General features: G+C 36.3%; 2 protein-coding genes across 3 annotated transcripts; both read right to left on the reverse strand.

Moving 5' to 3' along the window:
* Nucleotides 1-2473: 2473 nt before the first annotated feature.
* Nucleotides 2474-3331, reverse strand: LOC145999988 (neo-calmodulin-like). The gene has a single exon (XM_083137288.1). It carries the CDS (start codon nt 3183-3185, stop codon nt 2598-2600), a length of 588 nt encoding a protein of 195 aa, XP_082993414.1. The 5' UTR covers nt 3186-3331; the 3' UTR covers nt 2474-2597.
* Nucleotides 3332-15372: 12041 nt separating this feature from the next.
* LOC145999989 (uncharacterized) lies at nt 15373-45695 on the reverse strand. 2 transcript variants are annotated; one of them, XM_083137289.1, is made up of 2 exons: nt 45580-45695; nt 15373-16062 (listed from the first exon to the last, which is right to left on the reverse strand). In XM_083137289.1, the coding sequence occupies exon 2, from the start codon at nt 15989-15991 to the stop codon at nt 15437-15439; it is 555 nt and encodes a 184-aa protein (XP_082993415.1). In that variant the 5' UTR covers nt 15992-16062; nt 45580-45695; the 3' UTR covers nt 15373-15436. The 2 variants fall into 2 exon arrangements, with proteins under 2 accessions (XP_082993415.1, XP_082993416.1); XM_083137290.1 differs by lacking the exon at nt 45580-45695 and adding an exon at nt 24726-24857.
* Nucleotides 45696-72089: the final 26394 nt, after the last annotated feature.

Raw genomic sequence — 72089 nt, forward strand, 5'->3', positions numbered from 1 at the left:
CACACTAAAGCTACAACTGTTATATACTATTTATCGCGCTTGCTTCCCGAGACAGTTGACAACAAAAACGTAACGCAGAGATGAAGAAAAAGCAGGAATAGTTTTAACAATCACTTACAGAGCTCTCCAGGGCTTGTCGACTGACCGGTCTTCCCAGATCCGCTTGGCGCGAGGGCCGGTGTTCAACTCCAGGCTGTCTTTACTTACAAGCGTCTATCGGCGACCGGCTTCGAACTCTTGCCCCTGCGGGAAATTTGTTCAGCCTGATGGGCAGCATAACCGCTCCTCTCCTATACAATGGGAGCCGTTTGAATTCGAACTGCGTTTGAAATCTGCTTTCCCCCTCGCTCCCCCAGTTTGCAAGATGCTCATATTAAAATGCACTCTTCATTAACATATTATAATTTGGCCGTGTGTTCCTTAGGGAACCAGCTCGGTAGTAAAAAATGAAATTGAAAATGCCCACGTGAAAAGTTTTCGTTCGTAATGAGCCATTCTCAGTTATTGCAGTTTGGGGAATGGACTGGTGGCTTCCAACCCGATAAACATTGCTTACCTTTAAAGTTTCAATATATAAAGAGTATTAAAATAGAATGTAGTAAGTGTACGAATCTCATTTCCTCTTTCTATTTTGAAATAAAAAGTTGAAAAAAATGATTAAAACAGGAATGTAAGTTCTGAAGTACTGTAGTTTATTTTTGCGTTTGTATTTATTGAAAACAGAAATAAAAGTTGAAGAGTTATTAAAATAGATGTAACTTTTTGTGATTTACGGTATCAAGTTTGTTTCTTTTTTATTTAAAAATATTCTCAGATATAGAATGACAGGAGTCTTTCTCTATCGTGTTTCATTTCAGAGATATGCTTAGTTAAGCTACACAATAGACAGATAAATTGATATAATATGCTTTAATGAAATGCAAAAAAAAGCTTACTCTCATCTGTAACGTTCGTAATTTTTTACCTTTTTAATTTGGTCCACACTTCCTAAAATATATTGGTATACATTTAAGAATAACTGTCAGGAATGAAGGCACAGCCTTTCCCAAATTTTTAATTCCCTCTCTTATAAGATTAACTAGCACATCATTCATCGTGTTTACACATTCTCAATATCAACAGCCGGCCTCCGTGGCGGAGTGGTTAGCACATCGGGTTCGAATCCCGACCTGGGCATGATCCATTCATCAATTTCATCATGTCATCACTCATCCCCATCTTCTCAATTTAGCCAAAAGTGGCACAAAAAGCGAAGTAAAATAAAGCAAATCAGTCAATAAATCTCAATATCGACCATAGTGGAAGTGACGTGACCAGAACTAAATATACGTACGTTTCAACAATGTAGTTCACCCTGAATAAATTACGGATGAAAATAATTCTAAAAATTGATATGAAAATTGTAATTATTGATAAAATTTGTTCTTTTAAATACCTAACATATATGTTAAGGTAAATTTGTAATGCAACTAATACACAGCTAAAATAGTTTAATTTTAAAGAACGTTGATGTGAATACACATGTCTGTTAATGTAGGAATTCATGAACACTTCTTAATAGGTCAAGAATGATTTTTTGAAAATTCCTCATAAACCACTTGTTTCTCTTGTCAGAAAATGATAACTTTACAGAAATCTAAGCAAAAATAAAGAATTTTCACTCAAGACTGGCGCCCAACTGTGAGAATCATCTATGTATATTAGGAATGGCGTATTCTCCCATGTTCCCTGGCTTACCGGTAAACCAACTTTTCTCGTGTATATAAAAATTGCCTGAAAATTTGAAGTTTTCAGCCTTCTGTTTTTGTTTTACTTCCCTTCATGTATTAGTGTTTTATTTCCATTGTATATAATTAAAATATAATAAATATGCACAATAAATAGGGATGGTTGCTGTGAAATAGTCGCAAGATGGCAGCGCCTTCTGTGAACTCGGTAATAAATTAGATGTGAAAACCTCTAATACGTTTAGTCATGTTTCTCCTATGTGAACAAATAATTGTAACTAGCCGTATTTTGAACTTAGGGTGTAATGAAAATACGGAAGGACGCTTCAGGGATGAATTCCTCACATGCACCAAAAGAAAAATATCAACACGGGACCGAAAATGCTTAATTTCTGACTGGCAATGCTGAGAATTCCAACTAATGTGCATATTGGTGTACGTTATCATCGTACCAGCTAGTCTTATTATTCAGAAAGTACGCATTTCCTGCCCAAGGTTATATCTTCTCACCCACCCATACTTGAAGGCCTGTAGACCTCTGTGGCGAAGAGGTTGAAACGGCGCGCTACGACTACAAAGGTCCCGAGTTCGAATCATCGATGTTCTTAGCGAGTGTCCCTTCATAAGTATCATGATATCATAACTCACTCTTTCTTCTAGCTGTACAGATTCAACTATCCAAAGAGTTAGTAAGACTGCATCGGAAAGGGAAATTTGAGCCACCGTCGCGCAGTGTACCAGTGTTTATATTTATTTGCCCCTATTGTCAATGTTCAGTAACATGGCAAGAAACATAATGGTGCAACAAAACAAGGAATTTGACATAGAATCATCACAAACGGAAAAGACAGAACAACGTTCCTAATTCGATCAGCGAATAAGAATTGGAAAAGATAAAACTGAGTCCTTCACTGCATTGGACGACACGAAGTTCATCTCAATTTCCGCTACAACAGCAGAACCTCGATATTTTTTTTTATTCCGTCGAGCATTGAACTTATCCTTCATGTTCCACATACGGACGAACTCCGCGTACTCGATTTTGCCATCCTTGTTGGTGTCCGCGGCGAAGAACATGTGCTTCACGTCCTCCTCCGACAGATTGTTCCCGCAGGTCTCCATCGCTTCTCGGATGTCATCCTCGGTGAAGTATCCATCCTTGTCCCTGTCGAACGTGAGGAACACCTGCTGGAAGACGCACTGATTCCAAAGTCTGTCGTTGTTCAGCACCATGGTGGTGAACTCCTCCATGTTGATCCTGCGGTCGTGGTTGGTGTCCACCCGTTTGATCATCTTCTTCAGCTCGGAGTCGGTGAAGTCCGTCTTCAGGTTCGTCGAGAGCAGCTTCAGGTCCTCCAGGGTGATCTGTCCATCTTCGTCCGTGTCCAGGTGCCTGAAGCACTCTCTCAGGCGCTTCATTTCGTCGTCTTCCTTATCCTGGAATACCGAGCAAGACATCTTCTCGGCCCAAGATTTCCATTCACATTACCGGATTAGAGTTATCACCTCAATCTTTATTCAAGGAGATAGCATCGTTCATTGGCTCAACTTAGCTGATAGAAATGATGAGCGGAACGTACAAAAATTTGAGCTACTAGCGTGGATTTACGTTCCCATAGCAACAACAATAATGTTGCAGTACATGTATTCATTATTGCTTACTTTATTGACAATTAGCGAAATGTCTTCTAAAGCGTCATCTCTTATTAGAAGTTAAAACGAAGATTTTTTTAAGACTGCCACGTTTGGTGTGACAGTTTCTTAGAGAAGAGGGGAGAAAACCTACGATGCACAGAGGGACATCGTAGCAAACCCCCCAAAATTAATCGATCGTAAATTAACATGCCTCTTATTACAATTATGTAGAAGAGAGAGAAGAGAGGATGGTCAAGACAAATACACTACTCTATCCCAGAACTTTTGACTTCAAATGCAAATTTTTTGCTAAAGGTCTAGTGAATATCAGTGGTGGTTTTTGCGGATTGTCCCGGATACATGTGGAGAGATCCACAATTTCACAATTGTTCTCTTGGGAGTTTAAAAATTGTCACCCACAGTACACTTCAGATTATATTTCTTTTCATAGGACAACTATCAAAGTTTTCTCATAACTTCACAGGTGCTCTGTATGTGCACTGTTCATCACACTGCTGACATCTACCAAACAGTCCATTTCGTCCCAAACTCGTTGCATCATGTCAGTAATGATGGTTTCATCGTCTGTTCTCATTTGCACTTTCAATTCAGATATACTTGCAAAAAGAGGAGGGACAAGAACTTGTTCCTTGACATAGCCCAATAGAAAAAATCGTAAGGAATTAGGTCTGGAGAAAGAGGAAGCCAGGAGAATATCTTCTGATTGACATTATATCCATGGACACAGCTTTTTCCTTTACACACCAAACTATGCATACCACCTACTAATGGCATCGTCGGATGGTGAATCCTTTTCTAATTTTATGCAGAAGTGGACAATGGTAAGCGGCAGACGTTCATGAAACTGGAGGACACAAAAGATTTCTCTGTGCTATTTGCAGCCATCTTGCAAAACGTGGCTCCTAGCGGCCTCATTTGTGACTACTGGATGTAGCGGTCGAAACGTAGAGAATTTCCCCATTAACTGGTGTCTAAATATTGTGTTTCATGACCTACCCACAAAAAATATTGAAACCCCGACAGTCATTTTGAATAATCCTGCATATTTGTTCATATTACTCGTAGTCCTTGACCATATATTACATATAATATATATCGTATATTCATACAGGCATTTTAAACAATAATAATAAAATAGTGTAGTGTACAAATAGACGAGCGCTCTAGCGGTGGTATTTGAAACTTTAGTTCCTCCTCTTTAAGATGTTTTGTGGATTATTCATGCACGATGTATAGTTCTGGAAATATACCATACGAAATTGAGTCAATCTTTTTGAATCACACTGTATTAGAAACACCATTGCATAGACAAAACACCAAGTGGTAAGAAATAACGTGGAAACACAAGGCCACCAAATGTAAGGTTAGGAATTTATATTAACATTATTTTGTGGAATATATTCTAGATTCCATATTGTAGAAATCATATTTTAAAATAAAAAAATCTACATTAAATAAAATATACATTAAAGTACTTACACATGGTACCATTAAATAATTATTTTCTACGATAGATGTTGCTGGAGTTCCGCTTCTATCTATAAAGGAATTCTTGGTTGTCGAAGGTCAAGAAATGCAATGAGCCCTTCAATAAAGTAGCATTTAATAACTTTTGTATTGAGGATATATATTTCCTAATCCTAAATTTAAATGTGGTAATCCCAGGGAAGACGTTGGATGTATTATTCTGGAATATCTTGTGAATATAAGTTAATATTATGTAGAGATAATATTATTTGTTACCATTAAATTATATAATGTCGTTTGTCACCATTTTCATTTCTCACACTCATTAAAATTAATTTTTTAAATATGTTATGAAATTAGGATTAAGTAAAGATATAGAATATAAAATAGCATGAATGATGCAAACACATATTAGCAGATAACAGATAATTAGATATAATTTCAAAATAGGCGGAATACTTCGAGTTGTTAACCTGTAGAGGAGTGGTTTGTGCAACGCAGAACAAAGCAAATGGTCCACACGTTCAAAACCTGGGTAAGGCATGCGCATGTGTGGGTCACTGCAGTTGTCTCACAATATATTTAATTGTTTCATCATTAATTATTGTCAATGATTAACCCGAGAGATAGAATCGTAGTTATTTAGTAACGCAATAGAATCACTTCTCTAAGCTATGAAAACTCTTGGATTAATTTTAAAAAATACATATCTCACCCTCAAAATCTACTTCACTTGCGTTTTATCTATTCTCGAATATGGTTCTTGTTTTTAGTTCATAACTTGTACCAACTTTTTGGTACATAATTACAATGTATTGAGAACAGAGAAAGCAAACTTTTCCAAACAGGAATTCTATCAAATTTTTTGTCATCAAGTTTCAGAATTGAGATTTCTTTTCAGAATCAATAATGAACATCTCTTAGCGTAACTAAGACGCTCTGCCCCCCCCCCCCGTAACTTTCAGTTGTGCGCTCCCTACTCGTTAAAAAAAGCTTTTTTTCTACAGCCAACATTTATATTAGGTACATACAAATATGAAAATACATACATGTAATTTGAATCATTGTAAAAACTGGTACAAAAGGTTAATACAACAGACAACCTGTATAAAATTATACAGGGTGTCATTTTAATGGTGCTCACGGACCACAGAAACGTATAGAGAACATCAAAACAGACAACTTCTCTCAGAAACATTTTTATCGTTGGTGCTTCATTTCGGCGCTACAGTCGTTCAAAAAAAGTCAGGTTTGCCGCCTTCATGCTGGCAACTCAACATCGCATCGGTGACGTCATTTTTGGGGGGTGAAATGATGCACGGCAACGTTGCAAGGAACACTATTTTTTTGAAAAATGACAAAACTACCAACCACATTATAGCAAGGAACGCGTCAAGTAGACCATCGGGAAGTGAACCAACGATACGAAAAATTGTAGTAAATCAAGGCATTGAAAAATAAGTGGTAATATCGGATTTTGTCTTTTTATTTGCAAATATCGTTGCAAGGTTAAAAGTCAGCGTTGCCAGATCGTTTTCTTGCCTATCGTCTACTCTTCGATGACTTGAACTATTCAGCTAATGAAGGTTTTCTTCTAATCTGGTAATTTACTTTCTACTTTGCTAATGATTAACATTTTCTGTTTGCAGTTACAGGGGGCGTAAACGTATAATATATTTAGTTGAATATGTATTTTATTCTTTCATGGACGGACGAGTGCATGATAAAGGGGGGTCTCTTTGTTACTAGAGGTTGAAAAACCTTTTAAGGATAGATTTCTTTAATGTATCTCTCCAACCTTTCCTGTTATCAATACAAAAATGTATATTTAAACGCATATGTGATTTATACCATACATGTTCCTGAACTGTATTTGCTCTCTTATTTATTTATTAAGAGCGAATAGAGTTCAGGAACATGTATGTTTCAAGTCACATGACAGGTACCTCTCTACGAGCATCACTTTCCTGTCATCGGCAAGCGAGGACTCACCTATAGGAACTCCACTTTATAGTTTTCAAGTATTCAGGATGCTCCTATGCAACGGCCTCCTTCCCATCTGGACAATTTTATGGACTTCATTAGAAACGCATACAAATTATATTCTGCTAAATAATTAACGCTGCTAATATTAAAGGAAATTATGATTTCAGAAGATTGCTAAAAATTAAAGAATAATAGTGATGTATTACTTACAAATTATGAAAAGCCAGAAAGGCAGAAATTTAAATTATCGCCTTAGCAACCTCAGACAGTTGAAGCCTACTTAGTAACCAAATCAACAAGCTTCTGCTATAAAAGCGAGAAATTTCGAAAGCTACACTGGAACCAAGGTAACTTAATATATAAGGTAGCGCCATCCGAAAATTGCCGATCATGCACGAGCGCGTGACGTCTTATGGGAGGATCGGTTATGCTCGGTGCCCCTTCGGTTATGTTCGTTCGGGGCTTGGGTGAAGCAAACGGCCGCTATAATTTCTATGCGAGGTTCAGAGAGGGAAAGTGTTTTATTAATTTGAGGAGGGGGAATTATTAATTATCGCAACTTCGGGATGGTATTGAGGCATTCCTTTAATGATTAGTAACATGACTTATTGATTGAGTTGGTGTTTCAACAAGTCCACTTTATGCACAGAAAAGCTAATCGGGACTGGATCTACAGTTTAAAGTGGGATCCGAACTACTATGTCCCTCCACCGGGTATGGAACCCGGGATTCCTTAATTACAATGCAACGACTTTACGATTGCGCCATCGGGGAGGCACTAGTAGTAACATAATTGAAAACTCGCAAACGTATTGTGAAAATCCATACTTTTCAAACTTTCTGATCGATGTGTTACAAAGATAGTTGGGCATGTTCTCATTTACCATGTCTTCATTCTATAATCATAGTATACTATAATTTTAACATGCTAAAGAAGAATTGCATGAATGAAAGAGTTAAAAAGGAAATGATCGTTTCATAGATTTATTTTGTTTATTTGTTTCACTCCGCTTTTCTGCCACTTTGGGCTAATCGCGAAGACAAAATAGTAAAATGTCACGTAATTGCCTTCTAACGACAGTAAAGGAAATTACACTTCTTGAATAAAATGTATATTCCGGTTTTATAACATTATGTACACGATATTGAGCATTACATGAAATAAATATAATGCCCATTAATGAAGTTTTACTACTTCGTTCAATTTAATATTTCACAAATATAATGTGGATGATTTTGTACCTTTCTACTCAGTGTAAACAATGGATGTCATACTCTCCTTTCGTGGAAAATTTTCTTTAAAAGAGTAAGCTCTTTGTGGTGTAGTTGACGAACTATATACTTGTGCCACAAGCTCGGCATATAGAATAGTTTTTCCTGGTTATAGACGACTAAAATGTATTTGGAAATGTAATAGGAAAATCCAAAACAAAATCCAAAAATGAAATTTTACTATTTAACGATTCATACCCTTGTACAGTCCTTCATTGTGATTTCTTGTAACTTATTTGCTATATTTTCATTTATGCTTCAGATATATTATCTTAACCTGTTTGTTCTAAATGTCACATGTACAAGGGAGAAATATAATTATCAACATTATTAACCTAATGTCAGTGAACATCAAGTTAAATCTAATTAATGATTATCAATTAAATGTACAGAGTTAAAAGAAAAACTATTCTCTGAAGAATTATTTATGTCCTTTGAATTCGTAATTTGGCCCAAGTTTATATTGCAGGGTGATAATCTCTTCATTACACACAAAATCGCATGACAAGATTTCGGTACATGTGTACTATATGACTGAATGTATGTATGCCAAAAGTAGATTGCCGTTGTCATGTTAGGGACATCATGAAATTTCTACATCTCACGCTCTATCCTCAAAGGCATTATTACTGTTTGATTTTTACCATTACCTGGCTTGTCCACCGCAAAGGAATATAAATTATATGGAATTGAAAACAAAAAATACAGTAATAGTGGCAACATTCTGCTGACTATACGTGAGCTTACCGTGTTGTCCTTTGCATCTCGGTTTGGCTTTGCTTAATATTATCAATGAGCTAAATTTTCTGTTTGTCCGTAAATCCCTTCCTGTACGCTTGAATTAGTAGGTTAGGTGAATTAGGTTTGGTGTTCTTAGCATCTAGTTCGAGTAGGTTCGGCTAGTTAAGGGTGTTGCATTCGTATTTGTACATTTTCGCTCTTCGCTTGCACGTACATGTATTATAGCTTTTAATACGCAAAACGATTTCACACAACTGCAACTTATCAGCACGGTAATTTGTACAACCTCACTTTGATATCGAAAATAACAAACTGGACTTGCGTTTTCAAGGTTTGGGGTTTTATTTACAACACAAATTTTGTAGCACGAAATGCCAATCTTACACTCTACTTCCTCATCCTCCTGTACGTAAAATTTCCGAAAATATGGAACTCAGAGACCCGAACATAATTAATACGCAATTAAATAAAACAAACTTTTAAACAAATTATTAGTGTAATGTGATTTACAATTAGAGAGAGTTCACACATATTTATTTTAAATCGGTTGCCATAACGTGTGAAGCCTGCCATTTCCGAGCCTAAGTATTATATTTGAGTGTCACTGAACACTTTCCCCAAGATATTCGTGAGTTTTCTTGTTACATTGTCGGTTAGGTTATGTTGAAGATTTTGAACTTGTTTAGTTTTTTTTGGTTAAAGCAAGTTGCAAGAGCTTGTTCTTAATCTTTAACTTATTAATTTATTTATGTAAACGTGTGTTGTTCTTCTGTAAGCGATGAATAGTGTTTTCCAACAACGAAACATTGCTTGCAGTTTCTGTACCTATGTCTATTTTTCTTTTTTCGGCGACATAGTATTTAGCTTATTTAAGGAACGTTTCCTTATTTCACACCTTTCGTAGCGTACATCTCCACAGTCTTTATCAGCACATCCTAAAAATGATTCATGTTTTGAAGAGGAAGGTTCAGGAGAATTTGCTACACCACATTCTCTATTATTTTGCACTGAAGTAATACTATGGTGTAATTTTAGTGATGGCACTGCAGTTGGCTTCAGTACTTTCTTTGTTGGCAAACACAGAAGTTCTGCTCTTAGATCTCGCACATAGTCTTCTTTACAAAAATGGGTGGGCACTGCACACTCTAGCATTTTTAATATTAATATTGTGTTCTCGATCACAAGCACGAATCCACTGTTTACTTACACGATTATCAGCTGAAAATCTATGATATTTTATACCACTTCCTTTACTTTTTTTGGTTATACGTGATTCTCGTAATTCTCACAGCTTGTTACTGCACAATTAGGCGTGATTATAGGTGGAATGAACAAAACAATCTCATTTCAAGAGAAATAATACAATAAAAATATATCGAATGCGACAAAATCAATAACCTGCTTGTTCCGATTTTTGCGACGTGTTAGTAGCTAAATATACCCCGCACCAAACTTACTGCACATAGCAACGAGCACCGTCAAACCCGATCCTCCCAGATGACGTAATGCATACGTACTTCACATAGCAACGAGCACCCCCTGAGTGGAACCACAAGCAAAAAAAAACCCTGCGCAGACCCGCGACTCCTGTGCACCGTACTACCGCGTGGAGGGGAGAGGCAGAGTGGAGCATGCTTCCTTATGGCCCGAGCTGAACGGAGGAAGGGAAAGGTGCGCGGAGACTTTTCGTCGAAGGTTCTTTTACTTGTGGTCGCTCTATAGTTGAAGACACATAGGGTCTTTACGCGGTGTGCACTCCGCCGAACAGTCCCGCCAACTGGGTCTTTACCCATTGAACGAAGGCTTAGCTGTCTGAGGATCACTTCGGAAATCTGGAAGGGGGAGAGGTCTTCACCTAAACCCGACGAGGACCTTTTGATAATCATCAGCAGAGTCAGCAATGAAGCGACCCAGGATCTTTACCCAGGGGGTACCTAATTCTCACAGCTAACAAGATTTTTAGTCTTTCCAGGGTAATAAGCAGCACCAAGGAGATTTACATAAGCCACGTTCTTGGAATAGCGGTATTACATAAGCTGGTGGTATCTAGAATTGATTAGAAAAGACAGCAAAATACACAATTATTGTAATAAATAATCCGATAATAAAAAACAATTTGTTCGAGGATAGAACGGATAAATTCCAACCTGTATCTCTGGCAACGGACTAGGTATTACCTCAGCCTTAAGAAAGAGTCCGATATAGAAGGTAGCGATACCAGTGGTGTCCAAGGAGCCGGACGCGGGTACGTGACACACATATGCGGTTAAATATACTTTTTCTGTATTGACAACAGTATTCGATCAAATGCTGCAGGAGTGGACAACATTACGTGCAAAATGCTTAAACTGGCCCTTCCCTTCATACTTACGGCACTCACGCATAGCATAAATTTTTCTCTGAAAACCAGCCAATTTCCAAATGCATGGAAAGAAGCTCGAGTTATTCCGCTCCCCAAAAAGCAGACGTTAACCTCTCTAAGCGATTTAAGACCAGTCAGCATTCTATCAATATTTTCAAAAGTCACAGAAAAGATAGTATCTATACAATTAAAAGAGTACATTGCAAAATATAAAATCTTACCTGATTCTCAATCAGGTTTCCGTACTTCTCATAGTACAACCACGGCATTATTATCTGTCACGGACAATATTTTACGTTCGATTAACGATAAAAAACTAACTATACTAGTATTATTAGACCTTTTTAAAGCTTTCGATCTTGTCAATCATAACCTTCTCCTAGCAAAAATGAAATACTACAGTTTTTCGAAGCCTGTAATAAACTGGTTCCAATCATATCTACACGAAAGAAGACAAATGGTTTTTTACCCTGCCGACACCGGATCAACACCGATAACATTAAATGGAGGAGTCCCGCAAGGTTCCATTCTGGCCCCCCTTTTATACACCTTATACGTCGCTGATATATCAAAGACCATCAGCCATTGTAATATACATTGTTACGCGGATGATACGCAGTTGATGATATCGTCATCACCATCGGATTTGTTAAACAAGATAGATAATCTAAACAATGATTTACATACCCTTAACAAGTGTCTCACTGCAAATGGGCTCGCAATTAACCAGAATAAATGCGTATACACAATTTTAGGCTCTAAGTATTATCTTGAAAAAGTAAATAATGATACAATTAACATCAAAATTAAAAACCAAAACATAATTTATGCACCAACCGTTAAAAATCTAGGCCTTACTTTCGATCCCAAACTTTCCTGGGCAGGGCATATTTCAGCGCAATGCACAAAAGCGCTAACAATAATGAGATCACTCTACAGGAGGAGAGACTTTTTCACTAGAGAAACGAAATTATATCTCATCGAAACCCTAATATATCCTATTTTCGATTACTGTGATGTGGTGTACGGCACGAATTTACAACGTAAAATATCGAACAGAATACAAAAAATACAGAATTCTTGCATTCGTTACGTTCTCTCGATCAGGAGAAATCAGCACATCCTACCCTTGCTCAATACATACAAAATCCTTAACATGTCTAGGCGACGCCTTCTGCATCAGTGTTCTACAATATATAAAGTATTAAAATTGCAAACACCTAGCTATCTCCACGAGAAACTGGCATTTAGAAATTCCATACATCCATACAATACTAGCGGTCGGCGAAAAATCGACATTCCCCGCCACTCTGCTGTCAGTTTCGAAGGCTCCTTCTCCCTCTGGTCTGCAAAGGTTTGGAATGCTCTTCCCTATTATGTTTCTTTTGCAACAACACCCAATAACTTCAAAGAACAAGTCGTATTATTTTTATTGCAAAGAAAACAATTGAGCATTAGCTCGTACGGCTAAGCAACAGGAATCAAGTAAAGTAAAACCATGTATTTTGCAAACACTTATCTGACACAACAAATATTTATTTCATCCTGTGTGCATGCTATTTTAGTATCGATTTGGAAATTGCGTATGTACACGTGTGTATGTGTGTGTGTGTGTGTGTGTGTGTTAATGTATCTGTCATTGTATTCTCTTATAATTTTATTATTTTTCATTTATGTCAAATTCATTCATGTTATGTTATCTGATTTCAGTATTATTCAGTATTATAAATGTATGTTTTGTAACTTTTATTCACCAGAGTTAGGTGGTAGAGCAGCTCAGGGCTGAATCTCGCTCTGTAGTAAATAAAAAGACTTTTCAATTCAATTCAATTCAATTTACGGCGGGCGACCTATATGCCGGCAAGGGAAGTGGGAGCGGAGAAGCGACCAATCCAGCGCGATAAGAACCGCAGCAGCCTGTAGAACGAGGTGCACGTAGTATCTCTCGGCGCCACCGCTGTTCTCTGGTTGGTCTGAGGCTTGTAGAGCGCCCGCCGTAACAACATCAAAAGACCTATAGTGGAGTCTGACCATAGCCAAACCGTAAGGGATATGGCAGTGACATTGAGTGTACATTATTCCAGTTTCCCAGCACTTGCAAGAACTTGGAAAAGTCAAAAAGCTGAACAAGTGGCTTCACTGAAGAACACATGTGCCTACCTCTGCTCTTCCGGAACAGAAACGTTCCGTTTTTGAACAGAGTAGTGGCATATGACGAAAATTAAATATTATACGATCGTCGCCGCACTGCACAATGGGGCACCAAAACACATAGCTATAGAGACCGACCCTTCATCCGAGGAAGATACTGTTCTTGCTGCTGGTATTCGTTCTTGAAAACTGCTGAAATAATGGATGCTGAGAAGTAGGGTAACTTAGTGTGAATCGGGTCAAAAAATCAAACAATGTAAATATTTCCTATAGTATCATTCAAATGTAAAATTATAGGAAATATAGTAATAAAGCAATCCTTTAACTATAATTTCCAGTAATTAATAATTTGTTAACTTCTCTCTTTTTTTTTCCCCGTAGCATTTAAACTTCAACTCTGCATGACCCTATTCACCCTTAAGAGTTCTGGTGAATCGGGTCAGTTACCTAACGTTGCAATATGTAGACCTATTATTAGTCTTTAATTTCCATTACAAACCGCCGGCCACCGTGGCGAAGCGAAGTGGGTAGCACATCGCGCTACGACGTCAGGGGTCCCGGGTTCGAATCCTGGCCTGGGCATGGATGTTTGTAAGTGTCCATTCATCAATTTCATCATGTCATCACTCACCCCCATCTTCGCAAATTAGCCAAAAGTGGCACAAGAAGCGAAGTAAAATAAAGCAAATCAATCAACCATTACAATCCTTATGTTCAGAGTGTAGGACCTTATCTTTTGCTGGCATATTTTCCACAAATAAACTTTATTCTCCCTTGTGCAGTCACACATTTCCTCTGATATCCACTTTTAGATTTTCATGCGACCGTGCCGAATCAAACAGTTCCACAGAAATAGGGTTGTTGTATTAGTACTTCACATAACAGGACCCACAAACAGTATTGTTTCCTTCATCACTGACGTTTTCCAACTCTGAGCATGATGATGATGAGAGCATGCGAGCCACTTGACAAATTCGAACGCAACATTTCTCACACCACTGGAGTCGAGGCAAAAACCACACGAACATAATTTGAGTAACTGCGATACTAGTCCATCCTTCTGCTCTACTTTCAAAGTAGATTTCCCCCTTTTTTCTCAGGAATTTTTCCTGTCAACTGTGCATTCTTCTTTGAAGACATAAATAAAGAACACCAAAGAATTCTGCGGCATGTCGTTGGTTTCAAACTTCCCTAAATGCGTTAATCGGTTTCTGCATGTCCTCCTCATTCCACGTGGTTGACTTTTTCCTTGTATATTTGCCCATCGGTATGAGACATATTAATTTAGAAGCCTCTTTCAGGGAAAACGGGCATATCATGTGTTGACCCTATTCGCCCACAAGTGCAACATTTTTCTGTTCATTAGCTGGATACACTGTATCAACGACAAAGATGCCGGTAAATTTTATAATATCTTTTACGACAACTAAATACCATATTCTGCACAAATGGTCTTGAAAATATTGCATGTAGTACAACAACGCCAATAAATACAAAGAGCCATTATTTAAAACACGCTTTTCCTCGTCTACTTACATGTAACACGAGTATTATTTGTAGTTTTTGGCAGCTCCAAATACACTTCTTCTTGGTAACTTCTACGTTCAACAGCCACTACAAGTTCGAAATTTCACTGCCAGATCGCAACATTTCCTTCAGTTCGTTTGGTTTTGAGTTGGGGGAGAGAATTTAAAAAGTGACCCGAATTCACCCTAAGTTATCCTACTGCACCCGCTGGATGAAATGCAGCAACAATTACTAGCTAAGCAGCCTAGATTAGTCAACAAGTACTTCACGACAACGCGAGGTTATGGATATAATGATGTCTTGGGTTTTCTTCTGTCAGATTGTTGAACTGTGCAGCCCCATTTGATTGACTTGCTCAGAGAAGAATCTTCACGTTTGATTGATTGCTTGGCTTGGTTAATTTGAACCCCATGAATACTACTGAAAGAGAAGCTCTTGACTAAGTAATTACTTTATTGTCAATGAGATTAACAAAACGTGCTACTCTAGAACAACTGCAGCCAAAACTTATGGGAACCCAATCAACAAAGGCACTCATCATGGCCAATCACTTCGTCGATTCACCCAGCTGAACCACGCCTTGAAAGTAACGGACCTTCCTTCGCATCAGCTTTTGGAAGTCCTTGAAGTTGATGCCTACATCTTCTTCATCTTCATTAGCCGCGGACACCATGGCTTCGGCTTCTTCATCATCGATAGGCTCCCCGTAGTAGAGCATCGCGCCGGACAGGTCTTGGGCGGAGATGAATCCGTCGTTGTCGGCGTCGTACATCCTGAAGATCTGAGCTACCTCCAGCTCAGGGTCGGTCTTCCTGGAGTACATCATGATCTCGAGGAACCTGTTGAAGTCTATCACCTCCGCCGAGTGCTTCGTCACCTCGTCGAGGATCCTCTCGGTGGTCTCGCGAGACTGCTTCCTCACGGACGTCTGCAGCCCTGCGACCAGCTGCTCCTCGGTGATGACGGCAGTCCCGTCGACGTCCATGCGTTTGAATTCGTCCCTCAGGATCCGGATCTGCTCCCATGTGAAGTTGCTGTCGATCATCAGGTTCTTCTTCTCGAATGAGGCTCGCTTCAATTCTAACTTCTTCAGCATTTCCATACTGGCAGTTATTCGGTGGATAACAAACAGGATTACAAACTTCCAACAAAGCTTCCTTACTCAAGGATTACCTAAAACACGAACAAAAAACTTCACATCAGTGACGTGTCTTGGGATCAAAACCTGGGCTATACTAGGGCTGAGCCGAATCGGTATCGGAAAATATCGGTTGGATTACAGACACCGGCCGATACTTCTCCTGCGTTTTTGTCTTTCACGGGGTCCGCAAGAATGCAGCACGACACCTTCGCGAGTGCAATTGTCCTCATGGGCAGTTCAGAGACAGGGTGATAAAAAAATAATTTGCATCAAATGACAATAAAGTTAATCTTATTAAAAATGCTTATGTATTTAGCACTAAGCCTGAAGTGCAATATCTTTTAAGGTATAATATTCAAAATTTCTGTTTACTATTTGTGAAGGTAAGTATAGGCGTAACCTGGCGGGGCAAAGGGAAGCGCTTGCTGAAGCGCTTAAAATTTACTAGTTAAATATATTTTGTGAACCTCCTGGCACTTGAGGAGCAAAGAAATAAAGAGTAATAATTGTGATTTTTCAAATGTATTTAGCAAATAATCTTGGAAACTATTTTTATCCACCTTAAGATAGTTCCCAAGTTACGCCCATGAAGATAGTACCTACTAATACTTACTCTATTGTACTCTATGCATTGCCAAAATTTCATGTACTATAAATTGTGCTGTTCACATTTTAGAAGAATATTTTGGACATTTCGAACACACTAAAGTATTTGACTTATCACTAAGTACATATGCCCTTCCATTTGTGTTGTAAATGTCCATTAGACACAGAATACTTTGTGACCAGTAGTAGGATGTTGATGGACCAAGTGAATGGAAGAATTTAATTGCTGCATTTCCTTTTTTCACGTGGACTATTGAAGCAATCCTACAAACAAGTTTGAGTCGCACACACAAGTTACTACACAACCGTTTAGAGCTGAAATTCAGAAAGCCACTTCTTCACAACAGACAAACCATACAGTTATATATAACACATTTCATCAGCAATTATCATATTTGCATTGACTGTTAAACAACCAGTGTTTCGAAGTAACTGATTACAAGTAACAGTTACTTCTTATTTAGGAATTCTAACTGTAACTAGCGACTTTTAGAAATAAATAACTGTATCGTTAACAACGGTATCAGAGTTACGTTTTGTAGTAGGGGAAGAGCTAAATTTGACAATTCTGTTCCCATAAAACAAATATATGTTCCTTGTCTGGATGCTACGCAAAAGGATTTTCTTGGAATTGCTGACCTGGCAAGGAAGCTATGCTTTGTTGCATGCTAACTTTTGAACATCCACACGTTACTTCAATTCATTTCTAATTATGTAAAACTTCAGTGCTTTTGGTGGACTGCTGCATTCGTTTGGAATGTGGTTGTCGAATTAGGAAAAAGTCATTGTCGAAGGAATAGATCTTTTGATCTTGTTGATCTTGGAATGGAGGTGAATGATATAGGTGCAAGTGGAATCAATGACATCATATTCAAAATGCTGTGGTCAGCATACAAATGATTTGTTAATTAAAATTGTTCAAGCAAAGCTGACTCTGTGTTCCATAATTTATTTGCAGTAATAATGTTAATTTATGAAGACATATTACTTACTAGAAACATAAGTAAACGCAACTCTTCATGATCATTGATTGTGTGTAATTGTTACACAAATCAATGATCATTAACTGTAAGTTACTTCCACAGTAACTGTAAAGTAACTCACGGTTACTTTCAAAGTACCAGTAACTGTAACTGAGTTATTTTTTAAATGAGTAACTGTAACTCGGTGACTTGTAAAAAGTAACTTTCTGGACACTGTAAATAGCCTGCAGCCTAAGTTCAAAATAGTACATACTTAATCTTCCTGGTGCTGTTGTATAGTACTTTGCAATCGCTGACACATTGTAATGTGGGTTGATGCATTTTATCTCAATATGGAAGTTCTTTTTTGGCTATTCTTCACGGGGATACGTCCTGCTAAGTACCTTCATGGCACGGGTAGCTTCATGCTTATCAGTATTTTACTTGTTATAGATACAATATCTCAAACCATGGGCGTAACTTGGGACTTAATTTTCAGGGTGCAGATTCAAACTGGGCCTAATTTTGAGAGGTAAGGGAAGGGTCAAAGGGAAGTTGACTTACAGTACTTCGCAACTTCTTAATAACGTTCGAACAACTTTTCAAACATTTCGGTACACGTAATTCTGTTTTATACAAGGTGGCACACCAGAAGAACTCGAGAGGAATCAGGTCTGATGATATTGGCAGCAACAAGACTTCTACAGTATCAAGTAACAAGTGCGGCAATGATGTACCAAGTCCGTAGAAACACGTAGTATTCAAGGCATAAATTTCTTATTAATCCTAATTTGGTATGGCTTGAAAAGGTTTGAGAAATGAGATAGTAGGAAACGATAATTTGAACTGTTATTGTTATTGATTTGGTCTTTTATGTCCACTTTATGCACAGTAAGGCTAATCGGGACTATACCTACAGTTTAAAGTGGGATCCGAATCAATGTGCCAAGTGCCTCCGATAATTTGAACTGAGAACATGTTGAGTGATAGTTTTGAGTCTGTTGATTATAAATTGTGCCTCGTGATGAAGACACTGTATTAAGCTATATTTGACAGGCTGTATATATGTTTTTATATCCCTAGAATGTCACTAGATGTCTTGATATTTTTGATACTTTATTACAAGCGCTCACTGAGTGAACTTTTAAAAATCAATCTATCATACACGTGCAATCCAACGATAATGATTAAGAATATACCACAGGAAGATGATGAAACCTTAACATAAGATCAGTGAATATACTTGTCCGTCAACGTTCTCTCTTATCTTATAAGACTGTTTCTAATGTTGACAATATTTTAATGTGCAAAATGCAAAAATGACACTCAAGATGTTAGATCACACAACGAATTTTCATAGTTTTCATATATACTATCTGAAGAATTCTGAAATTTTCTTCAACTGACGTATACATCAGGAAGGAAAATTTCTTGGTCGAAACAGGAAAAATATAAACAGTGGATGGTAAAGGATCGGATTTTTCTGTTAACGCTTTCCTCGGCTCTTATTTTCCTCCTATTCGGAATTTCATGGTCGCTGGGAAACATCGACAATCTGGAAATTATTTCGTGATGTCATAGTCGGGATGTGGAATGTTTTCCAAATCGAGGTACTAGCATTGAGTTATTTGGAATCAAGTCTCATAGCTAAAGGTGCGAAAATTACAAATTACTGAAGCCGTCATTAACAGTGCTCTAAGTACTTCACGTGCTTTGGTTTAGGTATTTGCTGTTCAACGAATGAGTTCCATGTTCAACATGGATGTGTATTAAATATGTAAATGTCATAAAATATGTGAATTAAATGTGTTAAATATATGTATTAAGTAAGTTAGGAAACATATAAATATATTTACTTTAAAATACAAGTTTTTAGGCCCAATTCAGCACGGAACACGAACAATTCACTGATCTGATCTGAAAAATGTTCTTAGAAAGAAGCATGTACGCGTATTTACATAATTATCCGGGCCTCGGTTATCACATTCAGTGGCGGTGCTTAGGGGAGCGCCCCCTTCTGTTTGCCTCTACACTTAGGCCTCTTACCATAAGAGGCCTTACCCTTCACGTTTTGGCACCCAATCGCCGCCACTGATCACATTTATCACAGGATTAGGACGGTTTACGAAATATAGCTGCTAATTGTGTTCTTGGAACAATAGAAAAACAAAAGTTGTTGAAGATCGGGGAAAGATTCTTCCTCCTGTATACGGTCACCGGCAAGAAAACACGTAGATCCTGAAATACTCGCTTCGCTGCAAGGCGTTATGCGTGTTGCCTAACTCCACGGCGATAAGTGGACTTCAATAGCAAATTTTCAATGGCAACTTGTTGAAATAAGGAAACTGCTCAAGTATCTAACAGTTTGTCTCCAAAACTCAAGACTGTGGAATTTGCCGCCCGAAGTTCTTTAGTACCAGAGGGTAGTTGATTTCCGGGCAATATATAGAGGAGAACTTTAAAATTGAAGTCAGTGAGATGTAACAACGAAATGGGTTATCACGTGGCTTTCAAATGTCATCTCCATCCACAACTCGACATATTCCCACAGAACTTAGGCGATATGAGTGATGAAGAGGATAGAATTTTTTATGTAAATACATACAGTATCTTCATATAATACTAAAATCAATGTTATAGGGTATTGTCTTTGCGAATAGTGGTATTTAAGATCTAAAAGTGTTATTGTTACATATATTAGCTTTTAGCACATATTTTAGTTATTTTTTACATATAATGTCCATATTTTCAAACATTTTCCTGCATATATTCCATTTTCATGCTAATACTACATTTTCCTTTCTTGTCTTAAACAGTTTACAGTTCATCTGCATTTTGTTCGTTTTGTACTCTGTTTATTTTAAATCTTGACAATAAACATTGGATCTGTCTGTCGTTGTAACATTGTCAAAAACAGAGAATGCAATCTCAAGCTCTCACTTTAACAACCCATTGCATACACTTTCAATGCTTCATGTCATTGTAAATATGTCTTTAGGGACAATAGGAGATTCACGATTCAGCACTCAAAATAAATTTTGATAATCCATTTTTTTTTGTGTTTGGATTTTCAATTACAGTTAATGTCATGTAAGCCTAATATATTTTATTCAGCTAGGTGAGCAGATTGTTTAACGAAAATTGCCATTTGTAACAATTGTGGGTCCATATTTCATTCCATGTTTTGATTAACATAACTAAATATATATTTTACATATCTTACAGTTTTTTAGTACACATAAATCCGTTCCTTGGTGATGAGCAGAGTGAACAGTTCCATCAGAGCATTCCTGAAATGTAGCAATGTTGCCACAGACTATTGGAACTAGCTCCTCAAACAAGGAAGCAAATGTGAATATAACAAAGAATCGGTCAATGTAACGAAAGCATTTTTAGTATCATATCTAGAATGTGCATGTATATGTACGTATTTACTTTTTACACTTAGATTATGAGTATTGTTGGCAGTCCACCAGGGAGGTGAATAGCTACTTCGAAGCACGTTTAACGAGGTATATCCTTAATATCATTGGGTTTAAGGTTCGGAAAGTTTTTGTTGCCAAAACTAGGGAACAAGGACAGTTTACTTTCTCTTGGTAGACAATGTTGAATATTGAGGTGCTATAATACAGGGGCAAAGACTGAAAAAGGGCGGGAACAACTGCGCCCCTTTCCCCTAATCGCCGCCACTGCAAAGCATTGCAGTCAAGATTTCTCATAAACATCTCCGGCCGACCTGCGTGGCGATGTAGTTAGCACAACGCGCTACGAAGCCAGAATACCCGGATTCGAATCAAGACCTAGGCATGGGTGTTGTTTATAAGTGTCTATTTCATCAAATTATCACTTATCCTGGTCTTAGGAATTAGCCAAGAGAGGCAGAAAAGCGAAGTATTTTTTAAAAAAAATCCTCAATCTATAGGTGATATTGAGAGCTTTGCTCAGAAAATAAGAGAACATCGAGACAATAAAAGAAGTGGCAAAAATGTAATGTTGATCCTATATATTTTAGAACAACCATTAAGAATATATTTGGTTTGGTTAAAAGGCCAAAGCCCCTCTTGGCATGACTTCGGTTCGATCGCTTTGGAGTGGGCACAAAGAATAGTGTGTCGCTTAAATTGATGACTTTTGGTTTATGGTTGTGGGCGTACCTGCCTGTTTTCAACCAGTGGTTAAGTCTTTCAGCATACTCAGTGTTTCCATTTGTTTGTATTTTGAAGTTTATCATGGAGAGAATAATAGCTACAATATTTTTTTAATAATATGCTAAAAATAAATATTATGTACAAAGATATTTACTGGGTATATCAGTTCGATTTCTCAGAAGCTACTAAAGACAGAAACATAAAATTAGGTGGACAGAAACATTTACCTAATCGTAAGCTAATGTGATACAAAGCATATTGATCTGATAGTCTGCCTGTCTATAGCAGTCAATGTTTAACTTTCGATATATGTAAAGATGAAGCTACAAAGGTGTAAGTTGTACTGAAAGATACATAAAGTACGTATAAACATAGTCCCATAGGGTTTTTCCCGATTGGTCCGTCCTTAGTCCGTTCATGTCAAAAATCCAACCATTCACTATCTGTTCGTTGCTCGGAGACGAATGCAGATTCAGAGATACAATTTTCTGAACGCCAGGTTATGGTATAGTGGTATATTATCTTGATTTGTGTGCCCGTCTGTCTGTCAGTGGAAGTCAAAAATTGATAAGACTCTGCATTGTAAGCATGTATACGTAACCAAAAAGGAGAAATATATTTTGTGGTTATTATGCTTGATAATATTTTAATTTTAATAATATACAGTGTTCAAATGGGTATTAGTTCTGAGTACCCCTTCATCTTTTTCATCCTTACTCATACTCATCTTCGCGATTAACCAAGAAGCGGCTGTAAAGCGAAGTAAAATAAACCAAATCAATCAATCAATTTTAAAAGATCATTAGCTGTATTGATTTTGCAATTTAGGAAACGTTACAACAATAAACGTTTATGCAATAAATTTGGACCCAGTTGGTAACAAATTATGATATAAATTACCATCATTAGCAACCAACAAACCGCGGGATATAACAATGTACTGATTAGTATCCATGGAGTATATCGCGAATATATAGTAAATTCAGGTTCAACTTGATTTCCACTATTGTCAAATGTTCTAACATTACTGACATATTCGTTAATTGCTTCTAAGGAAAAAATTGGGCTGTCTTTCCTTACTTTGTTTACCGGCCCCTGAAGCTTTTAATTTGATTTGAAGACATGATTGACATGTTCCTAAATCATAGAATACAGTTCTGTCATTTACAGTACCAATTATGCTGCAAAATATGATTACGACACGTCAATATTGTCAGCGTAATTTTTGAGCCGAAAGCGAATTTCAGACATGTTACGTAGTATTGCATTTTTTTCAGGTTTACCATAGAGAGAATAATATCTACAATATTTTGCAATAGTGCATTTGCATTAACGATTAAAGACTCTACTAATGTTCTAGTAAAATCCATGCTAACTTACGCTTGTATTGTGTGGGAACACAATGCACCATCTTACAAAAGTTCACTGCAAAGTACACAAAACAAAGCCTTAAGAATAATAGCCAATGCTGATAAACATGTTTCTAATATACAAATCAGGGAAATGTTAGATCAGGAAACGCTTCATGTTTTTATGATAAGACAAAAGATAAAATTCTGGAACAAACAACCTCATCCTACTATACATAATATAGGACAACGGGATCCGTTAAGAAGAACTCACAAAATGCCACGACTTAAGTAAAATTGCAGTTTAAATATGAGAAGAACAAGATGGGTGTAGAAACAAGCAAATTAAGTGACAAAAATCAAGGAGTGAACTGATGACCAGCTAACCATCTCTCTCTCTCTCTCTTTCTCTTAAAAAAAGTAGATCAGGTTCAGTAGCTACCTAGCCTAGTTTAACGTATAATTAAGTCATACTCCATAAATACATTGTCATATGATCACTTTGCCCTACAGTTGTACAACACGAATAACCGTCCCAAAACAATAAAGAAAAGACGAAGACATGATAGAAGACCGAATTTCCAAATAAGAAAGCATGGCAACAAATCATGTCTAAACTTCGATACGTAAAAAATCGCCAAGATTGCAGATGAGATATGATAATAATTTGCTAAAAATAAATATTAGTTTCTATTACAACGGGATATATTTCATATCCAACATGTGACTCCACCATATATCGAGCTCGGGACAATTTGATTACAAAGCGTTGAATTATATTGTGGACATCTGTGTAAAACAAAGACACGAGCAATACAATCAAAATACTCTGATATCATAATTTGTATTTTAGATTTAAATTCTTTAGATTATTTAAGTATGATCTTGAACAAACTAAACCTTGAACCACTTCCCTTAAGAAGAAACAAAAATGATCACAAACGCCTCTCGAAAATCTTAGAAGGTGAGATTAGTTTAACTGTCGAAAATATCTATATGAGCTGCACAATATCTTATAAGAACCAACTGTGTTTTAATAAGAACTTATAAGGAATATAATAATAATAATAATTTATAGACTTTATAGTCAACTATTATAATTATTTCAGCTGTTCCTAAGGAGTGCTTTGTATTTTAATGCGTTTTTTATTGCATATTTTAATCTACATTTCTAAACTTCAGAGGAAGTCTTCAGTCAATGTTAATTAGAAATTTAAATAATAACGGCAGTTTATTTTCTATGGTACCTTAACATATATTTATCTCTCTTTTATGTACTCTCATGTCAACTTTGCATTTCGTATTTGTAACATATATATTTTTGTATGAAGTGCTGTATCAAGGCTCTTCAGCAGTATAATATGTAAGTAATTAAAACAATTATGAATTTATACATTCTTTCGCCTCATACGATGCTGTTCTGTGAAAATAAATAAAAATATGTTATTATTTAAGAAATGATACATTTAACAAAATGCAAAATTGCTTCAGACACCGAATTGCACTTTCTGTATGAAAAATATGCTTTTTTCGATTCGTTACATCGAAAACGAAACAATATATGAACGTTGGAACTCTTCTACGACAAATAGTTATTAAATTTAGCTTGGTTAATAATTGAAATTCTTACCTTTAATAGTTTCTAAACACAGCTTCGTGAATAGTAATGATTGTGAATGAGCAAAAAATTGAATGAGGTGTTAGAAAAGCATCCCAGTTTAGATGAACAATCAGCACGCACTGCTGGTGAAGTAAATTTTCAAGTGCTAAGAAATTGTTGCAAATGTAATCTCCGACTAACAGCTGCGCACATTGTAGTTTGGCTGATTAAACCCATCACCGTAGCTTGCAATGTGCATTCCTGCAGTGTTTGCATAAGTCATAGTGTAGAGTGATTCCGTTATAAAGTGATTACGGATAGGAGAGGAAACAAGAGTGAGTTTTACGTCAGTGAAAAAAGTAGTTTTGAACACCGGACGGAATCTTTATTGCTTATGGCGGTAAGTGTGATATTTTATTCCTATAGTAAACATGGCCTAGTTGAATGCATGCGAACACATATAAAGCAATCAAAACAGGTCATTAATCTCAGATGATTACCCAACGATCAATACGATTCGCGTACAGGATAGGTGAAATTACTAGTGCTGTCATCATATTTTTGTATGTTTTTTGCTCGATATGTTTAACAAATGTTTGTTTGAAATTTGGTACGAAGTCCAAAATTGTTTTCTAAATGCTACTGCTAATTATCTAAACTTATGTTGGACATTGTACATTCTTTTTTCACATTTCAATTATATTATTTCACTTACATTTTTTGCAACATTAATCCAATCTTCAGCAATATAACCATAAAAACTCTCTCCTTTTTCACCATGTTTGGAGATGAGAGGGTTTTAACTAATGTTTTTGGCTTTGTGCGAAGGGCGGGACTTTTCCACTCTTTGTGATGAAGTTTTATTTTAGTGTTTCCTTATTTTTTTAATGTGTTGTGTAAGTCCTGTACAACCTGCACCTTTAACCTTTCCTAAAGGATTTTCACACCCTCATTTTAAGTCTTAGGTAAGGATTTTAGATAGTATGGGGATTTCCTCCCGCACATATTGAAACGTGCAAAATGTGCCGATGTACCCCTACAAAAAAAATTACAAAGAGATGATTTCTTGCGATAATTCTTCGAGAAAGGTTCACCACATTTGCTTGCACTTAATTTGTTCTAACCTTCTAGCATGCAGTATAATGAACCCAAACTAAATTTTACAATGGGTCTTCTGTAATAAGGATTGCATAGTTGGTTTGAAACGAAGGTCCAAGAAGTAAATCTCATTGGAAGAGCACAGAAACATACTAGCAACATAAACAGTTAATGTTTCTGATATATTGACCATGGGTTTGCTCAAATAAAGATGTAATGACCATATAGTATTAAGAAATACCTTGACTGTTTAGGGGAGGACAGGTCATTTTGATCCTTGAAACATCTAAGTGCTTTCCTCTACAGACTTTTAATCTTCACAGCTGTTTGTCATCCCTGTTTGGCGATGACAACAGTGTTTTATCAAATGTTTCTAGATTTTTGTGAAGAGCTGGTCACTTCCACCTTCTCTGAGGAAGCTTCTAATACCTTCTGACTTTTTAATGTATTGTGTTTGTCTTGTGCAGGTCTTTTTACACCCTTTGTTTTAATTTTTTAAGTCAGAATTTTAGAACTCCGTATATATTGAAGGGTGCAAAATGGCCTGAAGTGCCGAGGAACCCTAAAATTTTAACTCATTCATTCATTCATAATATTGAATACGAGTAAGTAGTTCGTTGGTTGGTAGTATGCTCATAATGTAATCTATATCAGCACCGTGGCTATGTTCACCATGGGACAAGATCTTAGCCAATTGCCAATTGATACGTCTCAATTCATTGTAGAAACTACGGTATTTGTTTGCAATAATAAAATTAATATAGCCAAAATTCAAATCAGGAAACTGAAAAGGGGTATTTACGATAACATACTAACTTGTAATGGTGCACTCGTCAAAATTTTAACACACTTAGGCACTGGCGGTGATTGGGTTCTAAAACTACGGGGGCAAGGACAATTCACTTTTCCTTGGTACATAAGGTTTAGCATAGTGCGGGGTCAAAAGTGGCGAAAAGTGCCCCCCTAATCGCCGCCACTGCACTTAGGTCTTACATAAACATATTCACAAACACATGCATCCTAATCACAAACACAAAATGCATTTCAACATTAAGGGAAATTGATCCTTAAAATACTTGATTCTGCAAAGAAGAAAGAACTTCCATGATAGTGTAGTAGCTTAGTATGTCGCCTTGTAAACAAGAGTTCCTGGGTTCGATTCCCGGTGGAGGTCTAACACATAGTGGTTTGTATTCCACTTTAAAATGTACCAGTTCTGATTAGTATATCTGAGCATAAAGCGTACTTAAAACTAACAAGTAATGCAAGAAAATGACCTAGTGTACGGACAAGCCTCTTGAAACTTCTTACAAACAAGAAAATTGTACTCTTTCATAACGAGGAAGGCTCTAAGTGTAAAGTTTTGTTTAGTGACTACAATATTTCGTGGTTTGGGAGGGAGTAGCAAGCCAAGTTTTGTTTTCAGGGAGGGAGTTAACGAGGCATATTCTTCCCCGCTTCAGTTTCAAGTTATGTTCCTCCAACACCCGCACAATAATTACCACAATTTATGTGACTGAAATAAAATTATATACAGGGTGACTGGTAATTAGATGTATTCCCTGAAAGGGGTTAAAGTAGAGACAATTTGCAATAAATTTGACCATATGATACCCCGTCCGAAAATTAGTAGTTTTCGAGATAATCGAGTTTCAATTGTTTTTTTTTAAAAAATGACAATTTTCCACATAAAAAGATGAATTGAGAAAAAACTGCTCATTGTATGGAACATATTTCAGCGTTTCCTGATAGCTAACAAATAAGTGGTTCATTGAAAAAAAAGTTTTTCCCAAATAACAATCACATGTAAGTAACGGGTGGGTCTAAACTTACAAGTGATGATAAAAAAATGCACTCTTAGTTTACTTGGCAACGTATTAATAAAAAAAATGGTATGACACGAAGCGTACAAATTACGTAAATTACTTCCTTGTGACATCTGCTATCCAACAAGGTACAAATGTTGCTAACATACACATTTGTGTACAAGAAATAATACTTCATTCATCTTCATGTGAATGGAATCAATGAACAATACAATTAAAGAACATTACACGTCTTGCTCAAAGTGGGCACCTCCGTTACGAATGCAGGCACGCAGGTTTTTACGGACATTTTTTATCTTAACTCGTGATGTGATGGTGTCCTTGATGTGTTGACCAACTGTTAAGATCCTCTCCCTGAGCTCTTCTTGCGAGTTTACCGGTGTCTTGTCATGTGGCTCCAAATGTAGAAGTTGCAAGGCGTCAAATCGATAGGGGGATCGAGCTGGGCAGTCATCATGATGATAAATCATGTCACGTCTTGTAGCTAGAGGCACATCCTCCAACAACATTGCCATCCCGTTCCTCAAATATTGTTCATAAGTGATGCCATTTAAGATTTGGGGCAGGAAAAATGGCTCGATCAAATGATTGTTGATTACGCCCATCAATACTTCTGCCTGGGCGTGCGACAGTGGCTGGATGAAAATTACCCAAAGAAATGGATTGGCCGAGGCGGTCCGATTCCCTGGCCGGCTCGATCTCCCGATTTGATGCCTTGCGACTTTTACATTTGGAGCCACATGACAAGACACCGGTAAACTCGCAAGAAGAGCTCAGGGAGAAGATCTTAACAGTTGGTAAACACGTCAAAGACGCCATCACATCACGAGTTACGAGAACAAATGTCCGTAAAAACCTGCGTGCCTGCATTCGTAACGGAGGTGCCCACTTTGAGCAAGACGTGTACTGTTCCTTAATTGTATTGTTCATTTATTCCATTCACATGAAGATGAATGAAGTATTATTTCTTGTACACAAATGTGTATGTTAGCAACATTTGTACCTTGTTGGATAGCAGATGTCACAAGGAAGTAATTTACGTAATTTGTACGCTTCGTGTCATACCATTTTTTTTATTAATACGTTGCCAAGTAAACTAAGAGTGCATTTTTTTATCATCACTTGTAAGTTTAGACCCACCCGTTACTTACATGTGATTGTTATTTGGGAAAAACTTTTTTTTCAATGAACCACTTATTTGTTAGCTATCAGGAAACGCTGAAATATGTTCCATACAATGAGCAGTTTTTTCTCAATTCATCTTTTTATGTGGAAAATTGTCATTTTTTAAAAGAACAATTGAAACTCGATTATCTCGAAAACTACTAATTTTCGGACGGGGTATCATATGGTCAAATTTATTGCAAATTGTCTGTACTTTAACTCCTTTCAGGGAATACATCTAATTACCAGTCACCCTGCATGTATATATATATATATATATATATATATATATATATATATATATATATATATATATATATATATATAATATTCAATTGACATTAACTTTACAAGGGGATGCGCTGTGGACCCCCTAGCCCCCTTCCGGACGTCCAGATCTTGTGTAAAAAATGATTTTGCTCATTGCCGTTTACATGTTTTGTTACTTTATGTAGATCTTCTACCCTGTGGATTGATTACAAGATGAATGATTTGATTGATTGAATTGGCGTTTTTAAGTCCACTTTATGCACAGTAAGGCTAATCGGGACTGGACCTACAGTTTAAAGTGGGATCCGAACCACTATGTGCCTCTACTGGGTATCGAACCCGGGAACCCTTGATTACAAGGCGGCGACGCTACCACTGCGCCATCGGGGAGGCCTTAGATGAATGATGCAAAAGGGGAAGAATCTTACCTAGGATTCAAACCTGGGATCCCTGAGTTTAGCACGTTACTTTTACTACACCACAGAGGTTAACAAGTAACTTATTAAACCCTTAGATAAGTTACGTCTCTTAAACTGGCATGAAATATTTTCACTTGAATCTCACATTTTCCATAAACCATCTCTACGATACTAAAGTGGAATCCAACAAAATCTGTTACTATGTGTAATTGTTGCTAATGACTGCATCCACGCTTGCAGTACAGATTTCAGCGACAGATAAGTAGGTGGGTGAAAACTAATTTGAAAAAAAAAAACATTATGAGTATTATTCCTGTCTTCAGCTATTCGATTGTGATCTTGAGAAGGTGATAAACGATAATGGAATGTTTTGTTACTACTTCGTAAGTAATATATCAGTAGCGGTGAGTTTGACGACCATAAATTATTAATTTATTGCAAGTGAAAACTGAAAAGAAAGTCACAACAAAGTCTGGGTAATATGGTATGTATGTATTGTGGTTTTAATGCAGTACTTCGTTTATTTCACTATTTCTGATGTGTTTTGAAGTTATGTTGATGGTGTTAACTAACTCTTAAGTTGTAACACAGGCAATAACATCGAAAAATGTATTTTTTAGAAGCAAGTTATGGTTGACTAATTAAAAATCAACTTTAGAATATTTTTTCAGTGAAATTATCTAACGGAAACGGAAGCTAAGATAGGTGTACAGTGGGATCCATTAGTATTACCGTACAAATTGTCCATGACTATTTTCATTAATTTTTCTCTTACATCCTATGTGTTTTTAAGCGATGGATTTTTATGTATGCTGGTGCAGAAGTTGTCAACAGCTTGGTTTGAGTTTTATTTTAATTCTTGAAGCTCTTATTGGGTCAAATAAAGTGCACGAACCTGGTGATGGAGAATTTGCACGACAATATTCATGGGTCCAGCTCTACATTTGTTATTGTCAGAGAAAAGAAGGGAAAGATTTACATTATAACCTTTTTTCATAATTTCCAGAAAGAAATTAACCCGCAGAAGCATAAAACTAATGCATTGCAATGCCGTTTTATGTTTTTTTTGTTTTTTTAATAAAACTTCTTTAATGAATGCTCGGCGCTGCTTCTTTTGGTGCACATTTGATTAATACCATTGTATACAACAATAATACTAGTAGAGAGGCAGCACTTCATTCCTACGCGTCAGCAAAAATTCGATGCGACTGGTGTTATGTTACATCCGGTCGTAGCGGTGTACGAGCGATTTTTATTGTTGAGTCAGCAGAACGTGTCTGATCACGTTGAAGGCATCGGAAGCGGTGGGGGAGGGGGGTCAATGGATTTGTCACGTTGTTTTTTGATGTATGCTAACCTAACACGTGCGTATGTTTGTGTGTGTGTGTGTGTGTGTGTGTTTGTGGAGGAAATGCGCGCGCAACCATTGCGTATGATGCAAACACATGAAGAAATGATTTAAAGATGGCGCCGAATTTTGCTGTACCCCGAAAGCTTAGCGGCTAAGGTTATTGCTCTGTGAAACAAGAGGCGTCGAGGGTTCGATTCCTGGTAGAGTCAATATTGATTGGTTGATAGATTGATTTAGTTTTTTTAAGTCCATTTTATGCACGGTAAAACTAATCAGGATTGGACCTACAGTTGAAAAGTGGTGATTCGGACCACTATGTGCCTCCACCGAGTATCGAACCTGGGACCCTTTGATTACAAGGCGACGATGTCAATATTGAATGGTCTCGATTAGCCTGTGTGTACATAAAGCCAACAAAATGGTTGAGTTCGAAAATCGAGTTGGGTTAGTGGTTAATGTTGTCACCTGGCAATGAAGAGGTCGCGGGTTCGATTCTCTAGGTAGTTAAATTAGGCCAATTGTTTAGTCCCGCCATTATAGGTCCCCGATTAGTCCATCTGTGCATAAATAGTGTTTGAATAAAATCAATATGGCGGCCTTGGGTTAGTGGTTAATGTTGTCGCCTGGTAATGAAGAGGTCGCGGGTTCGATTTTCTAGGTAGTTAAATGAGGCCAATTGTTTTGTCCCGCCATTATAGGTCCCGATTAGTCCATCTGTGCATAAATAGTATTTGAATAAAATCAATATGGCGGCCGCGTATTGTGTTCAGCGGCGGTGGCGGCGGCGGCGGCTGGGCGCGGCGCGGCGCGGGGCGGGGCGGGGCGGGGCGGGGTGGCGCGGGGGGTGTTTTTTATTCCGCGAGATGTTTTAACCAAGTGGTTGAGGGTTCGATTCCCAATGTTGGTGAAAATTGGATATTCAATTGTATTTGTTTAAAAGTTCCGATTAGCTTTTTTGTGCACAAAGAGAAAATGAACTAATTGGAAATAGGATGTTTATGCTGTAATGAAAAGGTCCCGGGGTTCGATTCACAATATCAAATTGGCTGATAATGATGTTGTTTTTAAAATAAAATAAAAAGAAGTGTGTTGAGTCCCCATTAGTATTTATGCAGGAACAGATATTAAAAATCAAAACAAAATGCCTTTTGATTACAACGCAAAGATAAATTAGAATCTGTTGTTTTGCTGTGTGGGGCCCCAGTACCGATTAGCTTAAATGCATAAAGAGTTGGTAAAATAAGCAAGATGGCCGTCACTATTGTTTTGTGATCAAAGAGGAGTCACAGGTTCGGTTCAATCAAAGGAGGTAACATTCTATGTTTCAATTCCATGTAAAAGTCTAAAGTTATGTTTCGATTAACCTCAATGCATAAAGAGGAATTAAACAAAAAACAAGCAAAATGGCGACAGATGTGATATAAGAAAAATTGAATTAGTTTTTTTATAGTGACAAGAAAAAATAGCGAATCACTGTTAGAAATAGAATGAAAATAAAGATACTTGCCTTTGCGTGTCCAGCGCTGTGCAGAAAAGCTCTCATGCTTTATCTCCGACAAGTCCACAATACACAATTTTTTTTATTGTATAGTTAATTATTAATGTTGTTATTAACACAGATTCTTACCAGTGTGAAGAAAAGCTCTTATGCTTTATCTCCCGACAAGTCCACAATATACACTTATTCATTATATAGTTAATTATTAATGTTGTTACTAACACCGATTTTTACCAGTGTGAAGAGAAGCTCTCATGCTTTATCTTCGACAAGTCCACAATACACACTTTTTCATTATATAGTTAATTATTAATGTTGTTATTAACGATTGTTACCAGTAAAAATATAAACCATGAGGATTTTTAAAGGGGTGATAAGTGAAAAAAAAAGCCAAGACATATATTTTATCCCTGTTTATTAACAATATTTACAAAATTCAAAAGAGCCGCACACACACACACATACATATATAAAATGTTTATATTGTGTCACCAGTTTATCAGCATGTTATTTAACAAGTTTTTATTCTTCAAGTTTGTTCACTCACCCACATAAGGAATTGTGTCACTATCATATCCATTTTCTGCTGCAACCACTGAATTAAAATGTTTCACTATTTTTTCCACAAGCATGTTCTCGCAAAAAACAAACACTTCTTTGGAAAGTCTTTTTCCGTCGATGTTTTGTATAGACAAAGGCTCAGGTTTTGTACATCCATGTAGATGGGAAAGCACAAACTTCTCCTTATTACATGCATGGACAGGGGAAATATCTGTGCAACCGAAACATTGTTCGCGAAGGTCGAGAATGCAAGATTCCACACAGTTTCCGAAATATGATTTCAGATACGGCGACACTGTTTCACACATAACTTTCGCATGCTCGATGCACGCAAATATGTTCATAAAGTTCCGCCACGAACTTTCTGCGATGAACACTATCTCCAGGGAACCGTAAGCTAAAATCTTCCTTATAATGATCTGACGGCGATTGTACAGTGTGGTTATCAGCAATTCATGTTGCTCACTTAGTGGGTAGGAAACACGAGGTTGCTCACCTGGAATAGCGATGTAATTGTCGATTACTGGAAACAATTCCTGAAGAGCGTGCCACTCCTGCAACTGTAGTTCAACACCGGCCGCCCCGCTTCTGTGTAGCCTGACCACAGGTTGGAAATCCAGATGAGAGGAAAGTCCGATTGAGATAACCTTTGTTTTCGAAGCATTCAAGTAGTAGACGTGATCAAATAATATCGACTGGCGTATAAGACTAGTTACTTGTTTTTGTTCTTCAGGTAAATGCTGATCGCTCTCTTTCTGAAGAACCCCCTTGAAATTAGTGTACGGTTGAAATCTTTTTTTCAGCGGCATTGAAATAGAGGATTCCATGACTAAGAACTGCGAGATACTGCATGTCGCAACGTGCAGGTATACATTTGAAGAAATGCGTGGGTGTGTTTTTGAGACGCATGCGCGCGTAGCAAACCAAGCATGTGCTGGACAAAAAAGGTGGAGGGGGCGGGGCCTTACAAAGATCAATGGTGAGAGAAAAATCAGCAGAATATCATAAACGTCATATTGAGGAAATATTGGATAACAAATATTAATTAATTTAATTAAAGCATCAACCGCATTGTCGACCTGAAATTAGGTTTATAGACAGGGGGCAAAATGGAAAATATCGACGATGTTCTAGTATTGGATTGTTTCTGTATTTCCATCGGTATAATCCTCCACCACATTTGAAGCATACTGTTTTATCCTCTTTTTGAATGTAAAAGAATCCTGCTTCGGACAGAGCTTCTACAAACGGGAATTCTTTTGATTGCCAGTTTCTGAAAGAGGACAATCTAGCATTGAAAGATCCCATCTCTGGATATTGCGTCATTGTTCTGTAAAGACACAAAACAAGATAAATATTATAAGTAAGCTGTTGTAAACTGTAACGCTACAAAATTATTAATATACTATTAGGACTATATGTAATTTGTATAAAATTTCAAACAGTATTTACTGTCAATATTTTCTAGTATACGTACCGAGTATTATAAATTTAATTTACGAGTCAGCAAATAAGTTGTTATAATATTGTCGTTTTTTATCGGTACTGGGAATAAAATTTGAAATTTATGCATGGGTTTACCAGAGGCTCTATGGAATAAATGCAGAAAACAGTAATGCCCACAGTACACAGACCCGTAACTTTGTATCTGATGAGTGTTGTACGTATAGAATTTAGAGTTACTTTCCAAAAATCGCAAATGGTTATGCACATGTGGAGGTTTTCCGTAACTATCAAAAAATTCCCCCCGGGAGTTACTGTCTATGTAAATTGCTACCCAGTGCTTCCCGGGGCTATCTTTGGGGTCTGTATTTACAATCAACGCTGCTGGTAGTTCCACATGTACAGGTAATTCATTAGCTGCGAAAACCCCCACATGATGATTGTCAAAGGCTCTATTTGATATTAACCCGTGAAGCAAATTTAAAGTCGACAGCATTGCTGGACACTAAATAGTAATATTGTGCAACTCACCTTTTTATACTTCAAAGTCGACGGTACACGTCACAGTAGATTCCAGAACCAATTTGATCTGGACCACCAAGCTGTTTATCGTTGTTGAAACAATGGAGAGCCCTCTAACACAACGCTGATGCTCGGAATATGTAGGCGGGTTTTACAAACGCGCATGCGTGCAGTGTTAATGCTATCTGGCATTTGTTGTGCTGTTGTAAAGTGAATTTTGTACTATAAGAAAATTGTCTGTATGTGTGTGTGTGTGTGTGTGTGTGTGTGTGTGTGTGTGTGTGTGTGTGTGTGTGTGTATATATATATATATATACAGACACACACACATATTTATTTATTGATGAAGTATATATATATATATAACACAATACAATATAATATATATATATATATATGTATGTAATTTGAAGATACAACATATCAGTAAAATCTAAAAACTAGAAAAATATTCATAACATTCGATTTTTATATTATATGTAATTTAAAACATTCTTCACAGTTTGAGAAATGGAGTGCTTGTGGAAACACCCGTTCTCTGCAATATTGGCTGGTCCATCAGGATGCGGAAAGACATATTTTGTGAAGCATTTTCTCCAGTGTTTATCCCAAATGGTAAATGTAAAATTCAACATTATTTTGGTGTGCTACGGGGAATGGCAATCTGCATACAATGATTTCCCTGGTTTTGTACAATTTCGGGAAGGAATGCCTAATATTGACCAATTTGTGACAAATTCTGGACCTCATCTTATTATTATCGATGATCAGATGAGGGAATGCGATCAAAGAGTCACAGATTTATTCACAAAAGAGTGTCATCATCGTGATATTAGTCTTTTCTTTATCACTCAAAATCTATTCCATCAGGGAAAAGGGAATAGGGATATATCTTTAAATAGTCATTATATTGTATGCTTCAAAAATCCAAGAGACAGAGCCCAAATTAATTATTTATCTAGACAAGTATACCCGGAGAATCCAAATTTTATAAAAGATGCATATTACAATGCACCGCTGAACCCCATGGATATTTGCTGTTTGATCTGAAGCAGAACACTCCGGAAGAAGTACGTTTTCGGTCGCGGATATTTCCCGACGATGATATCAATTATGTATATATTCCTACAAAACAAGCAAGCATAATCACTAGTCGTTTATTCTGTCATCATGGCTCCAAGAGTGAAACACGCTAAAGTGCTCCAAGTTTTGTCGGATGCTAAACCAGCTCTTCGCACAGCGATATTACAAGCTGCTGATTCTTCCTTAGTTAATTCAATCTGTGAGTGTTGTTACAATGTTCTAAAAGGGAATGTTCCTCTTTCAACACCTCAAAAAACAAGATTGAGCCGGTACAAGAAGGTGATACGTAATCTCTCTGCCAAAGGACACTCTACAAAGCAGAAGAAACAGATACTAGTGCAACACGGAGGATTTCTACCTGCGTTATTAGCCCCTTTAATAGGAGGTGTGTTATCAAGTTTATTTAAGTGAAAAAAAAATCTGAACATGGAGCATGCTAAAAAAATGGTTATAATACCTCAAGAATTTATGGATAACATAAGACATCCTGTTATGTCTGCACCGTCTACATCCTTATCGCAATTGGATCAGGATATGCAAGTAATTTTGAATCTCAAAGGTCTTTCGGATGATGAAAAATGAAATCGTTACAGCATTGTGCTCCAAAAATTTCTGTCTATTACTCGAAAACAAAGAGAACCTGTGTCGCTACCGATTACAGAATCTACTGAGAAGTTGACTGATATGAATGAAGAAATTCTAGCTGCTACACCTAGCATGTATCGTAGAAAAGCCGAACTGTTGTATGAACGTCTTTTACATAATAGTAATATTGATTGGGATAAATATGGGGCAGTTTTTATTAACAATAATAAAATTGAAGGCTCAAATATTGTCGATCTAGTATCGGATATAATTCGACCACGAAAAACAAGCAATCCTGTTGGATGGCAACTGTTCAATAGAGCTCTGGCGTTATCTAATATTCCTCAAGAATATATTGGAAACCCCCGGAGACAGGAGTTTATTCAACAGATTGTTTTTGGCAACCCCGGACGCCATGTTCCGCTGTCCGGAGCTAACCAAGAAGAGGCACAAGAATTAACAGAAGCAGAAGAAGAAGAAGAAGAAGAAAAGGAACCAATTTCTTTTGTATCATCATTTCCAGGGCATAAACGTAAACGTACTGTTCCAGTTTGGTCAAGATACAAACCATGAGCGAAAAAATATTAGAGAATATCTGGTACAATCCATCTCATCCAGCATCCTATTCTACAGCTTCAACACTATGGAAAGCTGTAAAAAAAATCCATACCATTGTCAACAATCAAACATTGGTTGACAAAGCAAACTGCATACACTTTGCATAGACCTGTAAAGCGTCGATTTCCGAGAAACTTTTATTTTGTGCATAATATCGATGACCAATGGCAGGCTGACTTGAATGACATGCAGAGTTTGCGGAATCACAACAAAGGGTACAGATATATACTCACAGTTATCAATATTTTTAGCAGGCATGCTTGGGCTGTCCCTGTAAAAAATAAAACTGGTGTATGTATAAAAAAGGCTTTCCAGCAAATTTTCAAACAAAGCAAAAGAAAACCTTTGAAATTACAAACTGACAAAGGGCGTGAGTTTACCAACAGTATTGTGCAGGAATATCTCAAAAAACAAAATGTAATTTATTTTACAACAAAGAATCCTGATATTAAAGCTAGTATTGTTGAAAGATTCAACAGAACTTTAAAGGAACGCATGTGGAAGTATTTTACTAAGCAAAGAACCAGCTGTTATGTTAATGTACTCCCAAAGCTTTTGAAAGCTTATAATCATAAAATTCACTCGAGTATTAAAATGGCACCAGCAGATGTTACTCCTGAGAAGGTTTTGAAAGTATGGCACAATATGAATGACAAAAAACTCAAATCTGATTCATCTCCACTATTGTCATTGAAGATGCCATTAAAAATAGGAGATACAGTGAGAATAACAAAAACCAAAAAACACTTTGACAAAGGTTACATGGAAAATTGGACAAGAGAAATATTTGTGGTTTAACGTATTTTGAAAAGAAATCCTCAAGTGTATGAATTAAAAGATCTACAAGGACATAAAATCGATGGAACATTTTATACGGAAGAGTTGCAACTGGTCCGCTTACCGGATATGCATGAAATTGATAAAATCCTTGCGACCAAAGGTAAAGGAGCCAGTAAAAAGTTGTTAGTTCATTGGAAAGGTTACTCCAGATTATTTGACAGTTGGATTAGCGAATCGTCCTTGGAGTCAAACAGAGAGAGAGAGAGGCATAATTTTTTCTAGGTATTCTCATCAGTGGTACAAATAACCTTCATAACACATCATGAGAAAAGCAAACGCTTTCTACCTTACTTTGCCTAGTAACAGTCCCATGAAATATTTCCCAAGTAATACTCTAACTAACTACACCACAAAGCTTCAGAACCGTGTGGAGTTGGACACCAACAAATGGGAGATGGCATTGATAGAAGTGCATTATCCTTATTCAATACTAAACATTACAAGATTTAACAACTATATTCAATATAAATCTATGGATGATGTCAAATGGAACGAACTTCGAATATCCGAAGGCTATTACGCATCTATAAACAGCATTGTTGCAGAAATCAATAAATATTCTGAAACATTAAATTTTAGTCTCCGAAATCATCCTGCGTACAAACATGTGACTGTTGATATATCTACCAAGCAGAGAAACATAAAAGTACGATTGTCACCTCAAATGGCACGGATATTAGGTTTTAAACCGACCGATGATCTATCAGAAGTAAAAATTGGACGCTCGCCTCCAAATGTTGTGAGAGAAATTCCTTCCCAGATGTATATTTACACAGATATTGCGGAATCACATATGGTGGGAGATGCTGTCGCCCCTCTATTACGTATTATAAACATTAATCCTATGGAACATACTTTTGGAAGTGATGGTGTGCAAATTTTCGATTCACCACATTACATCCCAGTGCAGAAACATAATTTCGAACAAATAGAAATTGACTTAAGGGATAGCACTGGTGCACACATCCCATTCTCCTTCGGACTAGTGTGTTTGAAACTTCATTTTAGACGTTGTGGTGAAAAGCTCTGATTATGAATGACCCATATTTTCAATACTACCATCAACAAGCTGGATCTGGTGTGGGTAACATATATTACGGTGCTGCCTATCAAAAAGGACATGGCATTGGAAGTTTTCTTGGAGGACTTTTTCGGTCAGCTTTGCCTCTTATCAAGAAAGGAGCGAAAGCTGTAGGGAAAGAAATGTTAAAAACAGGGATAAATGTGTTAGGTGATGTTGTAGACAAAACACCCCTAAAACAGTCACTACAATCCAGAATTTCGGATGCCAGATCAAATCTTAAAAGAAAAGCTGAAACAAAGCTAAAGGAAATGATTGGTTCTGGTTATCAGGGTCATAAACATTTCAAAAGGAATCACTCTGCTTCGGGACAGCGAACTGGAAGGACCGCTCAGAGAAAGAAGAGATCCAGTGCCAATACAAACACCAAGAAAACAACCAAACGCAACTGTAAGAAAATTCAAATAACATCAGATATTTTTGATTAGATATGGCACTAATTAGGGAGAAATCATGTGAGTGTTTTAAAAGTGAATTGGATATTTTCTCGGTAAAACCTACTCAGACAAGCATCTTAGAACACCACACCATCGGATACAAACCTGTTAGTTCTCTGGCAGATAATGCCCCCACCGAGTTTGTAATACCTGGACATGGTGATGATTATATGGATTTAGCACACACAATGTTGAATATAGATGCCAGAATTGTAAAAGCGTATGGTCAGTTATTGCTACCCACAGATAAAACAATTGGGCCTGTCAATGATTTTCTCAATGCAATGTTCAGCGAAGTACAAATCTACTTAAATAACAAACTCATCTCGTTTCCATCTCACATGCACCCATACAGGTCTTATTTTGAAAAAGCACTGAACTATGACATATCTGCAAAATCATCTCATCTCCAAAGTGCATTGTGGTACAAAGATACAGCAGGCGCTTTTGATAACGTTTCGGAAGACAACAAAGGCTTTACAAAACGTAACCAACTAACAAAACAGAGTAAAACATTTGATATGTTTGGTTACTTGCATTCTGATATTTTCAATCAAGAGAAATTTTTGATCAATGGAGTGGAAATGCGAATAAAACTGATTCCTTCGAAAAACACTTTCTGCTTGATGCGATTAGATGACAGTGAAGGCAAAGTGGAAATTCTAGATGCTACACTATATGTGAGAAAAGTATCGGTCAGTTCATCCATCAAACTTAGTCACAATCGCATATTGCAAAAACATACAGCAAAATACCCTCTAACAAGAGTACAACTTAAAGCTGTAACTATTCCAAAAGATATTGTTTCAAAAACAATTGACAATGTGATACTTGGACGTCTTCCGAAACGATTAGTTGTGGGGTTTGTTACCAACGATGCATTCAACGGCACTCTGTCTACAAACCCATTCAATTTTCAACATTTCAATTACAACTTCTTTACTTTATATGTTGATGGAGTCCAAATTCCCGGCAAACCACTTCAACCAGACTTTGAAAACAACAAGTACATAACAGCATATCACACATTATTCTCTGGAACAGGGATACACTATATGGATGAAGGAAACAATATATCGCGTGAGGAATACCCCCAGGGATACGCATTACTTGTTTTCGATATAACACCAGACGCAGCTGCAAGTGCCATATCCCACTGCAGTCTTCAACGGCAAGGGGCTGTTAGCTTGGAAGTCCACTTCAAATCGGCTTTGGAATCTACTGTGACTTGTGTTATCTACTCTGAATTTGACGCTCTCATGGAAATTAATAATCAAAGAGATATTCATCTGGATTAATTGCATAACAAGGTGAGTTGCACAATATTACTATTTAGTGTCCAGCAATGCTGTCGACTTTAAATTTGCTTCACGGGTTAATATCAAATAGAGCCTTTGACAATCATCATGTGGGGGTTTTCGCAGCTAATGAATTACCTGTACATGTGGAACTACCAGCAGCGTTGATTGTAAATACAGACCCCAAAGATAGCCCCGGGAAGCACTGGGTAGCAATTTACATAGACAGTAACTCCCGGGGGGAATTTTTTGATAGTTACGGAAAACCTCCACATGTGCATAACCATTTGCGATTTTTGGAAAGTAACTCTAAATTCTATACGTACAACACTCATCAGATACAAAGTTACGGGTCTGTGTACTGTGGGCATTACTGTTTTCTGCATTTATTCCATAGAGCCTCTGGTAAACCCATGCATAAATTTCAAATTTTATTCCCAGTACCGATAAAAAACGACAATATTATAACAACTTATTTGCTGACTCGTAAATTAAATTTATAATACTCGGTACGTATACTAGAAAATATTGACAGTAAATACTGTTTGAAATTTTATACAAATTACATATAGTCCTAATAGTATATTAATAATTTTGTAGCGTTACAGTTTACAACAGCTTACTTATAATATTTATCTTGTTTTGTGTCTTTACAGAACAATGACGCAATATCCAGAGATGGGATCTTTCAATGCTAGATTGTCCTCTTTCAGAAACTGGCAATCAAAAGAATTCCCGTTTGTAGAAGCTCTGTCCGAAGCAGGATTATTTTACATTCAAAAAGAGGATAAAACAGTATGCTTCAAATGTGGTGGAGGATTATACCGATGGAAATACAGAAACAATCCAATACTAGAACATCGTCGATATTTTCCATTTTGCCCCCTGTCTATAAACCTAATTTCAGGTCGACAATGCGGTTGATGCTTTAATTAAATTAATTAATATTTGTTATCCAATATTTCCTCAATATGACGTTTATGATATTCTGCTGATTTTTCTCTCACCATTGATCTTTGTAAGGCCCCGCCCCCTCCACCTTTTTTGTCCAGCACATGCTTGGTTTGCTACGCGCGCATGCGTCTCAAAAACACACCCACGCATTTCTTCAAATGTATACCTGCACGTTGCGACATGCAGTATCTCGCAGTTCTTAGTCATGGAATCCTCTATTTCAATGCCGCTGAAAAAAAGATTTCAACCGTACACTAATTTCAAGGGGGTTCTTCAGAAAGAGAGCGATCAGCATTTACCTGAAGAACAAAAACAAGTAACTAGTCTTATACGCCAGTCGATATTATTTGATCACGTCTACTACTTGAATGCTTCGAAAACAAAGGTTATCTCAATCGGACTTTCCTCTCATCTGGATTTCCAACCTGTGGTCAGGCTACACAGAAGCGGGGCGGCCGGTGTTGAACTACAGTTGCAGGAGTGGCACGCTCTTCAGGAATTGTTTCCAGTAATCGACAATTACATCGCTATTCCAGGTGAGCAACCTCGTGTTTCCTACCCACTAAGTGAGCAACATGAATTGCTGATAACCACACTGTACAATCGCCGTCAGATCATTATAAGGAAGATTTTAGCTTACGGTTCCCTGGAGATAGTGTTCATCGCAGAAAGTTCGTGGCGGAACTTTATGAACATATTTGCGTGCATCGAGCATGCGAAAGTTATGTGTGAAACAGTGTCGCCGTATCTGAAATCATATTTCGGAAACTGTGTGGAATCTTGCATTCTCGACCTTCGCGAACAATGTTTCGGTTGCACAGATATTTCCCCTGTCCATGCATGTAATAAGGAGAAGTTTGTGCTTTCCCATCTACATGGATGTACAAAACCTGAGCCTTTGTCTATACAAAACATCGACGGAAAAAGACTTTCCAAAGAAGTGTTTGTTTTTTGCGAGAACATGCTTGTGGAAAAAATAGTGAAACATTTTAATTCAGTGGTTGCAGCAGAAAATGGATATGATAGTGACACAATTCCTTATGTGGGTGAGTGAACAAACTTGAAGAATAAAAACTTGTTAAATAACATGCTGATAAACTGGTGACACAATATAAACATTTTATATATGTATGTGTGTGTGTGTGCGGCTCTTTTGAATTTTGTAAATATTGTTAATAAACAGGGATAAAATATATGTCTTGGCTTTTTTTTTCACTTATCACCCCTTTAAAAATCCTCATGGTTTATATTTTTACTGGTAACAATCGTTAATAACAACATTAATAATTAACTATATAATGAAAAAGTGTGTATTGTGGACTTGTCGAAGATAAAGCATGAGAGCTTCTCTTCACACTGGTAAAAATCGGTGTTAGTAACAACATTAATAATTAACTATATAATGAAAAAGTGTGTATTGTGGACTTGTCGGGAGATAAAGCATAAGAGCTTTTCTTCACACTGGTAAGAATCTGTGTTAATAACAACATTAATAATTAACTATACAATAAAAAAAATTGTGTATTGTGGACTTGTCGGAGATAAAGCATGAGAGCTTTTCTGCACAGCGCTGGACACGCAAAGGCAAGTATCTTTATTTTCATTCTATTTCTAACAGTGATTCGCTATTTTTTCTTGTCACTATAAAAAAACTAATTCAATTTTTCTTATATCACATCTGTCGCCATTTTGCTTGTTTTTTGTTTAATTCCTCTTTATGCATTGAGGTTAATCGAAACATAACTTTAGACTTTTACATGGAATTGAAACATAGAATGTTACCTCCTTTGATTGAACCGAACCTGTGACTCCTCTTTGATCACAAAACAATAGTGACGGCCATCTTGCTTATTTTACCAACTCTTTATGCATTTAAGCTAATCGGTACTGGGGCCCCACACAGCAAAACAACAGATTCTAATTTATCTTTGCGTTGTAATCAAAAGGCATTTTGTTTTGATTTTTAATATCTGTTCCTGCATAAATACTAATGGGGACTCAACACACTTCTTTTTATTTTATTTTAAAAACAACATCATTATCAGCCAATTTGATATTGTGAATCGAACCCCGGGACCTTTTCATTACAGCATAAACATCCTATTTCCAATTAGTTCATTTTCTCTTTGTGCACAAAAAAGCTAATCGGAACTTTTAAACAAATACAATTGAATATCCAATTTTCACCAACATTGGGAATCGAACCCTCAACCACTTGGTTAAAACATCTCGCGGAATAAAAAACACCCCCCGCGCCACCCCGCCCCGCCCCGCCCCGCGCCGCACCACGCCCAGCCGCCGCCGCCGCCACCGCCGCTGAACACAAAACGCGGCCGCCATATTGATTTTATTCAAATACTATTTATGCACAGATGGACTAATCGGGACCTATAATGGCGGGACAAAACAATTGGCCTCATTTAACTACCTAGAAAATCGAACCCGCGACCTCTTCATTACCAGGCGACAACATTAACCACTAACCCAAGGCCGCCATATTGATTTTATTCAAACACTATTTATGCACAGATGGACTAATCGGGGACCTATAATGGCGGGACTAAACAATTGGCCTAATTTAACTACCTAGAGAATCGAACCCGCGACCTCTTCATTGCCAGGTGACAACATTAACCACTAACCCAACTCGATTTTCGAACTCAACCATTTTGTTGGCTTTATGTACACACAGGCTAATCGAGACCATTCAATATTGACATCGTCGCCTTGTAATCAAAGGGTCCCAGGTTCGATACTCGGTGGAGGCACATAGTGGTCCGAATCACCACTTTTCAACTGTAGGTCCAATCCTGATTAGTTTTACCGTGCATAAAATGGACTTAAAAAAACTAAATCATTCTATCAACCAATCAATATTGACTCTACCAGGAATCGAACCCTCGACGCCTCTTGTTTTACAGAGCAATAACCTTAGCCGCTAAGCTTTCGGGGTACAGCAAAATTCGGCGCCATCTTTAAATCATTTCTTCATGTGTTTGCATCATACGCAATGGTTGCGCGCGCATTTCCTCCACAAACACACACACACACACACACACACACACACACACACACACAAACATACGCACGTGTTAGGTTAGCATACATCAAAAAACAACGTGACAAATCCATTGACCCCCCTCCCCCACCGCTTCCGATGCCTTCAACGTGATCAGACACGTTCTGCTGACTCAACAATAAAATCGCTCGTACACCGCTACGACCGGATGTAACATAACACCAGTCGCATCGAATTTTTGCTGACGCGTAGGAATGAAGTGCTGCCTCTCTACTATACTACTAATAAATAAATATGTACAAGCACAATAACTAAAAATGTTGAATTCTGTGTTACTGATTTCAGTGCTGAAAGAACACAAATCTTCATACTTTCAAGTGTATATTGCATTTACTTCTGAGCGATTACAAAATATACATAACCTGTTCCCTGCAAATATTTATTAATATTGCCTTTCTACTGAAGTGATAGATCACCGTGATCAGAAAAGAGTAGGACTAGCCCAACATCAAATAGTTGTATGTTCCATTCAAAACCTCATGTTAGATGTTAAGTTAAATGGCTTTATTAAGTGCTTATAGTACCTAAAAGTACCCTACTTGAAATATTTCGTTTATCCAAATATAAATCTATACTCTCAGCTTATAGCTAAATAAAGGAAATATACATATTATTTCGATCATTATTCCAACTTAAAGTGTATGTATGGTATGAACATGCTGATAATATTCATAATTTTGTCAAGAGATATGAGGATAAAGTAGAGGATGCAATAAAGTATTCATAACTCTAAGTTAGAAGTTTTAAGTTTTCTTACCTTTCAGCGACTAGCACGTATTACCTGTCGGCAATAAAAAAAGTTATGTTACATATTATTGTGAGGCCTGAATCCTTTTATCATCATCAATGCGTATTGCCACTATATTTATTCTTAGCTCGCAATTAAACTGTTTTGTATGCTTGGCAATTTTAGCCCAATACTTTTTTCGTCTTTGCACTATTGTATTGCATCCACAATGTAGTATCAATATGAACAATCTGCTATATTATATTTGTTTATAGAAAATTATGTTTTCTTGAAGTTTAGTTGTGCAATAAACATAAATGTTTTCGGTAAAGTAAGCTATCATCTTTTGAAGTAATATGCCTAGACATTTCGTTATGTAGGGCTACTAAAGCTTGTTAAAATTTAGTATGAAATATAAGCTTAATTGAGAAAAATTGAACCATAGGCTATAGCGTCAGCGCTGTCGGTCAAAAAGATAATGAAAGTGAAAAATAAGTCAATTTATTAAAAGTTTGGCTTACATTTTGTGTACTTCTGTCAAATATGAAAGGTCAACAATATAATTTCACACACACACACACACACACACACACACACACACACACACACACATACATAAGTCCGCACGCGAGAACGGATATGTAGATAACAACGATCAATCTGTGTTACATGGCATGACTATCCATATAAGAAAAATACTTTTTTTGCGCTTGCACATGTGTGAAAAATTCTGTTAGTGTAGTTTAAGTTACAGAACGACCAAAGTGAAACACAATTTAAAAACAGCAAAAAGCAAAAACGTATTACTGGGAGATGCTAGATAAAGAAAATGTAATTTGTTAAATAATTATAATATTTGCGTTGATGTCAATAAGGGCTAAATATTGTAATGATACAGTCAAGCTCTGATCTATACGTAAATTATAAACATAATGAATTGTTTTTTATTAAGCATACTGCGAGTGTTCATTTTGGAAGGAATCACTAATTTAATATTACTATTCCCCATCATGTTACGCCTACGCATAATTGAGCAGTCGAGCACTTAAAATGCAAAGATTAAATCAGGATATTCTTCATGCGTTTTGACGTCAATTTTAGTGGATGACGCAATTTTGTAATTTCACAAAATGATTATTGCCTGACCTGTATATTTTCGATTAGCAGGAGATTATTTTTGGGACGTTGGTATGTGCGTGTATTCTGATCCCAAACTAACTAACTAACTAACTCTCTAGCCTTCTTAAACCCGAAGGTTCATGGCTGCAGCAACACAGGCCTTCCATCTTTCCCTATCTTGAGCAAGTTCTATATACTCTTTTCCATCCCTACCGATTTGCCTTAGGTCCATCTCAACGTTGTCCCTCCATCTTCGTCTTGGTCTTCCTACAGGTCTCTTACCATCAGGTTTCCCAACAAGAATCCTGTAAACTCCTCTTTCCTCTCCCATTCGTGACACATGGCCTGCCCACCTAAGTCTTCTTGATTTAATTATTCGAATAATATCTGGACATGAATACAAATTATGTAGTTCTAAATTATGTAACCTTCTCCACTCACCTGTTTCCTCATCCCTTTTAGGTCCAAAGATTTTCCTGAGGATCTTATTTTCAAATACTCTCAATTTATGTTCCTCTTTCAATGTAAGGGACCAAGTTTCACACCCATATAATACTACAGGCAAAATTAATGTTTTGTATATTATAACTTTTAGTTTCTTAGATATTAAACGAGAAGTCAAAAGTTTATGAAGAGAGAAGTAACATGCATTTCCTGAATGAAGCCTACTTTTTATTTCCTCTTTAATATAATTTTCATTTGTTAATACTACTCCTAAGTATTTGAATTTGAAAACTGGTTCAAACGAGTTGTTATCAATAATTAGATTTTGATTATTACCTAACACTTGGTTTCGGCCTGTAAGGATACATTTAGTTTTCTCTTTGCTAACTTCCAAACCTATCTCTTCAGCTGCTTTGAAAAATATTTTAGCATTATTCTTAATTGTATTTACATCATCCCTCTGTAAATCTACATCATCTGCATATGCTAACAACTGAGTCACACCGTTTAATTTTAGTCCTTCATTGGTTTCTTTTACCTTCGTAACAGCAATATTCTAAGGCAAAATTAAAGAGCAATGGAGATAATGCATCTCCTTGTTTTAACCCATTATGAATTGTAAATTTGTCAGACATATTAATACCCACACGAATTTTACTTTTTGTTTCACTGGTGCATATTTTTATCATACTAACAAGCTTCTTAGGTATTCCAAACTCTACTAATATATTATATAATTTATCTCTTGACCGAATCATATTCTTTTTTGAAATCAATGAATAGCTGATGGACATTTTGATTATATTCCCACTTTTTTTCAAGTGTCTGTCTGATGTGAAAAATTTGATCTGTAGTTGATCTGTTGCGTTTAAATCCACATTGATAATCACCTATAATTTCATTAGCATATGGGGTTAGTCTTGTTAAAAGAATGTTAGACAATATTTTGTATGTTGTTGAGAGTAGAGAAATTCCACGGTAATTATTGCAGTTCATTTTATCAACTTTTTTAAACACAGGAACAATTATGGATTCTTTCCACTGTTGAGGGATTTCTTCTTTATTCCACATTAAACAAATTAATTTATGAATTTGATATATTAATGAATTTCCACCATATTTAATTAACTCAGCTGGTATTAAATCAATGCCAGGTGCTTTGTTATTCTTTAGCCTTTTAATAGCATCTTTAACTTCAGTCAAGTTAGGTTCTGGAACTAAAGGTTCTGCTGTGTGTTCTTCATTTACTTCTGATTTATCTCCTACATGGACATTTAAAAGGTCATTAAAGTAGTTCTTCCATCTATTTAAAATATCGCTTGGGTCAGCTAGAAAATCACCGTCTTTATCTTTTATCAAGTTTACTTTAGGTTGCCACCCCTTTCTAAACTGATCCCAGTGTGCTTTATCTTTTATGTGGAATTTTTGGTAACTGTCGTTGAAGGAACAAAGTTTATATTCTTTTCGGCCCAAGTTCCTTTGGTTTTATTGTAATTTCATCATGCCATGAATGCAATTTTTACATGAGTCGATTACTTGGGAGTTTTAGTGATTACTTAAGACTTTGTTCAATAAATGCTTTCGTGGATAGGTTTTGGTTCTCTTAGCATTAAAATAAAGTCCTTAAATGCATTTTACTTATGTTCCAATTTACTTCTACATTCATTCCCACTAGTCTACGATATTTACTGTCGCTTGTCAACGGAGAATACCTTGTTCATGGGACGCACGCATGGCTGCGTAAGATAATTTTTAAGTTTTAGTTTTCAACATAAATAACTTCTTTTCGAATCCAAACAGTGCTCAATACTTCAAGGAAGGTTCAGATTTCGTGTGACAATGATTTCCAAAATTCTACGATAATAATTAGTCTTTCTGCTAGGAGAATTTGAAAAAATCATAAAACAATCGGAACCGTTACCTTATTTTCCTTAGTGTTTCCTTTAATATGTGAGATTTATAGATCGAATATTAGTGGTGGTAGAGTTCGTGGTAAGCAAGATGTAAAAACCATGGACTGCTAGGGTAGATACTTATGGAATAAGATCGCCTATTCTTTAGTTTCTTCATACAGCGTACCAAGAGTAGGCTTGTATTTGGTGGAAAGGAAAAGAGTTGTCATTTTTCCGTGACAGACTCGGAGAAACGTCACAGTGGCATATACTAAGTTCACATATATAAATCGATTGAAACTGTGATGGTACTGAAACCATTCTTTTCTGTGTAACATTAACAAACATTGTAAATTAAAGTAAAAACTCTGTACACAAATTTGATGATATTGATCTAGCCAGCATAGAACGGGTGTGCAATATAATGTTAAAAATAAAATGTAAATTAACTATAAATGTCGACACTTGCACATTCTCTAGGATCGTATAAAGGAATAGCGAAACAACGAAATGTGTTAGTAACAATGTAGAAGTTCGGATTTATTATAGAACTAAAGAAAATAATTGTAAAACTAAATTAAGTTAATGGTCTTGTCAGCTAGAATCTACAGTTACAAATTCGCACTATTTTTTAGTTTCAGGTAATTCCTAGATGTGTTCCCAATGTAAACTCGGGAACATAATAGTGCTTTCTGTTCACATATTAGATTTACACAGTGTTACAATTACAATTTCATTGTTGTGTCTAAGTATCACCAGGACAAAGTTCCCACCTTAATTTTACATTGCAATAAAGATTTCGTCAATTTAAATTACCTCCCAACACGTCAATATTGTCAGCGGAATGCTACGCCATGTATAGAGCTTTACCTTACGCCCTAGCGTCGGTCATTCCACATTCACTCATCCTCACCAAAGCCTTGAGCATGCTCCAAACGTTATCACGAACAGACACTCCAGCCTACAAACTCACAATTTTGTCTCACCTTATTCAAAGTGCAGCGTTACGACTCCGAAAACGGAGGCAGAAAGTGACCTTCACATACATTGAGGCACAACACAACCAAAACAAATCCCAAGACTTATTGTTAGTAGACATATACGCACGCCAAGCAAGCCCGATTTCGCCAATACGTAACCCCATTACGATTGCCGGTATGACTGAAGATGACCGGACCCCTCTCCGATTTTCTTCATATTTGGCATACTTACTAATTGAGGCCTGCTAATGACGAATTTGAAGTTAAAATTTGTCGGAAACGTCTAGAAATTGCAAAATAATTGCGAACCATTTACGCTAGCCCCACGAACCATTGGCGCTAGCCCCGCGAACCATTGACGTGTGGTTAGGTTAGTTTCGGTTAGGTTAGGCAGACATAGTTAAAATTTGGTGTCGTGGTAGTATCAGGAATACAACAATGGGACGACTGGTGTGCACGGAAGTCCAAAACACAAACACTTACAAGTGGTACGGGCAAATCGGCACCTTGTTATCGGTCAAAGAACTACCTCGGGCAATGATTGCTTTCACCTTGAAAATGCGTGCGGGTCACGTTCTCGTGAATCAACACTTGGCACGAATACAAACGGTACCTACAACTTCCAGTCAATGCGGATAACCCACCCAAACAATAACCCATCTGTTTCTTCAGTGCCCCATACGACAAGATCATCGGGAAACGTTACACAAAACCTTACTCCGACGAGGTATTCCATTTCCGGTGTCAATCCCAACCGTGCTAAGTAAGCGTCGAACACCCATCATGTGGATGCTGTAGATTCGCACGGCAACACAACATCCCCATGTAAGCAACATACGCATATGAGGAATTAAAAAGTGTTACCCCTCCAACAGCGCAAATCACGAGTGAAAGTAAAAGTGCATCGCGTACTTGTCATAAGGAACAACGAAGTTGAAGACAAGGAGAAGAAGGATCAAAGAAAGCAGTGCCGATGGCTAGAAACGGCAAAGGATAGGCGGTGTGAGCCACTATAAAGCAACAACAACAATAAAGATTTTCAAGTCATTAAATTAATTAGTTTGGTAGAAATATGTAGGTGCAGGAAATACATGAAACCAATATAATAGGTAGCTTGTAATTTTGTGTTGATAGAAATTCCATTTAAAATTTGCAATTCTAAGCTATAACCCACATAAAAGATAAAAAAAGACTATTAATAACAAAAACCAATATCTTCAACAATATCACCACCTTTATAATCAATAAACTAATACATCTGGTTGTGCAGTTCACCCTGAAAATCCTCTATGTTACTGCCACCTTTCTTCAATACGTTTGTTATTGTTACAGAAGTAAATATTGTAATGCTAAGTGTACTTAGTGCGTATTCTGTATTTCCTAATGTGATCATTTACAACACACATGTAACAAATATTTTAGATATCTCATAAATTGAGCGAAAGCGTATTTAGGCTTGGAATTCAAGGCTGATGGTGAGATTTGAAATTAGACATGTTTTCGACATTTATAAAATAGATCTACTAACTGTGCCGTACCATATAATAACTGCATTTTGTAAATAGACCTACTTCTGTTTTGTAGCTCAGACGGGTTTAAATCCTAAACATCACCTTATGAAACGTATTTCAACAACTCAACTTAACAAGGTTTATTGGACTTACAGCTTTACAGGTGGCTGTTTATGCCCATCATACATTATCATACACACGCTCCTTTCATCAGACATTTATTTTCATTTTGACTAAAGATACAGTTATAACAATGGTTAGTAATTTTTTAAACAAAAAGAATCTGTTATATAATGGATGTTGTCAATGTTACATTGTTGTAATATAGCAACTTAACTGTGAAAAAAGCAGTCTGTTTTATTTTTATTTCAGATTTTTTAAAATTATGAATCCCAAATATCATCAGGTAATTCAAATTCATCATTGTTTTCACAAAGTCTCTTGATGTTTTCTGTTACATTAAATTTTAAAGATGGTGGCTTACTCCATTTGTGAAAAAGAAAACTCCATACTGGATCTATGTTATCATAACCGTAAACTACAGGAAAATAATTCTATCATGCAAGCAATGCGTACATACAAGAAAAACTATTATACATTATAAAGTACATAAGATACATTTTTAATATAAATTTTACACACAAAGTTCATAAACGCTCTTAAATACAATTTTATATAACTACATTACCTCAGTCAGTAACAGAAATATATTATAATTTTATATCAGCTTTTCTCAAAAAAGAAAGTATAACATATCCAATTCTAACATCTGGAGCATACAACATTGAAGTCATATTAATGGGGAAAGGAACATTAATTTTTGACAATGTTTTGTATAAAGTCTTTCTTCTCTCTGAGTGAATTGGACATTCCAAAATAATATGATGAGCATCACCCTTTAAATCACCACAGTCACAATTCGGAGATTTTAAAATGTGTATTTTAAATAAATGATGATATGTTCTCGCGTGACCACTTCTTAGTCTATTTATTAAAACAATTGCATTTCTTGAACCTTTACAATTATAAAACCAAGGTTTTTTCCTAGTGTAATCAACATAAGGACGATAACTTTCACCAACACTTTCTAATGCATTATTACACCATAAGTTCCATTCTTCAAAAATGTTCTTCTTAACCCTCGGCAAAAGATCTGTGTAATGCAATGGTAACTGGATTGTTTCATTCATCTGAGCAGCTTGTTTTGCATATCTGTCTGCTTGTTCATTTCCGTAAATATTAATGTGTGATTTTACCCACACATAATGAACTACTTTTCCATTGCTAATTAAGCTATTAGTTGCACGAATACAATTGATGATATATGGTGATATTTTAAATAAATTTTTATAATTAGATTGTATTGCTTGTAAAACACTTTGCGAATCAATTAGTATTAGAAATTTCTGTTCAGGAACTGTAGCAATATAAATCAAAGCTTGATATACCGCATATATTTCTGATGTAAATATGGATGCCTCCACTGGTAACCTAAACATTTTTGATATATTTCTTTCAGTATCATAAAGAGCTGCTCCTACTCCACTTTCAGTTTTAGACCCATCTGTATATATGTGATAAAAGTCTTCCCACGATTCTCTAAACTCAGCTGAATGATTATATTTCGGGAAATATATATTTTGAATTGGTTGTGTGGGAAATTCTAACGAGTATACTGGCAATGTTCTTGCTATGAGTACTTGACTACATTCATGGTGATATTTACTAAATAGTTGTACCCAAAGCGTAGCTGATTTATCATTGGTTATTCCTGAATCATGCAGCTCTAAAAGATTTAATAAAACATCATTGAATGGATGCCATGGTGAATGTTGTATTTTAAATAACATTTTTATTGCGATTAACTTTATCCTCACAGAAACAGAACATTCTACTGACTCCATATATACCACTACATTAGGAGTACTGTTCATTAATCCCAAACATCTTTTTAGGATTTTTCGTTGCTGGACTTCTAGTGGAGAAAGTTTTGTTACTGGAAGATTACACAAGACCATTAATCCATAATCTAATACTGCTCGATAATAATTCTTATAAAACATAAGCATGCTGGTAGGATGTGCTCCCCATTTGGTATTCGCCATAGCTTTAAATAAATGAAATATTTTATCGGATCTATTTTTCATCATATTTATTTGATACTGCCATGATAATGATGCATCGAAGTATACACCTAGATATTTTACTTGTGAAACAATTGGAATTTGTAATCTCCTAGGAATAATGTTGAAAATATTTTGAAGACCCTTATGTTTAAATACTACTATCTTGGACTTTTCTAAAGATATTGAAAATTTTTTCTGCTTTAACCATTGGTTAAATTCTATGAATTTATCTTCGAACATGGAAAAATCTTTCAAGTGATTGTTTGAGTCTAAATATATATACATACATCATCAGCATATTGTAGAAACTGAAATGGGGAATCTATTATTGTTTTAATATCTGATAAATAAACATTAAATAATAATGGGCTAAGAGGACTTCCCTGTGGTAGTCCTTGTCCAATATATATTGGACCTACCATTTCTGAACCAAAATGAAAATAAAGTTTTCTTTTAGATAACAATTTCCATGTTAATATGAGTATACAATGTGGCACTTTTAGTAATTGTAGTTGTCTCAATAGAACAGTAATATCTACGTTGTCATATGCACTTTGAATATCAATAAAGGCTGAAAGTACTGATTGGTTTCTTTTAATAGCGCTATAAATGTGAGAAGATAATGTTACTAATGCATCCTGGGTTCCATAACCTTTACGAAATCCCATTTGTCTGGGCGAAAATACCTTTTGACCTTCCATAAACCACTCAAATCTTTTTAATAAAAGCTTCTCGAAAATTTTTGCCAATACGGAACTAAGAGCTATTGGGCGATATGACTGACCCAACGAAGGGTTTTTCCTGGTTTTAGATTGATTGATTGATTGATTTGTTGTTTTAAGTCCACTTTATGCACAGTAAGGCTAATTGGGACTGGACCTACAGTTTAAAGTGGGATCCGAACCACTTGTGCCTCCACCGGGTATCGAACCCGGGACTCCTTGATTACAAGGCGACGACGCTACCACTGCGCCATCGGGAGGCCCTCCTGGTTTTAGAATTGGCATAATAATTTGAGAGGTCCATGCAACGGGAATTTTACCCGATAGGAATATTTGATTGTAAATTTTACATAAAATGCTTAGTGCATTCTGTGGAAGATGTCGTACCATAGAATACGTAATTCCATCAATGCCAGGAGCAGAATCTTTAGACCCTTGAAGAATTTCATGAATTTCGTTTACAGTGATAGATGATGTGAACCCCTTTGAGTATTTCGATGTAGATGAGAACGTGTAGAATATATTAGGAGGTTCGCAGACTGATGTAAAGGGTGTAGGAATTACTTTATTAATAAAATCGGTTTTCCATTCAGTGGACAAAGGTAAAGTCCGACTTACATGTGCTTTTCTAAGTGATCTGAACTTGCGCCATATGACATCTAATTTTGTGTTAGGGTTATTTCTTCGCAATATTTTTGCCATGAAAATCTCTTGGCCTTTATATATACTTTTCTAGATTTTGCAGTAGCTCGTTTTAAATTTATCAAAGTTGCAGGTGAAGGAGCACTTACAAATTGTTTCAATGCTTGTAATCGCTTCCTTTTTGCTTGAAAACATTCTTCATTCCACCAATCTATTTTAGGAAAATTTCGATCATATTGCGGTTTCAGTCGCGGACAGGCATAATCCATAACTTGAGTTATTATATCCACAAATTTTTCATATTGTACAGTATATTGGTTTTGATATTCTTAAGCCGAAAATTTTAAGTCTAACACTGAATTATATTTCAATCTGCCCTCTTTACGCTCCACTTACGAATTGTTTTTTGTTTTATTAATTTTGGAAATTTTTGAGATGATGTTAGCGTGATGAAACATGGAAAATGATCACTAGTTCGTAAATCAAAGTCTATTTCCCACACAAATTCAAAACACTGATTATCAGAGATATTAAAGTTAGATCTATTGAGGACATATTGTTTCCATTTGGTGGTACATGTGTTGGAGATCCATCATTTATAACTGTCAAGTTATTATAATCCACCCAATCTTCAACTGTCTTTCCCAAAGTATCAATTCTATGATCACCCCACAATGTATTATGACAATTATAATCTCCTGTTATGATAAAGGGATGTTGAAAGCCAGACAAAAGAGAATTTAGATGAGAGCTCTATTTGTTGCGAAGTATAATGAGATGGAATATACAAACTAATAATATTATAAAGTAAGTTTAAACCCCATACCTCACTAACGCAAATAATTAACGGGTGACACTCATCTATTAATTTAATTAATTGAAGTTTCCTTGCAGAAAAGGATCTTAAATTCCATTGTATTGTTAATGGCAAGAATTTTCTTTGCTGATAACACATTGTTGTTTTAAATTAAGGGGTGTCCCCGAAATCTTGTAAGTCTTGAATTAGTTTTAAAATTTGTGCAGAAATTTCGTTACATTTTAAGATTATTTTCCTAATATATAATAAATCATCACTCACTGAAATTGTTGTGGTAAGTTCTGCTATTAGATGTAGAAGATTTACTAGCGATTGTTTCTGAGAAGGACTCTCTGCTGTTGTCCGGCGTCCAATCGAATCTGATTTTCTATCCTGTTCCTTAGAGGAACACGTCGTGCTCACAGGTTCACTTGTATTAGCCACTGCTGATGATGTTGACGCAATTTGTGGATCCTTGTGTTTATTTTTGTCCTTTATCAAAACAGGTTTAATTGTTTTCCTCAATTGTGAAGCAGAATGCAGTCTAAAATTTTCCCCGTGTTGTTTTTTAAAACTTTCATAAGACCGGTCTGATTCTGGTGGCACTTTCTTCCAACAGAGGTTACTCAGATATGTGTCATTTCTTCTATTTTCCCAATCTGAAACAGAATTAAATCTGTTTGTAGTAGAACTTTCTGATGTGCAAGGGCTTTCCTTGTTTATTGATTCCTTTCTTATCTCTAGCAATTTAGGAAAGTCTTTAGCAGAGGTCGCATATGTCCGCTGTTCATTTCGTGGATCAATTCCAAAAAGTACTTGTTTCCTTGCATCTTGATAGGAGATGTTGTTATATGCAATCAGCCTTTGTATTTCTCTCTCTTGCTCCCATCTTACAAAAGACTTAACGGTAGATAAGTGGTTTCCCTTGCAATTAATACATTTAGGACTGGCATTGCAGATTCCATGTTCCGCTTGACCGCATCTATAACACACGGGAGAGGATTTACACTGTGTTTGTGAGTGTGAGAAACGGCAACATTTCTTACATAAAATCACAGATCTTACTTTTGGCTTCACTTCAAATATTTGGCTCCACAACTTCACTTCTTTTGGTAACTGTTGAGATTGGAATGTTACACTAATCAGTTTAGTAGGTTCTTGCCTTACTTCCCCCTCTTCATTGAAAAAAGTTTTCTTCATCCTTATTACATCTATTATTGGAACTTCAGCTCTAATGTCTTCGATTATCTCGTCTACTGGGATGTCGGTAGGTACACCATATATTAATCCTTCTCTCACTAAAAAGACCTTTAGGAATTCTGGCTTCTAAATGGTATTTTTCCTTGATGAATTCATTTTTAGCAAATTTATTTGCATCATATGCTGTGCGAAATGTCAATTTTGCCTGCTTCAAACCACTTTGTTTAACGAATTCAACATCAACTTTCTCCTTACACAAATTATAACCTAATTTTACCGTATTCAAGCTCTGTGATCCAGGTAATGTACTGTCCACCAACACGATATATGGGCCTTGATGTCCCTCATAATATAAAGACATATCATATGCCTCATTTCAGTATTTAGCAACACCAACCTTTGTACTTGCACTTACTTTCGGATTTTTTGGGTTTTTCTCCACTTCAGGTTCCGTGCATTCTTCATTAGATCGACCTCTTTTGAAAGAAGTCTTATCACTAACTTCCATTTCCGCTAACTGTTCAGGCACAATCACATTCATATCACTCTGGATTGCTTGCATTAAATTTTCTTCATTAATCTTCACATCCTGAGCCATCTTGGGAAATCACAAGCGTTTTTATTTCGCTTTTCTCTTTCACATATCAAACGTAAAATGTATAGAGAGATTTAATCTTGTAACTCTAGAACTATTATTCTCAAATCAAACTTCAATTAATTAGATCTCAAACTTGAAAAACAAACAATTCAACACGCTATTCACACAGAATCCAAACGATACCACCATGAAAAATATATCTCTCACGTATTTCAACAAGAAAATGCCACTATTAGTATCCGTTGGTTATTTGTCAGGCGGTGCCATAAATAAAGTGACGTCACAATGTCACAACCGGATGGGTGAATGCAATCACTAAAGGGATATTCAATTTTTCATTGCTATAGTTTTCCTTTTTTTATGCTTTCATGTATAGGATACGTATTTAAACAAACCGTGTGTTTGTTCATTTAGCTAAGGGCGTTTATTTCAAAGTTTGATATTCAGATGTAAATCACATATCGTATGATTTGTACAGTCGGATGAAACACACTTCTCAGTTTCCATAGCTGTTTCTTGAATGCAGAGGCTACAATAAAATTGTATTGAGCATGTGAAGAATACAGAATTAACTTTGCCACAGTTAGGATTAGGAACAATATCATGTAGCGCCTAGCAAAAGAAAGAGACATTTTTGCTCTGTGCATAAAAAGTGTTTATTGTCTGATGTTGTTAATTGTTCGTCTTTAATTTTACACGACATTTTCCAATATAAAGTTCATATTTCTCTATCATCTGCTGTTGAACCAGAATATCAATCATATATTTTATTAAAGTGATCACTCTCATGTTGCTGTGATCATTGTAGGCCGCGGATTTTGAGGATTGTTTTTGTTATTAAATTTTTATTAATTACTCTGTGGTGCTTCCATCTATGTTTCGCCCTTGCTTTTGTGAATGTCACCTAACAGTGAGGTGTATGTTTTTTTGTGATTGGTTTTTGTGATGAGCCTTGATATTCTGTGCCAACCGATTTTCAAAATGCTTCAAAAATGTTTCAAGATTCATGTGTCTTTATGTAGCTGCGGGGAACTTGTAGCGGAACATACTAAAAGTTGTGTCTCTAATAACACACATATGGGATTTCAATATTTATTGTGTTAGAGTGGAATACATAAGCACTACCAAGCAAATTGCCCATCACTAGAGGTGCCCAATGCGGTATAATAGCGCACACTCTGTAATATGAACTTTTGGGGGGACAAAAAAAATTGAACTTTGATAGTGTAATAAGTAACTAACTTTTTTGAACAGGGGCGTGCCCAGAATAAGAAATTCGGTAGGGATTTTGGCAGGCTGATAATTTTCATAAACAGATAGGAATAGGATAGGCATATTACTATTACAACAAAACCTCGTTAATCCGGACTAATGGGGGGATAACTTGACCGGTTTAACGAAAGTCCGGATTAACTGAAATAACCTAGAAGAACAGTATAAAGTGCATTAAAACTCCGTTTATAGCTACAAAACACGTTCATTATGGTGTATTTAAAGGGCATAGCCACAGTACAGTAAAATGTAAAGCAATACTCTACATACAATGCAGTACGTTAATACGCGATATCCATATTATGATGATGTGCCCAACGGGTGCTTTTTTTCCCCTTTTGCCTGTCCGGATTAAGCTAAGTCCGGCATATCGAGGTCCGGATTAACGAGGTTTTACTGTATTTCAGTACAGACAATTCATAACCTATACATATGTATACGCGTATGAAAATTTCTAATTCTACGCACTATGTCTTCTTGAAATGATTACTTCCGCATTTCAAGAATCAAAATTGCCATCTCCATGAAAGTTTGACACATTCGAAATTTCCCGACTGTTTCGTATCCTGAAAATCGGGATATGATGTCCAGAAATTGCAGCAGAAACCTCTGCCCGGTAACGAAATTTCGGGGAGAACACGTACTCCTCCTTTTGCAGTTCAATTTAATTTTAATTTACTATGAATTAAAGCACAGATAATCGAGACTGGATCTACAGTTTTAAGATGAGATCCGAGCTATATATTTATTACTAGAGTCGGTTTAAAGTTTTCAAGTGTGATCAGTTACTTACGCGACAGTTCTGATTCATCTGTAGGCAATAATCTGTGAATATTCTGATGGAAATATTGCAATAAGAAACAAGTGGGGACAGTGAAAGTTAATTTTGCGTTCCTTTTATATTTGTTTTAGTACTGCGATTTCGAATATATTTGAGGGGGGGGTTGAAACCCCCAACAATAACCCCTCTCGGCACGTCTTTGTTTGAAAAATTGTTTTTATTTTTTTCTACTATTGCAATTTATCTTCATACAATTTTGGGAGGTGAATAATTTCTTTCATTGAGTTTTTGGTTATTTCATATCATGGTTCGAAGCCTAGAAGATCCAATTTCAGGATGTGTATGTTGATAGGTTCGGAGTGAAGGATATGGTAATGTGGATTAATATACGTTGCATAAAAACCAGACGGTGAACAATTAACATATTTAATATAAACTGGACGTTATGTCCGACACATTCAAATACATTGAACCATGATATAGCAAGAATTACACAGAGAATACATCTGCTTATGATTTATCTTCTTCTGGCCGTGAAGACCAAGCCTTGTAGCCATACGATTAATACCTGGACCGTATCACCTACACAGTACAGTCCGATCATTGCAGTTTTGCTTGAATCTGTTTGAGTCCATTTTATGCACAGATAGGATAATTGGGACTGTATTGATTACAAGGCAACTACGTTACCGAGAAGATTGTTGTCTAGTTTTGTAGAGATTATACATGCCAAGATACGCTGTTGTAATGATAATTAGTATAAAATTTGCACTATTGTTGCAATAGATTTGCAGTAAAAGAAGCAATAAGAATATAATTCTGAACTACTTTCGAACTTTCTAAGGCGAAACGGTACATCCGATTTCGCCTTATCCTGTTTCGCCTTAATACACACAGAAATTTCCCACCAGGGAATACTGTGGACTTGAAGGGTAATTCATAATGGGAGCGCAGGGCTTGTGATGCTTCCCTCCTAGACCCCCAGGAGCAGATTAGGTTAGGTAAGGTTAGATTAGGCTAGGTAAGGTAAGGTTAGGTTGACTGTAAGTCGATAATATTCCCTGGTGGGAATTTTTTGGTGTGTAAGGCGAAACAGGATAAGGTGAAATGGGATGTCCCGTTTCGCCTTAGAAAGTTCGTGTCACATAAATCATTTGAAATTGTATTTGGGGAGGTGAAAACGCATTAAGACGAAACTGGCCGTAATTGAATTTTTATCTAACTTCTCTTGAACCTTGAACCTCTAGAATCTTGATTCGTATTCCTCGTAAAATTTCATAGTCTCCCAATTAGCACATACGTGTAAAAATGACTTTAGTGCAAAGTCAACTAAACAGAAAAAATACTAATATGGCACTCTAGCAAATATATAAAAAACCATATACGGACCATGCCCATGGATCATGCATACGCTATAGTAGGAGATACATAACTAACTGCATGTAAAAAAAATATCATAAAATGCTAACAGACATTAGTTTTTTTAATAGACTCTGTATTTGAGATTGTTCCAAGCTCGTAATTACATCATAAATGCAATAATAAATGATTTGCACTATTACTGAAAAGGTCAGTCTTTTCATATGTGACGGTCCTGTGAATCCGCACAATATAATTATATGTTTATTGAAATTATTAATTTCATATTATAAAAATCACTTTATATTAACGTTTAAAAAAAAACATGTATAATTATTACTTTGTACAACGTTAATTATGTTTTATGTTATTCATTGCACTATACGCTGTATAAACGAGATATTTGGAATTCTAACGTTGCTATAGCAACGAGAATCAATAGTCATTATGTGATATAGTGTGTCTGACAAAAATGGAAATATAGGTAATAGTGAACTGCATATTGCTTAGTTATTTCACTAATATATAGACCTATAGAAGTTGTATCTTCACCTTCGCGTTTTATTTCAAATATTTATGAACTAAATGTGATCGTGCAAATGATTGACTTGTGAACGTCACAGTATAATTGGTGGCCCGCATGGGGCACGAACCCACGACCTTCGCGTTATCAGCACGATCTTGAGTGATGTGTTTTGCGTGTTAACTTACACCATTGTTCTCGTGAATCTAGTTTGTACATAAAGTTATATTATGTACGCATCAAGTAATCCTTATAATCTGAGATCCAAAACAAGTCTTACAGCTAGATCTATCAATTGTGGTGATGAACCTGATGAATCACAAAATAAGAATGGTGCCATGAATATGGTGAAGTGCTGCAAAGATCCCGATAAGGAAAGGTTGGTAGCTTGTGAAAATTGTGGCCATTGGTATCATTTACAATGTTTGGGTTTGTCCGATAAGCATTGGGAGTTATACCAGTTAAATGAAAATTATTTCTGTACAGATTGTGATCCATCTTATGATCCGTTCACTATTGAAGCTTTTGTGCAATGGAAAAGAAGTCAAGAAAATGTTCAAGAAATTGACATTCGTCCTTCTGTGTTGGCAGAGACGTCAACGGGGCAAAGTAATGTTCCTTTTCAAATGTTTGATCTGCTGGCAGAGTTAAGGAAAATGAGCGAGTCACAACAGATGGAATTTACAAAAATTAGGGAAACTCAAAAGTCTCAACAGCTGGAGTTTACAAAAATGAGGCAAACTCAAGAGTCTCAACAGCTGGAGTTTACAAAAATGAGGCAAACTCAAGAGTCTCAACAGCTTGAGTTTACAAAAATGAGGCAAACTCAAGAGTCTCAAGAGCTTGAGTTTACAAAAATGAGGCAAACTCAAGATTCTATGAGGCAAACTCAAGAGTCTCAACAGATTGAGTTAACAAAAATGAGGCAAACTCAAGAATCTCAACAGCTTGAGTTTACAAAAATGAGGCAAACTCAAGAGTCTCATCAGCTTGAGTTTACAAAAATCAGGGAATCTCAACAGGAAATTCAAAATTCACAGCAACTACTCAAGCTTGACTTCCACGAATTGAGTACATCGTTACGAAAGGAATTATCTGAAGTTGCCGAGTCCTGCAAATTAGCAACACGTTCATTACATCAGGAAATGGAAAGAGAAGTGCAAGGACTAACAGAGAAAATCGAGGAAGTCAACACAACTTGTACAGAGAATTCTCATAAACTTGCTGGGTTGAATGATCAGATTACAGAATGCCAGAACAATGTTTCAGGGTTGTCTCGGCAAGTTCAAAGACTTGAAGTCGTTGTGAGCAAGGATGAAATAACTAAGCGCGTGGAAGCATGTGAGGAAAATATTACTAAGTTAACATCTAATATTTCGACTAATGTTGAATCAAGTAATCCTGTACAAGTTTACAGTTCTCATGTGAATAGTAACTGTCAACCTGGTATTCCTGCACGGAACCTAACCTCTCCTAAATCATCTGATTCTTCAGCGTGTGATGTTTCTGATGATGAACATAATCGCATTGCTTCACAAAGACACAAACGTTCTAGAAATAATCGAGTGAGAACTAGTAATACTAATAAGTTATGTCAATCAACCCGTTCTCTATATTCTGATGGTTCTGATCAGGAAAGAAAGAGGCAAGTAAACCAAAAGTCAGCAAATCCGCAAAATCATCGATGTGATTATCCTGACAATTGTATGCGTTCGCTTACTCAAGAACCTCGACGGTTGGTAAGATTGAATGAACTTACTGTTCTTCCTAAATATTCTGGAGATCCTGAAAAATCAAGCCCACGTAAGTTTATTAAAACTTTAACATCCTACTTAGACTTACTGCAAGTTCCTGACATGCAAAGGCTTGAATGTATTACTAATTGTTTTCAAGGACCTGCAGAAGGTTGGTATAATACTCATGTCGATTCGTTTACATCGTACAAACAGTTTGTTGACGAATTTCTGAATCACTACACGTCTTATTCGTTAACTCAGGCTCAATTGTCTGAACTTAGAAGTCGTAAATATGATCCTAAATCGACGAGTAGTATGGAAGTTTTTGCTATTCGTACGCATTCAGCATATTATAATTTAGTTGATCGTCCGAATGATGCAGAAGTTATTGATATTTTAATCAATCAGTTGCCCACATCTATTGCACAAACAATATTAGCTGCTAGATTAGTTAAAATGGATGATGTAATTGCTTTACTAAAGAGGTTGGATTTAGTGAATTCAAGATCAAACAAGAGTTTTAATGTTCATGATAATGTACGTGAAAAAAATTTCCGACATGATGGGAATAATTCTAAAAGTTTTACCGACAATAATAGTGCAAGGGCAAAACTGAGAGTTCAAAGTGTTGCTAAAAGTTCATCGTTTGTGAACGATGATGAACCTAATGGAAATCAAGGTTTAAGACGTAACGTAAGACCTAATGATAGTGTTCATTTTGTTTCTTCTAGCGATGAAAATAAAAGAATTAAGATTCCACGTACAGATGTTCCGTTTGTTGCTGAAAACCAACAATCAAACTCCAGCCAGAAGACGATGATATTTAATAGAAATAATAATTTTGGGAAACCTAACCTAACTAACAAACCATATAATCGTTACAGACGTAATGGTGCAGGAACTCAAAATTTCCGGCAAAATAGAAGTCCACAAAGCTCACGATACTTCAACAATAATGGTAGATTTATGAGCAACAGTTTCAATGCCAGAAACGAGCAAGAACAACAGCAATTTACACTGCGTCCTAACTCTCAGTTCTCTAACAATAATTTCCACTCATTCCAACCATGCAGTGTATGTGCCAATTGCGGATATTCGTCTCCTCAGTTGTCAACGGGAAACAGTTGCAATGCAACTGCAGTGGCAAATACACCATTAAATGAAAATGCTCCATCTTTCGATCCAAGAGAAACTTCTTGTAAACAGTTTATTTCTTCTGCCCCTGAAGCAACATTAAACGAACGTCGCGGGTGAACGTGGACCAGTTTGCTCGCACCAACATAATGGAGGGTCCGTCTAAATCATATCGTAGTAATAATATAGGCACAACTTGTCAGTATGCTGTATTAAGTAATTCCGTTTTATCTGAAGTTGATCATTGTTATCCACTTTCAATATATTTTCAATTAGATTGGTACGAAGATGAACCTACTTGGATTTTAAATGATACTGGTATACCTACTCCTATTACTGATCAACCTTTGATCACAGGAACAGTTTGCGGTATTACGATACAGTGTGTCATCGACAGTGGAAGCCAGTGTAATTTAGTCAGTTATGAATTATGGTGCAGTATAAAATCAATTATTCCGAGTGCCAAACTGGATACAGTGGATCAACTTAAGTTATTGCCGTTTGCAGGACATCAGAAGTTTCGTGTTGCTGGTCGGAAGATTATAAGTATTTCAATTAACTCGGAAGTTTTTACTTTGGAGATATTCGTATTGAAGCAACTGCATGCTGAATTAATTCTCGGAATACCATTTTTAAGGCAATACAAAGCTGTACTCGATTTCAGAAGAAACGAAATTAGTTTGATGGCGTCTACTGATTCCGAATTGGTTCAGCCATTTAACTCTAGCAAAATCACAACTGATAGGGATCGCTGCCAAATGCAAGAAGTTACTATAGTCAAAGAAGTAGAAAATTTACTTGTCGTTTCTCTAGATCAGATCACAACGAAGGTGCGGTCGTGTGAATCACTCAACACGGAGCAGCAGTCTCAGCTTGAGAATTTAATAATAGAATATCATAGGTTGTTTTCTGATCGACCCCGATCTGCATTTGTAGAACCTTATCAAATTGAACTAGACACAAAGGAACCAATCAAGGCACCTATATATCCGGTACCGTTCGCCAAAAGAGCAGCGTTAGAAAAGGAACTAGAAAAATGGAAAGCCTGGGGAATAATTAAAGAGATGTCTTCGCCTTATTTGAACCCAGTACATATCGTTCAAAAATCTAATGGTGAGTGGCGTCCAGTGGTGGATTTTCGTCGTTTAAATCAACATGTAATTTCACCACTTACACATGTTGAACCGATAAACGAGCTACTTCAACATTTTAAGGGTGCAAGATATTTTTCTTCGATTGATCTCTCCTGCGGATATTTTCAAATACCACTTACGCTCGACTCATATAAGTACACAGCTTTTTCGTATCGAGGACGACAGCACGTGTTTTGTTACTTGCCATTTGGTATAAAATCAGCTGTTTCTGTTTTTGTTGAAAGAATGAATAAGGTGTTTGGACCAGAGACTCATTCATTTCTGATGATATATGTGGATGACATTTTAATATTTAGCCCAACAATAGAGAAACATTTTGAACATCTTGATTATGTTCTACAGACATTGCAGAAGACGAACATGTCCATAAAATTTGCCAAATGCAAATTTTTCCAAACGGAAATTAAGTTTTTGGGTCATGTGGTGTCTGGTTCCGAGATTAAGGTCGATCATGATAAAGACTCAGCTATTCTACAGTTTCCTGTTCCTCAAAACAAAAAGTCACTTCGCAAATTTTTAGGACTGGCAAATTGGAGGAATCGTTTTATACAGGGATTTTCAGATATCGCTAGTCCATTATATCATCTTTTACGCAAGAATGTGCCATTTTATTGGACACCTCAGTGTCAAGAAGCTTTCTTGTTATTAAAGAATGCTCTAATTTCAGCACCAGCATTGAGTCAACCCGACTTTGAGTTAAGGTTTTGTGTTTCTGTTGATGCAAGCCAGAAAGGATTAGGTTGTGTACTTTGGCAAGTTGATAATGATGAAATTCGTGTCATACAATACGGCAGTCGTGCGCTTAGAGGAGCAGAGATTACATATAGTACACACGAATTGGAATGTTTAGCTATATTATTTGCTCTGGAGAAATTTGCTATATATCTTAAAGGAACTGATTTCAACTTATATTCAGATCATAAGTCGTTATCTTGGCTTAAAACTGCACAATCACTTAATTCTCGTCTTACGAGATGGGCTCTCAAACTGCAGTGTTTTGATTTCACGTTATATCATGTCCCAGGAGTTTCGAATAATATTGCTGATACGTTGAGCAGATTTCCGCCTTGTACTACTTATTCTGCACTTGATGATAAATTATATATCAATCAAGTAATTGTGGAAGATTCACAAGATGATACTTCTTCTATTTGGTTAAAAGCTCAACGAGCAGATGAAAAATGCAATAATATAATTTCTCACCTGGAAGATAGTACAACTGATAAAAACTTTTCAAAGTATCTTCTTCACAACAAAATTCTTTTTCATAAACCCAATTCAGATGAAATTTGTAAACTTGTAGTGCCACGTGAGCTTATACCTTTGGTATTACACAAAATGCATGATTTAAATGGACATTTTGGTTATCAGAAGGTTTTAGCAGCTTGTAGAAGGGCATATTTTTGGCCGTACATGAGAAAATCAATTAGAAATTACCTGAAAGATTGCTTAGAATGTGCACGAACAAAGATTGTAGGTCGGCCGTTGCGGAGAGATGAATATCACGTCGTTTCTCACCAACCTCACGATTTCCTCTCTATTGATTTAATCGGAAAATTACCAAGATCACGTACATATGAATATCTCCTCACAATTGTAGACGTTATGTCAAAGTTTGTTATGATTTATCCGTTAAGAAAAGCGACTGCCAGGGAAATTATCAATCGTTTTGAAGAACAATATTTTAAACATTACCCTGTATGTAATATATTATTATCAGATTGTGGAAGCCAATTTACATCAAATGAGTGGAAAGCCTACATGGATTCAAGGAAAATTAAGCATATTACTACCACTACATACAATCCGAAATCTAATCCTATTGAGAGGTACAATAAGGAGATTGTTAGATTACTGCGATTATTCTGCAATGATAATCACACCAGTTGGTATCCAAAAATAAATTCTATTATTCAGTTATTAAATCATTCATGCTCTTCAGTTACCGGATTATCTCCTAGTGAACTTTTCTTACATGAAGATATGAAAGACTCAATATTTGAAGAAATCAGCTGGCCAGAACAAATTAAATCTTTGCCATGGAAACGCAAATTGTTTTTAGCAGAAATCAGGACTAGACAATCTAGAAGAAGTAGAAAGATTAAGAATGCATTGAACTCGATCAAACTTCGAACAGGAGATTTGGTTATGATAAAAAATAGGCAAGTTAGTTCCAAAATTAACAGCCAGATTCATAAATTGTTCAACTTGTATATTGGGCCATTCCTTGTCAAGGAAATTAAGGACAATAATGCAATTCTTTACACAATGAACCAGCAATATTATGACAAGGTGAACTTTTCTAATCTTCGAGTGTTTAACTGTTCGGAAGAAAAGAGGAATCAACTCTTGTCTGAGAATTAAATTTATGAGAGTAGATACTTGAAAAAAAATGAAACCATTCTGTTTATTATTTTGTACAATTGAATGTTGTATTATGTTCTGATTTGTTATTACCTGTTAGGCACAAATCTGTTTATGTGCACGTTGTTGTCGAATGTCAGATAATATTGTGCATTTGTAACTTTGTTTTAGTTATGTTGATAAACATCTGACTGATTTTTAAATGAAAACTCCTCCTTGCTGTTTCGTAGTTTTCATTTTCCCGGAGGAGGGGAATGTTGTGACGGTCCTGTGAATCCGCACAATATAATTATATGTTTATTGAAATTATTAATTTCATATTATAAAAATCACTTTATATTAACGTTTAAAAAAAAACATGTATAATTATTACTTTGTACAACGTTAATTATGTTTTATGTTATTCATTGCACTATACGCTGTATAAACGAGATATTTGGAATTCTAACGTTGCTATAGCAACGAGAATCAATAGTCATTATGTGATATAGTGTGTCTGACAAAAATGGAAATATAGGTAATAGTGAACTGCATATTGCTTAGTTATTTCACTAATATATAGACCTATAGAAGTTGTATCTTCACCTTCGCGTTTTATTTCAAATATTTATGAACTAAATGTGATCGTGCAAATGATTGACTTGTGAACGTCACACATACAAATTTATTTATTGAAAATTTTGCAACAAACAACTCACAAGTCTTTCTGATTTAATAATTATTTTTCTTTACACACAGTATTTATCTATTTTGTATAAAATACACAGATGCAGATTGTTTCAATTGATTTTCAAACTGGTACTATTACTTAGATAAACAAAAAAAAACATGTGACAAAGATATTCATAACGCCACTGTGGTTTCACACTTGTCTTGGTAAATCCGAATGTTTCTAGTATTTTACCAGCTCCTGAAATCCTCTGGTGTCATTTTATTTTATTATATCGAACCAATCAAGCCCAAAAACTACACATTTGGCTTTAAACTTTGTAGAATCTTCCGAATTCCTGTTCTGGTTCCACAATATTTCCTCACCAGTGTTTTTGAAGATTTATCTTCCTTCTTTATGATTTTTTTTCATAACAAAATATCAGGCTAACACATTTTTTGTTACAAAGTTTATGATAACAATGCTTAAATGTTTTGAATGTATTCATCGCATTATTGATAATTTTGAAACCAAAATTAAAAAAAATATATATGAGAATTGCTACCATATTATGCAAGAGGCTAGCGGCAGCTTTAGCATCTTCGAGACATTCTGACATGACTGACTTATGACGTCAGTATTTATTGTCTGCTGTGCAAAATACGCTAACAGAACTAAACCTAACCTCCTCCTCCTTTTTTTTCTGACCCTATCAACTGTTATTCCATTTTGGTCATCTTTCTGAATTTTTGACAAAATATATTTAGTTTACTGTGTATTTATTTTTCACAAGAAGGGAGAGAGACGAAAAAAATTAAAACACACACGCACACACACAAATATATATATATTACGTATATACTGTTTTTGCTAGATCGTCAAATTACATCTTCTTGCATATCCATAAAGAAGCCATATAGTGGGAGGAATGGGATCCGTGAGCAGGGCAATTAGAGATGTAGGGAATGGAACTCCATGGCGACGCAAACCATTATATAATTTATCTTGTTCTCTGTCGAAATTACATTGTAAAAAAAAAGATGTGTGGCATCTTGATTAATTTCTCCACATGTGCAGGCTTGTTTTGTTGTAATATGTAATCGTGCTAAATGTTCATTAGTGCGAACATGACCTGTACGTAGACGTATTATAAAAATAATAACTGATCTTGGAAGATTATATGAATAGTACCAAGGTTTATTTTGTGAATGTCCTGCAAACCATTTATATGTATTGCCCGCGGATTGAAATTGTTCTATACACCAATGTTTCCATTTATCTTGAAGTTTATATTTAACTCTTGGGAGAAGATCCGTGTATGGAAGTCTCGCAAGTGAGGTAGATTCCGATGATCGGGCGGCTTTGGCATATACGTCCACACGTTCATTTCCCGTGTTTACTTGGTGAGCCTTTACGTAACTAAACTGGACGTTGATATTTCTTCCATTAGCATACTGGGGTTGTTGGATTATAAGGATGATAAATAAAGGATATTTACAAATCTGAAGACATGAGGAACTCAGCGCCATTAATACGCTTAAAGCATCTGTTATGATAAGAATATTTATGTAATTATTATGGATAGCGTATGTGAGACCTCTTTATATTGCGTAACTTTCTGCAGTGAAAACAGAAGTATCAGATGGTAAACGGAATTGTTTGTTTATATTTCGATCTGGAATGAAATATTCACAACCCACACCTAAACCTAACCTACTGAACCTATTCACACATATATTTCTGCTATTACATGCATACGCTAGTAGGTTAGACAGAAAAGGTTTGGTGAAATTAGCAAATATGTATATCCAAGTTGCTATAGGTATCGCTAGCCGGTTCTCCATTTTATGCCATGGGTTACTTACATGAACAATAGATAGCTGTAGACCCCTAAGTATATTCAGTTAAGTTTGCATGATTTTTACTGAATGTTTTACTTGAACAAAAATATTTTATTATCTTGATCTTTTTTATAGAATTTAGTCTGTAGAGTAATGACCATTTAATTGAAATCGATAAGATAAATGCACACAAGTGGATGATACACTCAGTATTCTAGATACTAGATACATTTGTGAGGAAACGTTCATATACAAATGCGTAGACACAAAGAGTAGTTTTGTTTACTTTTATGTTTGAACTCCAATCTTAGTTTCGCAGATTGATTCTTGTGCTAATCAGGGTTATTAAAAAAAAGAATGGTAGAGCCAGAGAACATCTCTGGCTGTTATGCATTTGAAGCATCCGAACGAGTCACAACTCTCGAAGCGGCCAATTAACCAAGCGAGCCGCTGACGTCATCTCAACCCAGAACCTACCGCTAAGCCCCTTGCTCAGGTTCTACACGCCCACTAGGCCCGCTAGACAGACTCGAGCAGTCCGCTGGAGATGTTTCGAAAGTAATTCGACTCTACAAAAGTAAACTTTATTTATTTTTAAGTGAAAAGAGCTACAAAAGCAATTCTGGTGGGATAGAAGGAAGGAAGGTTGTAATTTTACCTGGGCAATTACAGATGTTGGATATGAGCACCCTTGGTAACACGGCAGATGTCAAAACGATAATCCATTTCTTGCCAGACGCGTTCCAACATATCGTCGGTTATCAGTTCCACTGCATGAGAGATGCGCTGCTTTCAAATATCCAGGTCCTATGGTAATGGAGGAACGTACACAGTGTCTTTCACAAACCCCCATAAAAGGAAGTCGCATGGAGTAAGATCTGGGGATCGTGGAGGCCAGGTCAGCTTGCTCTACCTTCGTTGTTCCCATTTTAGCTATCATCAACAAGTAGCGCTTCTAGCGGATTTTACGTCAACTACAACCACTTGCTATAAATCTACAACCTTCCTTTCTTCTTTCCCACCAGAATTGCTTTGGTATCTCTTTTCACTTAAAAATAAATTAACCTTACTTTTTTACCATTCTTTTTGAATAACGCTGTATTTCCCAATACATTTGGGCAAATAATTTTTTTAGGAGGGGTGGAACTACTTTTGTAGGTGGTGGAGGGGCACCACAGTCTCTCGGAGGGGCACAGGTGCATTTATATACTCTGTTCAGGAGATCTCTGGAGTTAGCGAACGAAAAACAAGTCTCTGCGTAAGTAGTGACGCGGGACGGTTCGGCCAGTGAACACGTGTGAGGGAACGGGATTGCGGGGAGGAGGGGGGAGCGACTGAAGTTTTTTTGTTATTATTATTTTAATAAAGGTAGCAATGTGTACTGCTTCAGCTCGGCACATTCGCTCTCTCCTCTTCTCTGCCCTTGTGCGCGGCCTTGCTCGAGAGATTCCAGGGATGGAGTGTAGTAACCTCTACCCCAGAAATAATGCAATTCCTTTCCTTAAAAACAGGTAAAATGTAATAAACATGAATGCAAATATAGTGATGACGAGAGCTGGGATTAAATATGTATTATAAAAGGTTTCAAATTTTCAAATGTGAAACTTCTATTATCACGTAACAGGGCTTTGTACTGACTAAATGATTTCCACTTTACACGAAGTTATTCGTGCATATTCAAATTTGCACAATTTTTC

The sequence above is a fragment of the Lepisma saccharinum genome, chromosome 16 (assembly GCF_977018435.1).
Source record: "Lepisma saccharinum chromosome 16, izLepSacc3.1, whole genome shotgun sequence".
Classification (NCBI taxonomy): domain Eukaryota; kingdom Metazoa; phylum Arthropoda; class Insecta; order Zygentoma; family Lepismatidae; genus Lepisma; species Lepisma saccharinum.

Coding starts and splice junctions, on each gene's coding strand:
- LOC145999988 (XM_083137288.1), bottom strand. CDS start 3,185: ATGTCTTGCTCGGTATTCCAGGATAAGGAAGACGACGAAATGAAGCGC.
- LOC145999989 (XM_083137289.1), bottom strand. CDS start 15,991: ATGGAAATGCTGAAGAAGTTAGAATTGAAGCGAGCCTCATTCGAGAAG.